At 39.6% G+C, this 72,089-nt stretch overlaps 1 non-coding gene across 1 annotated transcript; it reads left to right on the forward strand.

Moving 5' to 3' along the window:
* The first annotated feature begins 4,551 nt into the window (after positions 1-4,551).
* On the forward strand, positions 4,552-4,682 carry LOC115032876 (small nucleolar RNA SNORA17). The gene has a single exon (XR_003838532.1). It is a non-coding gene; the product is annotated as a small nucleolar RNA SNORA17 (small nucleolar RNA).
* Positions 4,683-72,089: the final 67,407 nt, after the last annotated feature.

A 72,089-nucleotide genomic window follows, 5' to 3' on the forward strand; every position in this document is an offset into this window, starting at 1 on the left:
AAACAAGGTCATAAAGGCACCAAAGATACCATGGAGGAAAGAAATGTTAATAAAGGAATACTGTATGAGCCAAATTGAGACATTTTCAATTGCTGATGGATGGGATTACAAAACAGTTCCAAAACTCAAGTTGGGACACAAGGTAAGCAGTCTGGGGATTCCTTTGCCTTCTTGAATCTCTATAAATCTTTTTAAAAAGTAAAGTAGAAGCCACCCTTAATTGAATGGCTTTATTTTAGGATAGTGAAATCAGAAATGATATTTTAATATTGGTGGGAGTCTGCTATAGCTATCTACTGAGAGGCTCTGTCAGAGCCTGACCAATACAGATGCAGATGTTTTCAGCCACCCACTGGACTCAGCACAGAGATCCCAGTGGAGGAGTCAGGGGAAAGACTGCAGGAGCTGAAGGGGTTTGTAACCCCATAGGAAGAACAACAATATCAACCAACCAGACCCCCAGAGATCCCAGGGACTAAACCATCAACCAGAGAGTACACATGGAGGGACCCATGGCTCCAGCTGCATATGTAGCAGAGGGTGGCCTTATCTAGCATCAATGGGAAGAAAAGTCCTTGGTCCTATGAAGGCTTGATGCCCCAGTGTAGGGGAATGCTAGAGCAGTGAGGCAGGAGTGGGCAAGTGGGTGGAGGAGCACCCTCAGAGAAGCAGAGGAGGGGAGTGGGATGGGGGTTTTCCGGAGGGGAAATCAGAAAGGGGATAATATTTGAAATGTAAGTAAATAAAATATCCACTAAAAATTACTTATAAAAATACTATGAAAATGGGAAAGGTACAGAACATCTAATATTGCTTCAAGAATAATTACTATGATATCATTTCATCATCTAGTCACCATACATAGTTGGAAGAAAAGTAGAATTTGAAATATTTTCTGGGGCTGGGGAGATAGATGGCTTAGTGGGTCAAGTGTTTGCTGTATAGGTACAGCAACCTGAGCGAGGATCCCCAGAGCACAGATATAAAGAAGTCAGATATCACAGTGCATGCGTGCAGCTTCAGCCCTAATAGGTACAGGCAGGTGCATCCAAGGGACTTGCTGGCTAGCTAGTCTAGTCAAATGGTGAGTTTTAGGATTAATGAGAGATCCTGTTTCAAAACAAAGTGAAGAAGGGACCCGGAGGAAGACTTTCAATATTAGCCTCTGCCTGCACGCATGCACACAGGCACAGAGTTAAAAACAAAACAAAACAAAACAAAACAAAACAAAAATTTATTCCAAATTACAGTTGGGAGCTCATTCCTGATTTGCTTTTATGACTATTGTGCCAGATTTATTTTTTTCAACTTTGACAGAAACTAAGGTCATCTGAAATTAAAGAAACTTCTTTTGTTTGTCTTGTATCCATTTCCTCCAACCTTGAAACATTCTATCCTTCAGGGAAGCTTCTTTAGACAGAAAGTAAATAATTCAAAATAGCTTTAGGAAGTCCCTGAAATTGAGTAGACTCTGTAGGGCCCCTTCCTCCCAAGAGTAAACAAGAGAAGCTGCAAAAAGACCAGAGCAGCTGTTGGGAAAAGTAAAACCAACTGAGCTGCCAGAAAGCGTTTAGCGCAACTGAGTCTCTTGGAAAGGACATCTTCTAGCCTGTCATGGTTAACTTGTTCTCTGTGAACCTTTGTAACTCTAGTTCAGTATACCAAACAGCATTAAATGTGTTCCTCTAGGTGTAGACTAACTAGCTTTCAATCATTTTGCTTCAGATATATCCAGAAGTTTTATTCAAGGTTCCAATAATTATAGTTGACAAATGTTAAGCTTAAGGTCAACTTGCCTTCTGCTTTTTTGTTGCTGTAAGAATTAATGTTAAATCTCTTCATCCAAATTCAGTCTGACTCCAGTGCTGAATGTCTAAGTCTATCACTAAAACATGTGCGCCACATCTTTAACACTAGCACATTGGAAAGCAGAAGCAGAGGGCTTATGAGTTCGAGGCCTTAATCAGGTGAATAAATAGTGCGACACTTTTTCAAAAATGAAACCAAAACCAAAATCCAAATTTTCATTGTGCTAGATTTGACTTATTGACATCATTATGAGAATTGTAATTCTGTCATCTATTATACACGCTGCTTTACTAATTCATTGCAATTCATTAATTTGGTAACTATGTATCAGTTATCAGTGTCCGAAGCAAAAATAGATTGTTTCTGAGAAAGTTATAGGTAATAAAAGTTTTAGGCAAACTACTATATGTTTCCTTGCAGGCACACTGAATTTTTCATTTGCCATTCATTCCTCTTTGGGAATGGTCATTAAACTGATTGTGACTTCACTCTGTCACACTTTGTTTTCATTATTCAGCATTTTATTATCTTGTTTATGCATTTTATTGTGAAACATTTTTTTTATATTTTTTATTACATATTTTCCTCAATTACATTTCCAATGCTATCCCAAAAGTCCCCCATACCCTCCCCCACCCCCACTTCCCTACCCACCCATTCCCATTTTTTTGGCCCTGGCGTTCCCCTGTACTGGGGCATATAAAGTTTGCAAAGTGTCCAATGTGCCTCTAGTGAAACATATTTTTGAATACATTACTAAAACTAGAGTAGTAACTATAACCTCAGGTTTTGTGTTAATATTTCAAGATTGGCATACAGTAAAGCCAGGTCAGCCATGAACTTATGCACATTTCATCTGTACTTTGGTTTCCTCATTTTTTCTCTTTTCTTTTCTTTTCTTTTCTTTTCTTTTCTTTTCTTTTCTTTTCTTTTCTTTTCTTTTCTTTTCTTTTCTCTTCTTTTCTCTTTCTTTCTTTCTTTCTTTCTTTCTTTCTTTCTTTCTTTCTTTTTTTTTTTTTTTTGGTTTTTGTTTTTCGAGACAGGGTTTCTCTGTGTAGCCCTGGCTGTCCTGGAACTCACGCTGTAGACTAGGCTGGCCTCGAACTCAGAAATCCGCCTGCCTCTGCCTCCTGCGTGCTGGGATTAAAGGCGTGTGCCACCACGCCCGGCTGTGTTAATCTTTCACTCCAGTCCCACCAAGTACTACTCAATTAGCAGTCTAAAACAGCACCCATTTATTAGCTTATAATTCTGTAGATCAGAAGTCAAGTGTGTCATGGCCAGTTCTCAGGGTATCACATGGCTGAAACTATGGTGTAGGGTCGAGTGATTCCTAACCAGAAAGTGCAAGGGACATAAGCTCTGAGTCTCATTCTTAACAGGATTGTCAGGCTTCAGGATCTCCTCTGGGAGGTGGAATCTCTATAACTCTAAATCTGAGGTCCCAATTTCCTTGTTTCCTGTTGGTTAGAAACTGCTCTCACCTCTACAGACTATCTTATGGTCCTGGCATTCCTGGCCATATTGCCTTTTCTATCTTCAAAGCAATTGTTAGCAGGCTGCATATTTTTAAAGTTTTGAATCTCTGACTTTCCTTTTAACTACCAGACAACACTATTAGTTGTATGTGTGTGTTTTATTTTATGTATGTGAGTATGTGCATATAGTGTGTGTGTACGTGTGTGTGTGCACACTCATTATGTGTGGAGAGCTGAGATAAACATCACAGGTGTCTTTATCCCTCTCTACTTTCATTTTTGAGATATGGTCTCTCACTGAGCACAGAGTTCACTTCCAGCCAGTGCTAGGGATATGTTCATACTCCACCATGCCTGACTCCACCTTCCTACTAGTGGGAGAAGATATATGTGCACCATGAGCTAGGCATCATGGTAGAATAGTATGTACTAGTCATGTGTGTGTGTATCATAGGTACTAACCAGTAAATTAGGTTTCAAACACTAAGGAAACACTAAACTGCTCGTTTTATTTTTAGGCTATTGACATAGGGTGGAGAAAATGGTATAGCAAAAAGAATGCTAACTTGTTTCTCTTAGTACTTAGCACATAGATAGGTCAAACCGTTTTAAAATAGGATGTAGTATTCTCAGAAAATGCTTGCAGATAGTCAGGGAATCTAGCTCAGTAGTAGAGTGCATGCATAACATATATAAGGTCCTAGGTTTGATTACCACAATAAAAGCAACACACACACACACACACACACACACACACACACACACACACACACACACACACTTTACAAGAAGGTAGTTGAGTGAAAAGATTCCTTGAAGTCCAATCTCAGAAAATCCAGAAAAAGATACATTATATTTGTGTGTAGCCCAGGATTGAAATAATCATTAGCTCCAAATAGCTGAGATCACAGTATAAATGGATAAAGAGACGGTGTAGGAAGATATGACCTGCTGGACTTAGGAAGCTGGCTTATTACCTGGCTTAGATGAAAGGTCTTTGCATTTTAGAGGTTACAAGTTATAAATAGGAGACACAGATAGATGTCCATTAGGAAGTTATGCATTAGTGGTGACCATTCAAATTGTATTGGGTGATATCCCAAGAAACATTATTAGGAAGAAATAGAGCTGAAGGAAGAATGTTAAAAGTTGTTTAAATTTAGAGGCAGAAGGAGATAATCTATGCCCTAAATCAAGGTTAGCTAGGACCAGGAAATTAAATACATTTAAATGTGTTTTGTTTTCTAAAAAAAGATGTGAATCTCCTGCCCTTAGAGGCTTTGGGGATTTGCCTGCTGTGTCACCTGTGCATTAGTAGGTGGCAGAGACAAGAGATGCCATGTTTATGCTCAGTGTTCTGATCTGTGAACACAGAATGGTTAGTAGCCCAATACTCTCTGTAAAAAGCGAGCCTGGGACAACTACCAGTCCAGCAGATGGGCCAAGTGAAGAGTGAGACTGAGATGACCATCAGACTGGCACTATATGGCCCCAGACAGGAAGCTAACCTGATATGGCCACCAGTCCTGTGCTGTGCAGACCTGGGGACAGGGCAGACCATGCCTGAGATGACCCCTGCCTGGTGCCATAATGCAGAGATGGAACATTGCACTATGAGATAAAACCAGATATGCAGAGACCTCAGGCACCACTAAGAGGAGCAAGAAAGTGGTGGAGAAATAGAAGAGAAAGAGAAGCAGAACAATGTGGGCACAATGAAGAAAGGAAGAACTGGAGACTCGAGGATAGTGAGGAACAGTCTGATGTGAGTAGCCAGAGATGTCACAAAGGAACATGGTGGGGTCCTGGGCTGTGGTGCCATTGGGTGTTCATGTTTGGGTTTGTGACCCGACAGCAGGGGTCTGTTACCACCAAAGTCCATATGGATGCCTGTGGTTTGGGCTGCCACCTTGTTGGGGTAGTGGGGTTGGGGAAGTGGGCCCACACATTGTAAGAGTTGCAGGTAAACCTGCCTGAGGGAATGAGGGTATGAGCATGGGAGATCAGGCCCTGCCACTCATCTCCTGTGACGTGGCATAGATGAGAGAGAGATACCCTCCTTTCCCCTCCCCCTACCACCTGCAGAAGGTGGGAGACCTGGCTCTGAGGTCATGAAAGCAGAACAGCTGGCCCTGCCCCTCTTCTGGGATCACAGTAGAACTGATCCTGGTGGCAGGGGTGCCAGTGAGCTGGCCCTGAGGGCTTAAGGATGGTAGAGCTGGCCCCACCACATGTCGGCCATTTATTGACATGGGAAAGGGAGAGATATCCCACTCAGTGTCCCTTGCCACCTGTGGCAGGCAGGAAGCTGCCCCTATACCCCCACATGCTGCAGCATTCAGGAGAGCAGTCCCTGCGCCTCATGTGGGTAGCCATAGTTCAGCTGGCCCTGGATGCGGGTGTTGCAGGTGAGCTTGGTCTGAGCGTATAAGCACGGGAGAGCCAGCCATCCCTCTTGTCTGCAGTGTCATGTCAAGGATGAGGGAGATGTGTGTTCCCCAACTCTATTCCTTGCTACCTATGGTGGGAAGGTAAGCTGGCCCTGGGGTCATGAGAGTGGGAGAACTGGCCCTGTCACTCACAGCTGAAACCCTTGGGAAAACAGATGCCTGTGCCTTGCCTAGGCAGCCAAGTAGAGCTGGCCCTAGTTATAGGGGTTGCCTGTGAGTCAGTCCCAAAAGCAGGAGAGTGGGAGATCCAATGGGCTGATGAGCTCAGATCCCTCTCAGACCTAGATCCAGGGCTTTGAATTGGCCAACCCCAGCATCTACCCCAACAATGAACTGTTGGAGTGCATATAGGAGCCAGTTCTACATATCCAAAACTATAGGATCTTCATGACACAGGGTAGCAATGGGACATTTGAGAGGAGTCCCAGTGAGCTTCCAGTATTGATAGAATAGTGGAAGCCTGAGGCTTTGTACCAGACTAGCAACTCATTGCAATGAACATTTGCAAGCAAAGAAATGTGGACAAAAAGAATATACTGTGGGGCACACTGTGACACACTACAGCTTCCACAATAAGATTTCTTTTTCTATGTTGGAGGAGAGGTTGCAAGGGTTAAGGACAGTTATGAGGAGAGGGAAAGATTAGTGGGATTGGGGTGCATAACATGAAAGTCACAAAGAACGAGTAGAAAGTTGAAAAAAAAAAAGAAACAGGTGTGGCTAATAGAATTTAAAACCCAGCAATCTGGGAATGAGACATAGAAAATAAAATCAAGTATGTTTCTCTTAAAGATGAAGGGAGTGACCTGCTTCTGGGAGATGTTGCCAAATGTTCTTCTTTGGGGCGAGGGAAGACTGGGTGATTTTAAAGAATGGTTTATCAAATTGTTCTCTCAATGGACACTGCACATGGAATTTACTTCTGAAATAACAATGCTGCATGTTAGGTGTTTCCTGAATTTAAAACCCCTCATAATTTGATGTTGGTCACACCTGCTCTTAAAGCCACCTTAATGCTATTCTAGCATCAGAGAACCTGACATTGTGACTCAGTACCTACTCCCCACTTGTCTCTGTAGCCATCAACTTAACTGTCCTAGAACCGCACATCTGTTGATACCGGGATATGCACGGGGACACTACATTACACAAACACATGAAATAAGATGACAATATATAGAGGCAATAGCCAATAGCAGAACTACAGTACCTGTCATGTCTCTTCTACTCACCACATCACACAGTTTTACTGAAAACAATGCTTTGGTTTTACAAGCATAAAATATTATTGTTTATTATTAAGTTATCCTCTCTTCTCTTTTTTCTAAATCCAATTCTCAGTCACTTTTTCTATGACTTCTTTTGTATTTTCCATTGGCTTAAGAACCAGCCTTAGGGCTGGTGATATGGCTCAGTGGGTAAGAGCACCCAACTGCTCTTCCAAAGGTTCGGAGTTCAAATCCCAGCAACCACATGGTGGCTCACAACCATCTGTAACAAGATCTGACTCCTTCTTCTGGAGTGTCTGAAGACAGCTACAGTGTACTTACATATAATAAATAAATAAATCTTAAAAAAAAAAAGAACCAGCCTTAACCTATTGTTATTAAAAATAACATCAATAATATCCTTCTACCAAGAAAATTTATATACTTTGAAAGTAAATTAAACATCTTTAATAAATATGTTTTTCTTTATAAATTCTTTCTTTTTAAAATCTTTGGATTCCTTGTTAATATTGCATCATGCTCCTAATCCCACTCACTGCCCCATCCCTTTGTACCTAACCTCTGTTCTTGAAATCTTTCTCCCCAAAGGAAAAAAAAATATGATTGTGGAAGCAGTAGTGTGTCACAGTGTGTCCCATAGTATGCCATCTGTCCACATTTCTTTACTTACAAATATTCCTTGGAGTGAGTCATTGGCTTCTACTACACTATTAATACTCGATCCTCTTGGAGGTACTGTTGTTGCCTCGTGGCATGGAGAGCCTGCAGCTTGTATCCATAGGATCAGCCCTTACATGTGCTCTCGAAGTTCACAGATGGGCTAGATGTTGGGGTGGGCCAACACAAAGCCCTGGAAGGGGCCTGGATGGTATCTGAGTTAATCATCTGCCAGCTCTCTGAATGGTTCTTCCTTCCACCTCAGCTCTGAACTTTATCTCTGTAACTCCTTCCAAACCCAGACACTATTGCATAAGCCAGAAAGATTTTGCTGACAGGACCCTGATATAGCTATCACTTGTGAGGCTATGCCAGTGCCTGGCAAACACAGAAGTGGATGCTCACAGTCATCTATTGGATGGAGCACAGGGCCCCCAGTGGAGGAGCTAGAGAAAGTACCCAAGGAGCTAAATGGGTCTGCAACCCTATAGGTGGAACAACAATATGAACTAACCAGTACCCCATAGCTCTTGTCTCTAGCTGCATATGTAGAAGAGGATGGCCTAGTCAGCCATCAATGGGAGGAGAGGCCCTTGGTCTTGTGAAGATCATATGCCCTAGTACAGGGGAATGCCAGGGCCAGGAATTGGGAGTGGGTGGTTTGGGGAGCAGGGCGGGAGGGTTTAGGCGACTTTTGGGATAGCATTTGAAATGTAAATGAAGAAAATATCTAATAAAAAACAAAACAAAACAAAACAAAACAAAACAAAACAAAACAAAAACCTGCCAGTTCTCTACTCACCTCCCGACCCCCAACACACAGTATCTGGGTGAGCTCTCCAGCACTGTCTCAGCTAGCTCACCCAATTCCTCCTCCAGCAAGGGGCAAAGCCAGCTGTCCTACTTTCATGCCTTTGGGACCAGCTCACCTGGGCCCACACTAGCAGGGCCAGTTCTATTTTGCTGCCCAGGCAAGGTGCTGGGCCCACTCTCTAGAATGCTGCAGCAGGCAAGGTAGTCAAGCCAGCTCTCCCAATCTTATGTCCTTGGGCCCAGCTTATCTGCCACCCCTTGCAAACCGAGCCAGCTCTAGTCTCCTGTCCAGGCAAAGTGCAGGGCCCACTCTTTTCAATGCCGCAGTCTGTGAGGAGCAGGTCCAGCTCTCCTGCTCTCATGGCTCCAAGGCCAGCTCTCCTTACTGCTATAGGTGATAAGGGCGGTAAGGGCAGGCGAAAGCATCTCTCCTTAGCCCATGCCACCTCACAGCAGACAACTGGCAGGGGCATCTCTCCTGTGTGCTCATGCCTTCATGGTCAGCTTACCCACAACCCTCTCAAGCTAGCTCTAATCTGCTGTCCAATTGAGGTGCAGTACATGTTCTCCTGAGTGCAATAAATACATTGTTGTTGTTTGTTTTTGTTTCCCCGTTTTCAAGTCAGGGTTTCTCTACATAGTTCTGGCTGTCTTGGAACTCACTCTGTAGTAGAACAGGGTGGCCTCAGACACAGAGATCTGCCTGCCTTTGTCTCCCTTTGGCTGGAGCTACAGGTGTGTGCCACCACTGTCTAGCTCAAAATAAGCATTTTAAAGAACTCATGCCATCAACTCTAAAAGTCCACGAAAATTAGAAGATATTACAAGAAAAATATAAAATCACTTTGTGTTTATAAAATCCTTGAGAAACTACTCTATATAAGTAAAAATATTTGTATCCCATGTATTTCATTTGACATAGGAATGGTAACCCAGCATGGGTAGAATGGTGCCTTTGGAGACCAGCAGGACTGTGCTCTCATTTGGTCATTAATATCTATGGTGGTCCTGCTGAAATATTTTAACTAGCTCAACTTAGGTTTGCTAATCAGTGACCTATGCATAATATGAATTTCTGTCTCTTAAAGGTAACATGACAATTAAAAAGATCATTTATGATAAGCAAAGGACAAACTCACTAACGACTATTTCCTATTTCTGTACATGAAAATAGGGTCATTAAAAATGTAAGAAAAAATCATTAAAAACACAAAGAATACTTTTTTATCATAGAGCCTTTATTTATTTCTTTTTGGTAATGTTAAAATAAGTTATAGACATACCCCTTTTAGACTAACAGCATGTACATAAAAATGTTAACATTTTCGATGAAGGCAAAAATATAAAGTACAGTTTCTTTTTATATAATTTTATTTTGTAGAATTCATATGTGAAGACTATTCATATCATTTCAAGAGGAGTTCAAAATACTTTGCCATTAGACAACCATTGAACATCTGCTCAGTACAAATTATTTTTAGGAATGATATTTAGTCATTAGGGTAATATATATTTACCATAGGTGCATACTATTTGTCAAGTACTGTGTGAAGCATCTTGTAAATATCAACTAATTTAATTTCATAAGTTTATTGAAGTTGTTTAATTTTCATTATACAAGTGAGATAACTAAAGAGAAGTTAAGTAAGACCTTGTGCTACAAGTTGTGGTAGTTAGCTTTAATTATCAACTTGACACAACCTAGAATCACAGTCAAAGAGAGACTCCATGAAGGACCGTCTACATTGGGTTGGCCTTTGGGCATGTCTGTGAAGGATTGTCTTAATAAAGTTTATTGATGTTAGAAGTCCAATATCACTGCAGGGAGGCATCATTCCCTAGGCAGGGCTACTGAAATATGTATGAAGGTGCTGAGCAAGTAAGCAAGCAAACATACATGCATTTCTTTCTTTCTGCTCCTAACTGTGGAAAGAATGTGACTAGCTGTTTGAACTTCCTGTCTGTCTTAACTCCCTACAACATAGTAAGGGGCAGTTAAAATGGCATTGCAGCGTGAAATAAACCGTTTCTCCAATAAGTGTCTTGTTGTTAGGCTATTTTATCACAGCAACAGAAATGAAACTGTAACAGAAATCTTGTAGTATTTGGCCAAACCCACTTGACTTCCTGACTGCCATTTAAGAACAAGACTTGTCTTTAATTTACTGATGAAAGTAAAATAATAATCTAGTATAGCTATCCAGGTGTATTTCAGCAAGCGTTTACTGCAACACGCTAGAAGAAAAGATCAAGTCAGGAGTACCAGTGCTTTGATGCCATGGAGCTGCTCCGTTTCTCTTTGGAGACCTCCTGTGTTTACACATGTATGACCATCTAACATGTTGACAATATAAGAATCTGCATTTGGAAAATATGATAGCATTAATCTATTATTTTTAATACAACTGAATGTGGTTGTTCTATTTTACTATCGGATTCCAATGCAGTAATGGCTCTAAAAACATGTGCCCATTGTACTGGGTACCTGCCAAGGTGTGAGCATGTGTATGAAAGAGGAGCTTAAAAGATTGATCTGTCAGCTTCCAAAGCTAGAGGTTAGAATGTATACGAATATGAAAAGTATCCTTCTGGCTGATCAGAATTTTATACTGTGGCCTCTATCATCAATGGGTTACAAAAAAAAAAAAAAGTTCTAAAGATTTTCGCAAGGATAAAGTGATATATTAACATAATTTGTGTATTTGTTATCTTTTGCCTCCAGGTGTTGGAAGGAAGCACTTGATAAAAATTCTTGCAAACCATCCACATTATTGAACTGTGAGGAGGAAGCAAGATTCAGGAGGATTGAGAAAATCTTTTATTAATGTTTCACATAGGACATTGCCCTTTTCACTATAAAAAATTTAAAATTAGATCAGTATTCTGGTTTCCTAGAGTTTATACATCTCTGGCTGTGAACAAAGTCTTGATTCATTGAATTTTTACATCAAACTTTAAAAACAAATCAATCTTAAAGAATTTCTACATGACTTTAGAACTTTGTAGATGTTTAGAGTTTACCTTTACTTGTGTTTATAATGGGAACATTTTTATCTACTTTATTCTCATAACTTCTGTTACTATGGATAAATGCCTCTTTGGTTATTTCATGACTTTTAGTATAGTAATAATAGAAAAGTGTTAAGTGAATCTGAACTGGACCACTCTGATGTTATGGTCACCCTAAAAACCAAGGGTGTCACCTAATGCTGAAATGAACTTGATGCTGATACTTCAGGCTCAGAACTGTGTCATTGACTGGTTTGTAATCAACAGGAGATAAAAAGAGTGCTCTTGTCTAAATCCATATGCTTTGCATGAGGCTGCCAAGCAAGAGGCCGGTGCTTATTGTTGAATGAGTGAATACCTCTGTGGCTTTCTATCTGGAAGATCTGACTTCCACACATGGTGTCCCAGATCAGAGTAAGACTTAAGTGTGTTCTCTGTGGCTTTCTGATATGTTTGATGATACTTTGACATATACACTTTCATCAATTCCCTCCCCCCTTTTTGTAGCAATAAAATGCATTTCAGGATATACAAAATTATATGTGGAAAGGCAGGATATACAAAATTATATGTGGAAAGGATGAGAAGGCCTAGTTAACTGCAGTCACAACTGCTCTTTCATGTTAAACCCCATTAAATCCCTTCTGTCTGTCTTATATTTATCTGTTTGATTCTATGAAGAACTCAAAATCAGAGTCAAAATTAATTAAGTTCTTCATTAAGGCAGGCATTCTCAAAGCCTGCCAGTGCTCTATTTGCTATGTGGATCAATCTAAGGCAAAGAATGTTCTTCCTATGTTTTTCCAATGAGTGATGCTCAACTTCTGTGGATAGTAAATCTGTATAGTTTAACTGTCCTCTCAGATGAGGTCTTGCATTTTATGCTTACAGCCTAAAATTGAATCTATTGTCTGCATGTTACAGACTGGCAAAGTATTAGTTTCCTATGGAGTACAGATGTGAAGAATAGTTGCTTTGTATATCACTGTAAGGTTTGACTTGATTTGATTTGTCACTATTATCTTCAAAATATGTAAACTGGGTCCAGTGAGTTGGTTTGGCTATAAAGTCACCTGCCACCAAGCCCAATACTGGAGTTTAATTCCCAGGACCTATATGATAGAAGGATAGAACCAGCCCTCCCAAGTTGGCTTCTGGCTTCTGACCTAAACACACACCCCCCACACACACATACACAAACACACCAAATATATAATATAAAATAATGGATATGGACTGTGATTACCAACATCATTCATTCATTTCATTTAAACTAATCTGCGTAACCTCAAATTTGTAAAGACAATACTGTGGCCATTTTATTTCCCTGTAACTGAGCTTTAAATACAATTGTCATCAGAATTGTCTGTCTCTGTGTGTTTGAATGGTTGTATATACCCCTTTCTCCTCAAAATAAAAAAAGAAAACTTTTATTCTTCTCTCATACATTACATCCTACCACAGTTTCTCCTCCTTTTACTCTTCCCAGTATGTTCCCCACCTCTTTCTGGCTGCACCAGATTGTTTCCCAGGTCCACTTGCTTGGAAAATCTTTTTTGTACTGTCTGTTCTGAGGTAATGTTTATCTTTGATGTTGAGCTGTGCCTCTCATCTGCAATAGAAAGGTGGATCATGGTTTTTGCATCCATTCTGTTAATCTGTGTCTTTTTTGGGGGTGGGGGATTGAGCCCACGTCACTGTGTTGTTGTTGTTGGTGGTGCTGGTGCTGGTGTTGGTGGTGTGTGTGTGTGTGTGTGTGTGTCTATGTGTGTTTTCCTTCTTTTGGTTTTCCTCGGCTATTGTTGATTGTGTCCTTGTTATGGTCTCTGCGCATCTGGGTTTGTGGGGATCATAGATTTAGGTGCAGAGTTTCTGACTTTGTCTTTGTTAGATAGTTATTTTTTCCCTTGGTTTCTGTTTTCTCTCTGGTCTTCTGGCCTGAGTGATGTGTGGTTCCTTGAATTTTCTGTTGCACTAGGGTCCCTCCATTTGGGTTCTGGTGATCTTTGTGGTGTCTGGGTTTCTGGGTGCTTGTGTTGCCTCTGGGGTTCTGAGAAATGGTGTGGCCTGTGGTAGAGCAGGGTTTTTTTTTGGCTGGAGTTGTTGACCCTGATATGATGATAAAGGGGAGGCAAGGCTGTTGGGAACATCTGGGCAGGTTCTGAGGAAGCGTTTAGTGGTCTGTGGGTAGCATCCTACCTGGGGTTCTGAGTATCAGTGTGGCCTCTGGTGGAGCAGGGAGCAGATGGAGTTGTGGGCCAGAATATATAATGTTTTTATATGATTACACTTAATCTTTAACCACTAAATTCGTTAGCTGGAAGAGACTGGGATGGTTAAAGAGCCTGATAGTCATCTAATATAGGTTCCTGATTTTATGTTGCTGGACGTATGCCAGCCTCATGGATTTCAAGAGGAGAAGCAGTCATCCAAATCTTTCTCAGGGACCATGAACGAATGATAAAGAAAAGGAACATGACCACTTCCCAGATGTTATAATAATAATATTTTAAATGGTGAGAGATGTATAAAAGAATGTTTGGGATTGAAAGGTCTAGAGTCATTTCTTCAATACTAAGGTATTAGACTTACACTGTCTAATTGACTAGCCATAATATGTATGTTGCCATATACATTTATATTACTGCAATTAAAATAAACAAAATAACTTATTCTCTTGGTGGCCATCAGCTGCATTTCAAGGGCTCTGCAGCCCATGTCATCAGGGGCTTCTTGCCAGGCACAATAGAACACATTTCTATCTTCTCAGAAACACTAGATTAGACTAGAACACATTTGAGTTAATTTTATACAGGAACCCACAGTGAGAGCTGACAAAATGATGCACAGCACTCCTAAGCTATTTTGTATGAAGGGATGAAGGGGGAGGGCAGATGATTATCCAATTCAAAATAAATACATAATGCCCACTAACTGGAGAAGTCATTATCCAAGTTGGTCAGTTTGGAGAAAAAAAATACTTTGTATAATATGGACCTAACTATTGTTTGAAGACAATGACGTGTGTTAGTTAAAGGGGCATGGAGAGAGAAAGAGAGGGAGAGGGAGAGGGAGAGGGAGAGGGAGAGGGAGAGGGAGAGGGAGAGGGAGAGGGAGAGGGAGAGGGAGAGGGGGAGAGAGAGAGAGAGAGAACTGAGAATGGCAATAGCTCCTTGGGTACTTTCTCTAGCTTCTCCATTGGGAGCCCTGTGATACATCCAATAGCTGACTGTGAACATCCACTCCTGTGTTTGCTAGGCCCCGGCATCATCTCACAAGAGACAGCTATATTTGGGTCCTTTCAGCAAAATCTTGCTAGTGTATGCAATGGTGTCAGCGTTTAGAAGCTGATTATGGGATGGATCCCTGGATACGGCAGTCTCTAAATGGTCCATCCTTTCATCACAGCTACGAACTTTGTCTCTGTAACTCCTTCCCTGGGTGTTTTGTTCCCAATTCTAAGAAGGTGCACAGTGTCCACACTTTGGTCTTCATTCTTCTTGAGTTTCATGCGTTTAGCAAATTGTATCTTATATCTTGGGTATCCTAAGTTTTGGGCTAATATCCACTTATCAGTGAATACATATTGTGTGAGTTCTTTTGTGATTGTGTTACTTCACTCAAGATGATGCCCTCCAGGTCCATCCATTTGGCTAGGAATTTCATAAATTCATTCTTTTTAATAGCTGAGTAGTACTCCATTGTGTAAATGTACCATAATTTCTGTATCCATTCCTCTGTTGAGGGACATCTGGGTTCTTTCCAGCTTCTGGCTATTATAAATAGGGCTGCTATGAACATAGTGGAGCATGTGTCCTTTTTACCGGTTGGGACATCTTCTGGATATATGCCCAGGAGAGGTATTACTGGATCCTCCGGTAGTACTATGTCCAATTTTCTGAGGAACCGCCAGACTGATTTCCAGAGTGGTTGTACAAGCTTGCAATCCCACCAACAATGGAGGAGTGTTCCTCTTTCTCCACATCCTCGCCAGCATCTGCTGTCACCTGAATTTTTGATCTTAGCCATTCTGACTGGTGTGAGGTGGAATCTCAGGGTTGTTTTGATTTGCATTTCCCTGATGATTAAGGATGTTGAACATTTTTTCAGGTGTTTCTCTGCCATTCGGTATTCCTCAGGTGAGAATTCTTTGTTCAGTTCTGAGCCCCATTTTTTAATGGGGTTATTTGACTTTCTGGAGTCCACCTTCTTGAGTTCTTTATATATATTGGATATTAGTCCCTTATCTGATTTAGGATAGGTGAAGATCCTTTCCCAATCTGTTGGTGGTTTTTTTGTCTTATTGATGGTGTCTTTAGCCTTGCAGAAGCTTTGTAGTTTCATGAGGTCCCACTTGTCAATTCTCGATCTTACAGCACAAGCCATTACTGTTCTATTCAGGAATTTTTCCCCTGTGCCCATATCTTCAAGGCTTTTCCCCACTTTCTCCTCTATAAGTTTCAGTGTCTCTGGTTTTATGTGAAGTTCCTTGATCCACTTAGACTTGACCTTAGTACAAGGAGATAGGAATGGATCAATTCGCATTCTTCTACATGTTAACAACCAGTTGTGCCAGCACCATTTGTTGAAAATGCTGTCTTTCTTCCACTGGATGTTTTTAGCTCCCTTGTCCAAGATCAAGTGACCATAGGTGTGTGGGTTCATTTCTGGGTCTTCAATTCTATTCCATTGGTCTGTTTGTCTGTCACTATACCAGTACCATGCAGTTTTTATCACAATTGCTCTGTAGTAGAGCTTTAGGTCCGGCATGGTGATTCCACCAGAGGTTCTTTTATCCTTGAGAAGAGTTTTTGCTATCCTAGGTTTTTTGTTATTCCAGATGAATTTGCAGATTGCACTTTCTAATTCGTTGAAGAATTGAGTTGGAATTTTGATGGGGATTGCATTGAATCTGTAGATTGCTTTTGGCAAGATAGCCATTTTTACAATGTTGATCCTGCCAATCCATGAGCATGGGAGATCTTTCCATCTTCTGAGATCTTCTATAATTTCTTTCTTCAGAGACTTGAAGTTTTTATTATACAGATCTTTCACTTCCTTAGTTAGAGTCACGCCAAGATATTTTATATTATTTGTGACTATTGAGAAGGGTGTTGTTTCCCTAATTTCTTTCTCAGCCTGTTTATTCTTTGTGTAGAGAAAGGCCATTGATTTGTTTGAGTTAATTTTATATCCAGCTACTTCACCAAAGCTGTTTATCAGGCTTAGGAGTTCTCTGGTGGAATTTTTAGGGTCACTTATATATACTATCATATCATCTGCAAAGAGTGATATTTTGACTTCATCTTTTCCAATTTGTATCCCTTTGATCTCCTTTTGTTGTCGAATTGCTCTGGCTAGGACTTCAAGTACAATGTTGAATAGGTATGGAGAAAGTGGACAGCCTTGTCTAGTCCCTGATTTTAGAGGGATTGCTTCAAGCTTCTCACCATTTACTTTGATGTTGGCTACTGGTTTGCTGTAGATTGCTTTTATCATGTTTAGGTATGGGCCTTGAATTCCTGATCTTTCCAAGACTTTTATCATGAATGGGTGTTGGATCTTGTCAAATGCTTTTTCTGCATCTAACGAGATGACCATGTGGTTTTTGTCTTTGAGTTTGTTTATATATTGGATTACGTTGATGGATTTCCGTATATTGAACCATCCCTGCATCCCTGGGATGAAACCTACTTGGTCAGGATGGATGATTGCTTTGATGTGTTCTTGGATTCGGTTAGCAAGAACTTTATTGAGGATTTTTGCATCAATATTCATAAGGGATATTGGTCTGAAGTTTTCTATCTTTGTTGGGTCTTTTTGTGGTTTAGGTATCAGAGTAATTGTGGCTTCATAGAATGAGTTGGGTAGAGTACCTTCTGTTTCTATTTTGTGGAATAGTTTGTGAAGAACTGGGATTAGATCTTCTTTGAAGGTCTGATAGAACTCTGCACTAAACCCATCTGGTCCTGGGCTTTTTTAGTTGGGAAACTATTAATGACTGCTTCTATTTCTTTGGGGGATATAGGGCTGTTTAGATCATTAACCTGATCTTGATTCAACTTTGGTACCTGGTATCTGTCTAGGAACTTCTCCATTTCATCCAGGTTCTCCAGTTTTTTTGAGTATAGCCTTTGGTAGAAGGATCTGATGGTGTTTTGGATGTCTTCAGGATCTGTTGTTATGTCTCCTTTTTCATTTCTGATTTTGTTAATTAGGATGCTTTCCCTGTGCCCTCTAGTGAGTCTGGCTAAGGGTTTATCTATCTTGTTGATTTTCTCAAAGAACCAGCTCCTTTCATTTAAAAGGATAGCACAGTTTTTAAAGGGACCTTTGCTTCTGTGTGCTTAAAGATAAAGACTTCCATTTTGCATTTCTGACTCCCTCTTTGTATGCATTAAAAAAATAGTCATTCAAATTAATTCTTCGCTGGATCACAAAATGAGTGAAGCTATGAAGATTATGAGTAGAAATGACTGTCATAGCTTAAATACTTGATATATTTGGGAAATTTTCCAATTAAAATCCTCACTTTCCTAATATAAACATCCTGAAGACAGAAATCCAATTCCTCCGTAACCCTTGCAGCTGATATTCCTGCAAGTGACCCACGTTCTTCCAAATCAAACATACCCATAAAAGACTTGAGCCAGATGTAAGTGACCTGAGCAAACTGGCTCTGTATGGGATGCTGGTGTTGCTAGGTAGGTAGCAGTACGGAAGTTACAGTTGGATAGTTGCACCACACAGAACTGTCAGAGTCAAATATCTGCTGCTGAAGTGGCAGTGGAGCTGGCTGTGAAGCCATTTCCCTTTTTGAGTCTTGTAAGTTTTAGTTACTTCCTAAGTTTTATGTGACCCCTCTTTTCTCCAGGAGTGAATGTTTCAATTCAGAAGAAGCTACTGCATAAGAAAGAGTGATAGAAAGGAGGGAAGAAAGAAGGAAAGAAAGAAAGAAAGAAAGAAAGAAAAAGAAAGAAAGAAAGAAAGAGAGAAAGAAAGAAAGAAAGAAAGAAAGAAAGAAAGAAAGAAAGAAGACAAGGTTATACTATTTCAATCTATTGTACACACCCCCACCCCTACCAATGGCCTCAAGACTTCACATGAAAGTTTCTATCACCTCCCAGAAGATCCAAAGACTGAGAAGTAGGCCTTTAACACAAGGACATATGATGGACAATTATCCAAACCACAGTGCCACAAAGGCCTGTCTGAAATACTTATGAGCCTTTCTTTTTCATCACATGTTCTATCTTATAGTAAACAGTGTTCCTTTTCTTATCTGGTGACACTCCAAGAAAGCAAGAATGGAAATGTGCCTCTAGAAGCTGACTTCCAAAACTCATGCTTCACTGTTAGCAATATGCTTGATAAACTATGTTAAAGTTTAGCCTGGATTAAAAAACTAAAGTAACAGAATCCACCACTCGGTGAGAGGAACCAGAGTTTCATACACAAACTCCCAGTTCTCTCAGCTTGCCCTATGGCTGCATTACATTGTAGCCTTTCTATGTGACAAAATGTGTTCATTCTCCCATATTAAAATCTAGTTCTAGTTCAAAATAAATTATATCACCTCAGCCAGACATGTTAAGTATCTTGCACTTATCTTTGGAATCCTGTTCCAAAGACTTGTGAATTAAGCATACTAGGTTGTCTATACTCACTCCTATGAGAGTATTGCTTCTTTGAGAGTATTGCAATAGTACACCCATTTAGAAGGTAGAAGAATGCTCAAACACAAAGAGCAAGACCTAAGCTGCAGTAATTTTGGAAGTCCAGCTGGGTGCACATAAATAGTTCTCTCTATCTCAAGGCAGACTTGCTCATTAATTAAAGCACACTGCTTTCTTAATTATTCCCTAATCCACTGCTTTATACAAACTCATGGGCACTTTTGTTAACATCTCTGCACATTTGCCTGTCCTTTCCACTGGCTTTGCTTCTTTTTCTTTTTTCCCTTCCTTCCTTCCTTCCTTCCTTCCTTCCTTCCTTCCTTCCTTCCTTCCTTCCTTCCTTCCTTCCTTCCTTCCTTCCTTCCCCCCCTTTTTTGTTTTTTGTTTTGTTTTGTTTTGTTTTGTTTTGTTTTATTTTCAAGACAGGGTTTCTCTATGTAGCCCAGACTGTCCTGGAACTCACTCTGTAGACCAGGCTGACCTCGAACTCAGAATCTGCCTGCCTCTGCCTCCCAAGTGCTGGGATTACAGGCGTGCATCACCACGGCTCAGCCCTGGTTTTGCTTCTTGTCTCCTTTTATTCCTGTAATTGAAAAGAATTCATCATGTCTTTTTTTTTTCTCCCCCTGACTCTTTCTTACAGATGCTTTTCAATACTTTATATTTTTTCTCTCCTTGAAAAGCAGACAAAAGAGAAGCATATGCTAAAAACAAAACCCAACAAAACAAAACAAAACAAAAAAACATCATAAACCCCCAAATCAGAAGCCAAAATATATATATGAAAGGCTAATCATATGAATAATGCTCCAACCAAGCAAAACGGGTATAAAAATACTGCTGAATTTCTCTCGTGTTGCCCAACTACTCTTGGGCATAGGGTCTACCCTGAAGTGTCGTTAAAATAAACAGTGAGACTCAGTTGGACAAAACTAGTTTTTCTTTTGCTGGTAAGTATCAGTGACAGATAGATTGTTGGTTAGAAACAGGAGCCTGTACCCATGTTCCCCTTTCAGTGCTGGGACCCCATATAGCTTGAATTTGTGCAGGCCCTGTGTGTGTAGCCATCACATCTGTGAGTTCATAACTATGTAAGTCTTGTTGTATCTGGAAGACATTATTTCCTTGAAGTCGAAAGCCTCCTCTGGCTCTCACGCTCTTTCTGCCTCCTCTGCTACATAGATCCCTGAGCTCTGCAGGGTAGGGTTTGATGGAAACATCTCATGTAGGACTGAGTGCTCCAGAGTTTCTCATTCTCTGCACATTTTCTAGTTGTGGATTTCTGCAGGAGAAAGTTTCTCCAAGCGTTGGTTACATGGGTGTATTTGCTTTATGAAAACTCATTCAAGTTTGTGTTTCTTGTCTTTTCCTTTTCCAGTTACTATCTAATCGACCCAGGCATAGCTATTTGTCTTCTGCAAACTACCTGTATTTTCTGGACTATTCACATTTTCTCTGTCTGAAATGCCCCCTGCCATTGTTTGACTTTCAACTTTGACTATCTCTTTAAGAAACATTTGAAGTGACATCTTTTTGTAGAACTTTTGACCCAAAGCATGCCATAAATCCATCTAACATAGCACTTGTTTCCATTGTTACACCATTTCTGATTATATCCAGGGACATATCATTTGCTTTGTTCCCTATTATCTTTTGTTATTGGGCATGTAAGTATTGTCATGCCCTACATATTGTCATGCCTGACATTCTAGATGATGATGGGCCATGTGTCATGGTATGGTGTCCTCATAAAATTACCTAGCCTAGTGATATAGTGGCTACCTTGCTTTGTGTTAAGAATATTTTGTGACATTTTCCCATGGCACATGCACAAAGATGTCTCAGAACATGTGTCCACTGCTAAGCCATGCATGACTATATCATTATGGGTTTGTAGCACCTCTCTGCCAGATTCATATGTTGAAATTCTAATTGAAAGAGGTGATAGTTTAGGAGGTGAGGCTTTTGTGAAGTGGTTAGAAGATTCCTTAAACCCTACTGAATAAGATTTAGTACCCTTATATAAAAGACTCCCGAGCTTCAGTATATTTTCTCCCAGGTAAAGATACATTCAAAAATACTCATCTCTGAACTGTACAGTGGCTCTCATCAGATAACACACCAACTGGAAACATCTATTTATTATTCATGTATTTATTTACTGTCTGTGTATGGAGGGTGTGGGTACATGCACAGGATGTTTCTCTCCTATTATGTAAGCCCAGAGAATAAAGTCAGGTCATCAGGCTTGGGATTCACTTTTATCTACTGAGCCATTTTGCTGGATATCTACCAGTATTTTGACCTCGGACTTTGAAGCATATAAATAGATGAGAAATAAAAGTTTTGTTATAAGTTACAAAGTATATAATATTTTGTCATAGCACCTTTAAAAGAATAAATCTAACACAGTATAGATATGTTCTCAGTATATGAATGAATTAGATAGACTGAAGAAATGTAGCCTCTGAGATTTCATAAGCTGGTAATTGAGTAAAGTAATTACAAACATATAAGAAGATAAATGAAAATCTAATTCAACTACAAATGAAACAGAAGTAAAATTGTTAATACTAATCTACTAATCACTAGAATAATTTTGAGATATAGCTCAGTGGTAGCGCTCTTTTACCTAGCAACCTAGCATGCGTATAGCTTTCTATCACTGAGTGAACCTGAGGTGCTCAGGTCAGTGATGTAGGCGGCAGAAAAGGGAAGGAAAGAATTCTTTCTGTCCTGGGCGGATGTGGACTTTGCCCTCAAGCCTGAAAAAATTATGTATTATTCGCATGGCTGGAAGCAAAGAAAGAGCTTGCACACTCATGAAGATTGTATTAAATATGTGTGAAATGACAGTTGTAATGTTTGGCGACAGCTGTGAATAACTACTAGATTATGAAATTGATAAAATAGGAAACACAGGCAAGGAAAGGAGTTTAGGTAGAAGGTGATACATTGTGTTCTAAATATGAGTCTGAGGTTCTGGCAAAACACCAAATAGAGCTATTTGTAATTGGTTAGTATTTGACCTGAATATCCAAGAGAAAGATAAGATACATGTGCTTCTAGCCAAGCACATGTAAAGAAATGAAAGCAACCAGAAAGAGAGTATGCGGAGAGAAGGGAATGGCTAATAATTAGATTTAATGGGGATTCACATTTAAAGGATAAAGGCAAAAACATCCCTAAACCTGAGACTCTTAGTTATCTAGAAAACAGGATAAGGTCTTGGAGATTAGAGTCTCAAGAGCAAAGTAGGAAGGAAATCTTACAATTCTGGAGGCTCTTGGAAGCAGCAAATAACAGAGATGCTGAAAGAACTAAGAATTGAAAGCCAGCCTCTGGGTTTGCAAATCAGTTGCCTGATGACCCTCAAGACTGATGAATAGATAGTTATGGATGAGTGCTGGGAGTTGGTGTGGCTGGAATGACCAAATGGGTAGGCTGAGGGAAAAGGGGTAAAAGAGGAAGTGTGGAGAGGATGGTCAAAACTAAGGGCCCTCTGAGGGATTGTATGGAAACCTAATATAGTTGAAGCTTCTTAAAATACATACATATATGAAAGAAATTTAAACTGGTAACAGCAAATAAGGAGAGAGACAAAGCCTCAGCTAGATAGATATCTCTTGCCACTAAATGAAACCTCTAGTGCCAGAAATGGGTGGCATCTAAACTAGTTCTTAGCGAAAGGAGTCTCACAAAAAAACCCCAAACAACCCAGGCTATTATTAGGGCTATTGGTGTTCTCTACAAACTGATGGTAAACCTCACTGCTAAAGACAACACCCATACAACTCACTGAACTCAGAAAGGTGACTTGCTTTCTACCTATAGCATTCTCCTAAGCCAACTAGTGTTCATATGGGAAAGCACTCTGTTATGTGATAAAAATGTGTGTGTGTGTGTTTATGTGTGTATACATACGTATGTATATACATACGTACATATATATATATATATCACATTACACACACACACACACATGTATATGTGATAAAAGTGTTCAAGACTGAAAATGGTACAGATTGCTATGATGTCCTTGGGAAGATGGGAAGGCGTATGGGATGGGGCCCTTGGCCTGGCACAACATGAGGACTGAAAGAGCTTTTATTCTCAGATGGAGTTCACCCACTGCCCTCTTCTAGAGTTAGAAAACACACACACACACACACAGAGTAGCGGTGTGTGTGTGTGTGTGTGTGTGTGTGTGAGAGAGAGAGAGAGAGAGAGAGGGAGAGAGAGAGAGAGAGAGAGAGAGAGAGAGAGAGAGAGAGAGAGAATATAATTGATTTATGATGAAAATCCAAGACAGAAAGATGAATTCTCAATCAAGGCAGAAAAAAAAATTAAGGGAAGAATGTCTGGGGAATCTGAGAAATTTTGAACTTTTTAATAATGGAAGTGGAAATTGGAAATATTCACACTCCTCACAAAGTAGGTAAGTAAGGTAAAGACAAAGATTATCACTGAGATAAGAAAGGTACAGACACAATATACAATATAGGAACATATAGAAAAATGTGTAGTGTGTGTTATTATCTGTGTATTAGAGATGCAGTCTGTGTCCATCCAAGTAATTGATATATGCTTATTAGAAAATCCATAACAAAAACGGAGATTTCAAGAAATTACAATGGAAGCGTCTAGAGGGACTGCTGTCTAAATAGACATGAGGCAGAAGGCTGAGCTAAGAAGCTGATGGGTTTGAAATCTAGTGATTAAATCAACCTAGTGATTAAATTATTTTGTCCAATAGAAGCCAGGAAAGATATTGGAATTTTGAAAAAACAAAACCCACTTACAAATATGATTTTATTTTTCTTTTATTTTTCTGAGATGGGAATCTCACTGTATAGTTCCAGGCTTTCTTGATTTTGTATGTAGATCTAGCTGACCTTGAACTCAAGGAACTCCACCTGCTTCTACTCTGTCTCCGAAGCATTAGATTTACAGATGTGTGGCGCCATCCCATGCTGATGTATATGGTTTTATATGGGAAGTTTTAAGAGATTCTTGGAGCTAACAATCAAAGCAGCAAAGGAGGTCGTGTATAGAACAAAGCAAGTGCTTAAACAAGAGGAGAATGGGGCAAAGATCCCCCTTAATGAGTTGCACAAAGGGGTTAAAAAGAAGAAAGAACAAGAAGTATCTAAATTCCATGGATAGCCAGATCGCTGTCAGATGAGGTTTCCTTTTAAATTACGGCCCTGTTTTCACAATTAGCTTAAAAATGGAGCATCCCATATTTTTTTACTGCTCCAATTTTCCTGTGAAGGACAAGACTACTCTTACTCCTTAAAGAATTGATTCTCTACAGGAGCCAAATGTTTTCAAAACAAAACGTCAGATTTGCTCCCTGACCTCTGTAAACCACACTTTCCCCGTCAACACCTTTGTTTGCCATGTTGGGTTTACCTCATCATTTTTCACTGGACAGTTTCTGTAGGCTTCCTGGATAAGAGGATATTTTTCCCAAACAATGCATCATGCCTATATATGTATGTATATATATAAGCAATTTTTTTAGTGTAATGTTCTCTGAGACTATCTTGGCATATTTTGCTGAGAGGCAGATTCAGCTGGAGAAAGGCTGACCAGAAGCTCAAGGGAACAGCATCTTCAACCCTTCCCTGTTTTTTTTTTTTTTTTTTTTTTTTTTTTTTATGTTTTTAGTGGAGGCCCTGTTTTTTCTGGTCATGAATGAATACAGAAATTATCCAAAAAATAATTATGGCCATTTTGTACATAGTACTTATCAGAATGCATTCAGAAAGAATTCTTCCTTGATTTTGTTGGTATCTGAAAGGGGACAAAATAGCATCACTATCAAATGCTCTAGACTTATATTTTATAACTACGCATGAATATAGGGGAGAATTCTTTAGGTGCAACCAAAATATGCAGAGATCACAGATGCTGTGTATGTTTACCAATAACATGATGAGGTCCAGAAGCAGCATTTTGGAATTTTGTTCTATAGATTAATAACACTAAAATTAATTCTCTATCAGTCTTATTCCAAATCCTCCCTATAGTCTTCCTTCTCTGAAATATTTTTCTGCCTCCCAGGCATGCATAACGGAAAATTATTCCACATCTCATCCAAGCTTTAAAAAAAAAATTCCAGTTTTAATGCATGCTAAGATAGTGCCAAGAAACTCAAAATAGAAGCCTCGGGACACAAAGAGGGATCTTTTTGTTCAGTAAGTTTAACTGTAGCATCAGGGGTTATTATAAACCAAATTGACCATCCAGGTTATTTTTTCAAAATTCTGGGTTGGAACTTTTGAGACACACGCTTAAAAAAAAAGAGAGAGAGAATACATATAGGAAGTTTCCTCTGAAATTCATGCCTGCTGGGGACTTCCACATATATATTCCAATCATGTAGGTGATAGTGTTGCTAGTTATTGTTGGCTCAGGCTCATTTATTGTGATATCTTCTGGGCTTCATTTATTAAACAAAATATAGCTAAGCTGCTAGTACCTGCATCATACCATGTTTAATGATAGCTGGAAGCTAAAGTGTTGAGGTTCAAGTTTATGCTCCAGGAGTGGGTGTTGCTGAGAACTTGGAGTGGGTAGAAGAGATCATGCCAAGAAGTGTCCCGTGCTAGTGCAGCCTGTCATAAGGTAAGAGGCTGCTTTCACTGCAAAATGACCCAGACCCCAAACAAAGCTTCCAGCCTTTGCTAACATGGAAAGAGTGGCCAAGTGCTTATCAAGTGTTACAGAGTCATTTTCTATGCACGCTCTCTCAAGGGATGTCAAAATAATCCGGTTAAATAATGTTTGTTTTTTCCTAGTATTCATAAACTAGGATAAATATTCTTATATATGTGTAATCTGTTGGCTGCTGGTTAATTGCACATGAGGAAGACTGGTGCTGAAGTATTTTGTTCTTACAGTGTTAAAACTTGGCTTCAGAGTATCTTTTTCCTGTTTTACTTTGTATTTCATTTATGATTGTTGATAAAATTGAGTTTTGCACCAGAATTCAAAGATGAAAGATCTCTTGGACAAGAATTCGTAGTAAGCTCATTCTGAGCTTTAAAGAAAAGATTTACTTTATTTTTAATTAAATGTACTTGTGCATGTCCGTGAGTGTGAGTGTACACATGTGGGCACATGCCCATGGAGGGTAGAGGTTGTAGATCTCCATAGCTGGAGTTACATGCAGTTGTGAGGGACCTGCCCCAGGAGCTGAGAACCTCTGCCTGGGACAGTATGTGCTTCTCCGTATGGAGTCGGGATCCTGACCCCATATTGAACTTTTATGTAAAGAAGTTTATCACCTGGTAAAGAGTGAACAGGTTTTCTTCCAGCTCCACTCTCTGAAGTGCTGAAGGACTGTATCAGTCTGTTTCTGTTAACTTCTTCTTCTTTTTTTTTAAATCATATTATGCAGGGTATAACTGCTTTTGAGCTGTCGTCTCAGGGAGTCTCAAACTTTCCTGAAGTTCACTGCTTTGGAATTTAGATCATTTTGTTTGTCCTCTGAACATTGTTTTCCTTCGCAGCCAACAAATGTCGCAGGTGATGGTTAACCGTCCTTGGGCAAGTGTTGCTTATTCTTCCTCTTCAAGATGAAAGGTGGCTTCCTCTCTCAGGCTTTTCTCATTTCCTCAGGTGGATAGGGCTGTTTCTGTGGTTTCACGGGACATTTTCATCCGACCACTTTGTTTTGTACAATTTAATTATCCTGTGTTCTTCAGATGCAGGGACTATGTCTGGTAGCTCTTTGTAGTCACAGTGATGTGTGGTATAATTTAGACACTGAAAATGTTTCAGGGGTCCATTTCTAGGTCTATCTGAATCTTCTCTCTGTCCATTGTCTTACACATGATTCTCAAGAGCAAGTTATTTTACTTTGTTGAGTACTGAATGCCATTAGTGAACTGATGTTGAGTAAGCCTTTAGCTACCCAGATTAATTTATTTATAAAACCTAGAGGGAATTTTCTTTCTTTCCTTAAATAGTAACAGTCTGTTATATATGTGATTTTCTTCTGAGTTATTTTTTTCCTTCTCCAAGATTCTATTTTCTTCCTCCCAGGCTCTATTTTAGGGCTTGGCTCAAAGGGACAGTTGGAGACAATAAAAGATTTCTGACGCTGAGGAAAAAAGATCTTAGAGGGAATAAAGGTACACTATCTAGAAAAGACTTCAGTGTGACAAACCTGAGTCCATAATAGGTCAGAGGTGTTATAAGCTGTCAACCATCACTGTGAGACACGTATCTACATGGAATGCCTCTGATATATAAATTTTAAGGTTGAATAAAATATCAACATCACTCCCTAGTTTGGAGGTAAACTAGGATTTCAACGTTTTGTTTTGCCAAATGAAAGCAAGCTACTTCAGGCGTAATGGCACATGCCACTCACCCTAGCTATTTTCAATGCCGAAGCAGAAAGATGAAGACTTCAGAGTCAGCCTGAAATATACAGCAAGAACATTTTTAAAAAGGAAGAACAAAGAGAACAATAAAAATAAAACTGCTTTCTACTCAACTATCGTTTGTAATATAAGAGGGAAGATAACATTACAAAACAATAGAAGGAATAAAAAGTCTTTGACAGTAAGGCTATGACAACTTCACAATAATGTGGGCTCTCTCTCTCTCTTTCTCTCTCTCTCTCCTTCCTTATCTTATAATCTCCACTTACTTCCCTTGTTTCTTAGATTTTATAAACATTCATAATTTCTTGAGAACTAGCATATCAGTGTTTGGACATCAGTGCCTCAAGACTTCAGTAAACCTGATTTGTAATAATAATAATAACTCAATATAATATATGTGTATATTGACTTGTATATACTTAATTGGAGGTTTTTATGGGTCTGTGATGACATTTCTACCACAATCAACTGAATCCTAATATATCGTCATAGTGCTTTGACTTTTTTTTGTAACAGCAAGTACAACTTTGAACACAGTTCTCGATTTTATTGCGTTTTTCTCTAAGCTGTGTTTCTATTTCAATCTCATAAAACAAATTATTATTTGCTGTTCTGGAATTATAAATATAAATATAAGTCAGAGTTTTTAGTATAGGTCAAATTATATCAAACTTTACAAGAACTTTACAAAAGAAAAATATGCCAAGAAGCTACTGTCCTATTTTTTTGAAAAAAATTTTAATTAATTCATTTTTATTGTTTATTTTATTTATTTACATTTCAAATGTTGCTCCCATTCCTGTTTTTTCCTCTGCAAACCGCCTATCCCATCCCCCCTTCCCTTTGCCTCTATGAGGGTGCTCCCCCACCCATCCACCAACCTACTCCTGCCTCACCCCTCTACCATTCCCCTACGCTAGGGCACCAAGCCTCCACAGGACCAAGGGCCTCCCCTTCCATTGATGCCAGGTAAGTCTGTTACATATGTAGCTGGAGCCATGGGTCCCTCCATGTATACTCTTTGGTTGATGGTTTAGTTCCTGGGCAATATGGGTGGTCAGGTTACTTGATACTGTTTTTCCTCCTATGGGGTTGCCACTCCCTTCAGCTCCTTCAGTCCTTCCCCTAACTCTTCCATTGGGGTTGCCAGGCTCAGTCCAATGGTTGGCTGTAAGTATCTGTATCAGTATATGTCAGGCTCTGGCAGAGCCTCTCGAGAGACAACTATACTAGGCTCCTGCCAGCAAGCGCTTCATGGCATCAACAATAGAGTGGGGGTTTCTGTGGATGAGATGGATCTCTAGGTGGGGTGATTCGTGGATGGCCTTTCCTTCAGTGTCTGTTCCAATTTTTAAAAAAAAAGATTTTATTTATTTATTTATATGTAAGTACACTGTAGCTGTCCTTAGACACATCAAAAGAGGGCATCAGATCTTATCACAGATGGCTGTAAGTCACCATGTGGTTTCTAGGATTTGAACTCAGGACTTCCAGAAGAGCAGTCAGTGCTCCTAACTGCTGAGACATCTCTCCAGCCCTCTGTTCCGTTTTTTTCTGTCCCTGTTCTTTCCTTTAGACAGGAACAATTCTGGGTTAAAATTTTTGAGATGGGTTGGTAGCCTCATCCCTCAACTGGGGCCTGAGCCTATCTTCTGAAGGGAGTCTCTTACAGGTTTTATCTCCAGTTTGTTGGGAATTTTGGCTAAGGTCATCCCCACTGGGTCTTGGGAACCTTTTAATTCCCTGACATCTGGGACTTTCTAGTGGTTAGCCCCAGTTCCCCATCCCCCACTGCTACATATTTCTGTTTAATTTCCTGACCCTCTGTACTTCCTGTGTTTCTTATGTAACTGGTTTGCTATTGTTATTGCTGTTGTTCTGTTTGCTTTTGTTTCGTTTTTGTTTTTTTTTTCCCTGCTCAAAATCAAAGATTACCAAGAATCAAACAGGAGACAGGTTGTGATGGACACAGAGTTCAGGGTGGGGTCTGAGATAAGCTGCTAAAGGGGCAGGGCAGCTCTTAGGTAAATCTGCTTGGATAAAGAGACTTTTTAAGTCCAAAGAGGGAGATTGGGACTAGTGGGGAGGTTTTTGCTAAGTTTTATCCTGTAAATTATAAGACATCAGAATTCCATAGTTTATGAAACTTAATGTTGACTCTGACAGCTTCCTGCAGCTGTGAATGGCTCCTGGAATAGTAGCAGAAGTTGATTAAAGTTAGTGCTGTCATATTTTTTCAATGTTTTCTGGACAGGAGATACTTCAACAGAAGGTGATTCCAGAAGCAACACTTTTTTTTTTTTTTTTTTTGGTGGCAATTAGGTTGTACTTGGGAAGTTGTACCTGATGTTTTATAGTCATGAATTAGAACTATGGTTGTCTTCCACTCAAGCAACTATAGAAGTAAAACATAAGTGAAAGATTTCAAATTAAAATCCTCTGTAACTATTGAGCATTATTAAAATGACCCACATAATGAAGATAAATGAGTTGTCATGGTAAGTGACTTTTGAGTTGCATGAAAAGTTGAGGCTGAACGAGTCTTGTAAGTTGAGAAGGACAGTTCCAGAGAAATGCATCCAAGTTGGGGGATAGGGTCATTTCAAAGAGAAGATATAGCCTGTTGGTAACTTCCCTTTTCATCCCTCACTGGTAGTTGAACTCCATGCAAAGCTAGTCGCTGTGATTGGTTTGAGAACGTTCACAAACTCATTTCAGAAATTAGAATGACAATAACATTCTTCAAAACTTCTCTAAGCCCGAGGTACTGTACCTTATTGAGACCCTGGTATGTGTCTTGGGCAGGGCAGCCACATCTTTGCAGGTATCCCGTGGTAACTCCTTAGATTGTTTGGCACTACAGAGACACTCGACATGCAGAGATACACTTCCTGGAAGACCCTGAATCTTAACCCCTTAGCTATAGTACAGATAGGTCTTGTGACCTTCCAAGACTCCAGCTGGGTGAGTATAGTTATTTGTCTTAACTTGGCCATTAATGCTGAAGGAGAGGTTGTGGTTTTACATAAATTGTCTCAGTTTGTAATACAGAGACATGTCGTTACTGAAGTTGTTGCTATGTATGTGAAGTAGGGATAATTAGGGAAAATACTGGAATTTTTTTTTAGTTCCTTTAATTTAAAATTACCCAAATGTCATAGTGGCAGGTTTGGGGATCCCACCAGTAGGATCAAATAAAGATTAGTACAGGTACAAACTGTACATGTTCCTAAGTACAAGGAGTAGATATATGTCCCTGTGCCTTTGAGACAATGGCTGGATTTGAAGATGGAATCATTTTCAGGAATCAAATTCAGGAAGCTAAGTCTTTCCTTTAATGTATGACAGACACCTAGATGAGTAAAATAAGTGTTGGAAATTGTGTGCACTTTTCTCCTTGGGAGGGCCAAGTGGTTGCTACTGTAATTGTTGACTCCTTTCTCTGCTTCTGTGTACAAATAGCCGATAGGTTCTGGCTAACTTATATATGTGTGTTTGCTTCTCATCTAAAGGAGTATAATTATTTGCAATATCTTATAATACTTGCCGTCTACTACTCTTGCACATGGTGAGATCTGCTTAGACAGCTTGTTCTGCAAATGGAGCAATGGGCTTGGCCGCTGGCTAGTGGTTATCAAGGGAAGCAACCAGGCAAGGCTCTGTTGGTCACAATCAGGAACTTTCCCTCTCATGTTGTGGAATGAATTCCTTCTCGCCTAAAAGTAAATCTTAAACCACCAGAAGCCAGTAGGACACATTCCAAGGGGAAAAAAAGTCAGTCCCAATGATGAAAGAATCTAAAAAATGATGCCATCTTCAAATCCAGCCATTGCCTCAAAGGCACAGGCACACATATCTACTCCTTGTACTTAGGAACATGTACAGTTTGTACCTGTACTGATCTTTATTTGATCCCACTGGTGGGCAGCAGAAATGCTATCCCCAAACCTGCCACTGTGACATTCAGGTAATTTTAAATCAAAGGAACTTAAAAAAAAAATCAATCAGTTATATAGTCTTTTCTCTCTTTCTCCCTCCCTCCCTCCTTCCCTCTCTCTCTCTCTCTCTCTCTCTCTCTCTCTCTCTCTCTCTGTTTTTTGTTTTTTGTTTTTTGTTTTTTGTTTTTTTTTTTTCAAGACAGGGTTTCTCTTTATAGCCCTAGCTATCCTGGAACTCACTTTGTAAACCAGGCTGGCCTCGAACTCAAAAATCTGCCTGCCTCTGCCTCCTGAGTGCTGGGATTAAAGGCGTGTGCCACCACACCCATCTACATAGTCTTTTCTCAAGACCAGGAGAAGATACTACCACATAGAAGATGGCCTCCTTGTATTAGAAGAAAATGGCATCTTTATTATCAAAGGTGGATAGCTGTCATGGAGAGAATTTCGTTGAACTAGCTTTTATTAAAATAACCTATGAAACCTTAACAATATGGGGAAAGTTTCACAAGGTACCCTACCCCTAGACTAAGACCTATAGATAATCGATGGTTTCTAAGAGAGAACAGAGTCAGTTTTTTCCCGTAGAAGCAAAACACAATAAAACCTTTCCAGGGGCTGCAGTAAAGTCCTTGCTGCTTAAGCATGTGAACTTAAGTTTGGGCTCCAGCACTCATGTGAAAAAACCAGGTGTGGTGGTAGGCACTCATTATTTCAGCACTGGGAAGATGGAGGCAGGAGGATCCTCTAATCTGCTAACAAGGCCACCAGGTTGAATTAGTGAGCACCAGGCCAATGAGAGAAACGAAGGTAAACTTCTCTGGAAGAAATGTACATACATGCCCACATATGCACACGTGTACATATAAATGACTAAAAATAAAACAACATTTATACCTTCCTTAATTTCACATAATTTAGATGATGCTTTTTAATGCTTTGCTCTCTATACAAACTACTATAAAAGCATTTCAATTTTTGTCACTACTTTGGGTCTTCATATAAGATCCATATATCTGTTTGTATTTCATTAATCTGTTTTTATGTCAGATTAATTCTCAGACCCAGGTGTAAATTTTAAAGAGAGTAGAGATATAGTTTGTTTCTCCTAGCCTATAGTTTTCTAAAGCGACCGACCTTTTCCTCATGTCCCTGAGTGAGGGCCATTTGTAAAGTACTGCAATGCTTTTCTCTGCCTTGCCAAGCAACGCCTGAAGGTGGCTGAGCTAAATTATTCAGGCTGCCTTGGCCACCTGTAAAGTAATAGATTAAGCTACTATCCTGGTGTTAGAAAAATGGCTGTTGGCTTCTCTCTGCAGCGTACCTGAAAGAAAGCCATGGCATGTCAGGTAATCAATACCTATTAGGGTAGAGATCAATATGTACAACCAGGTAATCCTCTAATTAGATTTTCTCCATTCCAGAGTGAAGTTTACCAAAGAAATTCCTGTACAGCAGTTTTTCCTTCCAAGGTGAGAGCATTCCTGCAGGGACAGTCATTGTCACTTTGATCTCCCAGGGATTCACTGATGTGAGGAGTCCAATGCTCGCTGCTCACATTTGTGCATGTATATTTTTAACCTCATCATCAGATGCCCTAAGTTTTTACTTTTGTTATGTTTCTGTGTTGATCTAAGGTCAGATGGATTGCCAAATGTGGAGCTGAGCAATCAACTTAGTAAACAAGGAAGAAGAGGTTAAATGATCTATCCAATTATTGGAGCCATTCATAAATTAACTCAACTAGTTAGGTGAAGTTGTATAGACTTTACTTAAGATCATACATATAACTGTGTGGGGCTTCACATTTGTTGGAGGCAGATGATCAGGGAAATAATAATGGTATATATATATACCATTTATTTATAAAACCTAGAGGGAATTTTGGTATATATATATACCATTTATTTATAAAACCTAGAGGGAATTTTCTTTCTTTCCTTAAATAGTAACAGTCTGTTATATATATATATATATATATATATATATATATATATATATATATATATTTAACCTGTGGTTTTTGTGTGAAGCCTCTTATTTTAATAAGTGAGAGAGCTAAGGTAGAAGTTTCCTGACTTAGAACAAATAGTATAGATATGATTTAGAAAGACATTCCAGAGCTCTCCTGTAAGACAGCTGTGGTGATGCCAGACTTAGGGCCATTTTCACCTTTGTAGTCTCCTGAGGATTTATGAACCAAGTCTGACCCTATGAGTTCTGAGCTGAAAAACTCTTGAAAGGTCAGACAAGGATCAAACAAAGGCAAAGTAATGCTGTAACTGTGGCTGTTAGGGTGAGCTGAGAGAAGAATTATGGCCAGTTGCTTTTCCGCACTCTGAAATGATAAATGTTCTTTCCTGAGCAGAACCTTAGTGTTCAAAGCATTTTCTGTGTGCGCATTGAACATGACCTTAGTTAGTGGAAAATTTCCCTAATAATACTGGTAATACTGGCTCTTTTCTTCTCCAAGGAAAGGAAAAAGTTCCATATTAAAAAATCAAACCAACTAATGACAACAAAAAAGAGACTCTAGACCGAATAAACAAATTGCAGCTTCTCACTTGTAGAGGACCCCACCCCCCAGCTTCATTGTAATTAGAATCCAACTACTTACATGTAGGTCATATCACTTCCAAAGGCCATGGCAACTCTGTCGTAGTGATGGGGGCTGCCAAGTCTTCCTGGGGGCTCTTGTCTGAGTGATGGCCCAAGGCCCGGAGCCTTTATCTATGAACAGCTATCTTTAATTCAACCTTGTATGAATGAAGGGCAGTGTGTGGAGGGACATATACCTCTCGCTATGATGCAGCAGTCTAAATATTTCCTTACAACATAAGGAAGTGTGGCAGGATGATATCAGAATACAAAATTGATGAGAAAATAAAATATAGTGATACCAGCCTTACTCTAAGGAACACTTAAACTATTACCATTATTATAAAGGAAAAACAACCAATTACAAACTAAAAGAGCAGAAAAAATTTACCAAGAACAACTTCACTAAAATTCATTAACTAGTAAAAAAACACATACAATGAGTTTTTGCATTGTATTGGTGATCTTTCTTTCTCTTTGTATGTGTGCATACATACTTGTGTGCATGTGTGTGTACATGGGTAAGTGTGTGGTTTTGTGTGTGTGTGTGTGTGTGTGTGTGTATGTGTGTGTATGTGTGTGTACCTGTATACATGTGCCTGTGCACATGGAGGCCAGAGAACCACTTCAGGTATTGTTCCTCACTGTCTACCTTGTCCATTTGAAGTCTCTTCACTGCTCTAGGGTGCCTGGCCAATCACAATCACCAATCGCCTGTTTCTACATCTTCAGTTCTGAGATGTTGTAATAGCTCCCATGCCCACCTTTTGTCCCTGGGTGCAGGGAACTGAACTCATGTCCTCATGCTCATTATGTACAAGTGATTTCTAGACTGAGATAGGCCTCTAGTCCTGTGATTTGCTTTTACAAGCAAAACAAACTGTCCCTTTCTTAGTAAATCATAACCCTCACATCTGAAGGCTTTTATTCCCAACATTCCTTGACTTATGAAAGTAGGATCGTATTTAAGACAGCTGTGATGGTTATCCAGGATTGAATAAAGCAAGGTTATGCTTTATCTCTGGCATTGGCTTTTGTCCTAGAGATGTGTCAGTGTCAGGGGACACATTCTTTCTTTCACTCTTTATTTTCTTCCTTCCTTCCTTCCTTCCTTCCTTCCTTCCTTCCTTCCTTCCTTCCTTCCTTCTTCTTCCTTCCTTTCTTTTCTTCCTTCTTTCCTTTCTTTCTTGATCTGACTTTAAATTTCAGCGTATAGGAGAGAAAATTTGTGTTTGTGTACATGTGTGTGCATGTGTATGCATGTAAAAGAGATGGATTGAGACCCATGCTTCAAAACGGTCACTTCTCTTTTCTCAGGTATGTTCCTATGACATTTATATCTGCTATTATTTTTTAAGAGACTGCTCTGCTAAAAGGCAGCATGGCTCTGTATGAGTTGATTGACCATCTTGGAATGTAGCAAGGGCTAGAAACACACATCAGAGTAGACCAGAACCAGTGCAGATGTGTACACTCCTAGGCAGAATTGTTATCCAGTGGGGCCAGGATGAAGGTTGATTAAGGTCAGAAACCAGGTATTGAAAAAAATTGTAGATAATCCATCATGGCTAATTGTTTCTGTTTTGGGGCAAAGACATCTGTCACTGTTCTCCTCATAGAGTTCTTGAGTAAGTTGTTTTCTGTGTGTGCCTTGGTCTCTGGTCAATTTCGTTCAAAGCAATTGTGTTACAGTGTTATTTTTATAGCCAAAAGAGGTAAGATCTATGTGCATAAAAATTACTGAATAGTTGGTATTGTAGGTCTGATCTTGTACTGATTTTATTGCTAGTGCCTGATTATAGGACTTGCCAATATATTTAATTGTTGAACTGTGCTGAATCACCTATCATGTGATAACCATATAGGTGCCTCTATATAGATAGATAGCTAGACTGATTGGTGTATAGATAAGTATATCTATGTATGTGTGTATCATTACATTAACTTATTTATGTGCTTTTAAAACTCAGTGTAGGATCAGGCCAGAGAAGCATAAGTAGCAAACACTTGCAGTTCTCAGTCAGGAAGTGTGAGGCAAGAGCAATGAACTGCCTCCTGTGAAAGCCCTGAGAGGCAAAGACTGGGTCAGCTGCAGTCATGAAGAAGGCTCAACATATACACAAGAAAGAACAGAGATGAGGATTAAAATTTGAACCCTAATTAGAATTAGAATCACAACCTAAATACCCTTCCCACTTAAAGTGGAGAGAAAGCAAGTATAGAGTGATTTTCCCCCGAAATATTTATCACTCTGTTTTTATGCTCCTAACTATTAACAAAGTGAGACTTGGCTAATGCCTTCCTGGGAATAGACTCAAGTATTCAGCGGGCTTTGCTGTTGCGCTGTTTGTCCTGAGGGCGCCTTTTGTAAGGGATAATGAAGTGTTCTCACTGGTTCTCTGTTTGCTTCCTGACTTTGATGTCCTTAAATACATTTTTTGGTGTCGCCTTTGATCCACTGAAGCCTGAAGCTTCCCTTTATTTCATGAAGACAGTGGAGGTTAGTACAGCTCTGAATGATAGACAGCATTGGCTATATAGCAGACAGCAGAGCCCAGGGACCAGAAAGGCTTTGGTCAAAGATACAGAGGAGACTGAGCCATGGCTCAGGCATTTACTTAACACACTGCCTTATGTATACTACATCTCTCACTTAAAGTCTCAGTTTTCTCAGGGGTAGAAAAGGCTAACATGACTGTAGCTCCTCACAGAGTGACACTGAGGATTAAAAGAAAAAATGCCAAAGAAATGATTCAGTGCAGTGCCATTCAGAGACTATGGCAACACAGAGATTAGCAGTTTGTCAGGAAGCAGGAAGTCAACCGAATGCAACCTCCTTACAACTTGAGGATGAGAGAGGAACCAGTGTACATCTGAGATGGTTTGGCAGGAGTGCCGGCGATGGAGAGTTGGTGAGCAATATATTTGGTGTAGATAGTGTGACAGGGTACACCCAGGTCTGAAAAAGTTAAAGAGCCAGGCATCATTAGTGCTGCATGCCTCGAATCCCAGGACACAGGAGGCTCAGGCAAGAGGAATATGATTTTGATATCAGTCTGAGCTACATAAGAAGAGTATGCCTCAAAAGACAAGAAAATGGACTGGCAGCGAAGTTAGACATCTATAGACAGCTGTGGTATGTTTCTGAACGTAAAATATAAAACAACAAAACCTGTTTAGAATTTCTCTTTAAGAGCTAGGAAATTCCTTTTAGAGATTGCTGTTTTTATGTATCACATCTTCAAACTATGTTGGGTAAGAATTATTCTACCCTTTAAAACATGATATAACCTAGAAGTTTAAAAATAAGTGATTTAAAAAAATAAAAATGAGTGATTGACTACCTTTGAACTCACATCTGCTGCCTTGCTTGTCTGTTTGAACTATGTAGGCTGTCTCGGACCAGGCACTTGCTGGGCTATGTAGTTTGATCAGGACTTCTGAGTAGAGGGTTGAACACTGCCCATCAAGAACAAGCATGTAGGCAGTGGATAGGCTAGTCAGTCTACTGGGTCTTGATTTCTACTGCTTTTATCTACCCTTTTCTTTGCAAGATGCTTTGAACATCATGAAGCTGTCAAAGTAGAGATGAAACTAAGTCTTGAGCCAGTAAGATGGAAGCTCCCATGGCAAGGTCTGGAAGTCCAGATTTTAAACTTTTCTGTGTAGATTCTGCTGCAGCTGTATGGAAGGTTGGCTTTTGAAGACACTGATGTAGACCCTTAGATTATTAGCCTGTAAGGTGTATTACATAACATTGGTTGTGGTTTGTTAGGTCAGGTCTCAAGTTCTACTCCTAAATTTCTTTACTAAAGATAGAAATCTGAGATTTCTGTATAGAAATTCTCTATAGAAACACAGAAATAGAAATTCGATGTCCAGATGAACTCACTGAAGCAATGTGCCGTTGTCTTAGAAGCTCTTATGGGATAAATTGGTAGCTCATGTGCTTGTGCAGCTTGCCTCAAACTTTCATCTTGTTCTCATCTGATGCTACCTGTAAGGCAGGGATGACTATGACGCAAGTAGCATCATTTGGCTGTTGCAGGAGCAGACTGTAGTTCTGCCCACTACATTTTGATATTGAACTAACCCAGGGAAACAAAACAACAACAAAAAATGGCACAATAGGAGCAATTGTATAAGATGAGCTTCAGTGGTAGGTCTCAGTCCTGTATGCCTGCGGCTCATGTCTCACAGGCAACACAGGATAATTGATCTGTGTGTACCAGCATACTGCAGGACTCTGTTCTCTCTCTGCAGGGGACAGATGTACTAGTGGTGTTGGCTAGGTACTATCACACACACACACACACACACACACACACACAGAAAGAGAGAGACAGAGACAGACACACACACACAAGAGATAGAGATACACAGAGAGACACAGTCAAACAGACAGACAGATAGACACAGAGAGAACAAAAATGACACACAGTGAGTTTGAATTGGGAAAATACTTCCACATAAGGAAACAAGTCCAGAACAGGCTGTGAACACTTTCTGGCAGTATTCCAGGACCCAGAACTGTCCCTATGTCCAGGAGCAGGGCTGAAACCTTGTTGAGATTGCCTGTCCCATCAATGACCTTGCTAATAGTCTCAGAGACCACGTGTGCTCATTGCTGTCACTACTTCAACCTAGCTTTAGATTTCCCTTCAGAGGGAAATCTGCCCACATTCAAAGCAATCACTATCAAAGCTTTTTCTTTGAACTCTTCTGAAGAAGAATCTGAGAACATCTGAGATTTAATTTCTCTTAAAATGCCACGGAAAGGTAGTTCTGACTAAAGTGGATCCTTTACAGTCATTAGGCAGTGGGTCGGGCTCACTTATTCAGACAAATGTTGGACTAAAACTTTGAACATTGTTCTTTTAGACTAAGAACTTCATAAACTTTCATATCTCTTTCTGAGCAGCTATTTCAGAATTTTATCTATTTTATAACATTTGTTTTCTGCAGTTTTTCATGCTAAGAATGTCTTCAGTAAGGTCAATGTTTTAACCTTCTGAACCTATGTAGTTTATTGCAGATAGTACTTGAAGATCATTTTATCCCCTCACCTGCTTTTATGAAACCTAGAACAAAATAAGTTTTATAAGGTCTGTTTTTACAGACATACAATTCCTCAGATTTTTCAGTATTATATAAATCAGTATCCCTGAATAACAGTGGTTAAATTTTGAATTCTCAGTATAAGCAAGTATTAGGTCACCATTTTTAAAAGAACATTTTGAAATGCTGAAGTGGAACTAGCTTTAAGGTCTTAAATGGTAACACGGACCCAGGCCTTGGGGATGGAGGAAGCCTATCATGCCGTTCGTGACAGGGACTGTCTTGGTTAACTTGTCATGTCAATGCCTTCTTCCTCATTGTAAAGATCTTGCCTCAGCCATGGAATTATTCTTAGCCTATGTCCTTGTCTTCCCGATGTCAATGCCACTATGATGCAGAGGAGTCTGAAGAAGCATCTTAGTCTATATGAGCATCCCTCACGGCCTCAGGATGGGACAAATGAAAACGTTGGATTGTTTGTTAGCTAACTGCTTCTTCCCTTTCCAGGAAAGCTCTATGTCAGTGAAAACGTGACTGGTATAACTCTACAGTAGCATGTATCCTTCCCACATGATCAGAGAGCCTTTTGAATAGAATAAGAGGAGAGAGTCCTGTCTTCTTTTCAAGACAGAAAGAACTAAGGTAGAGACCTGACATTTTAAGTTTCATGAGGATTATAGAAAGTTTTTACCAGTATTCAGCCTAAGCTCCAAAAACATGAGGTTTGTGCATGTGTGTGTGTGTGTGTGTGTGTGTGAGAGAGAGAGAGAGAGAGAGAGAGAGAGAGAGAGAGAGAGACAGACAGACAGACAGACAGACAGACAGACAGACAGACAGACTTTCTACAGAGATCTTGCTTTTCTCACAGTGCAGACCAGACTGGCCTCAGTCTCAAAGAAATCTGCCTCTGCCTCCTGAACTCTGGAACTAAAAGTGTACCCTTCTACCATGCTACAGCTTCTTGAATTTTAATTTGTCAAAGAAATGCTGAACCCTAATTAATAATTAGTATGTGTCAAAATGGTTACAACAAAGACCACAGTAGTTGTTAACTAAAGAGTTATAAATTTAAAAACATTAAAATACATTTTAAAACTCTCAGAATGATTCTGCAATAACAAAAGTAAAAACAGCACACACATCTAAGAAAAATGTACAGTACTTCTTACTGCATGGTAAAACCAAATAAATTTAAAGTTAAAAAAGTACCAGGCTGGGGATGTGGCTCCATGGTGGGTGGTTTGCTAGCATCTACAAAGCCCCAGATAAACCCACCCCAGAGTCAATGAACATGCAGGGACATAGACACAATGACATTACCAGTACCGCATTTGTCCTTTCTTGGTAAATGAAAATTTGTATGTGAAAATTCTTCTCAAAATGTACAAGTCTGTTTGTAGATCAGCACCTTCTCTAGGTCGAATACAGGGAGATTATATGATGGAGATGGGGAACAATTCCTACATTCTGTGACACCAGTGCTGTTCATCTGAGAAACACAGTAGAGGGCTCTGTTTATCTCACCGATGGCTGGTACAGACCTGCCAGAAAATATAGATGTGTTCTTTGTTCTCAGTAGCCTGTTGCTAGCTTAGGGATTCAAGCAGAAATTCTGAAAATAACATTCTCTTTATCTGAGAGAAATTTGCAGAGACAACTTGGTCAGGCCTTTCCTCCTTTCCTCTGTCTCCTCTCTCCCCATTCTCTATTTTTAATTCTATGCATTTTAAATAAATTATGATTACAACAAATACCACCTCCCCCTTGTATGTCTTCCCCATAGACCATCCCAAATCTTTTCCATTTCTCTTCTTTATTTTTATTAATAATACTCCTTTCCTTTCTTTAGTTATTATTGCTGTGTGCATATATATACATTGATACCTACACATGCTGAATCTGTTGTATGTAATAGTTCTAGGACTGATCATTTTGTTTTGGATACCCAGTTAGGGGGCTGATCCCAGGGAGAGGCTAATTCCTTCAGTGGTCATTTAGTTGCCTGTAGTGTTCTTTAGGGGTGGGCTCCCATGATATATTTCCCTTTTGCACATTGGTGTATCTTTTGATATTGCTATTGTTCATACCTCATTTATGTACACACCTATATAGAAGAATGTGTCACAATAGGCATCCTGGTATTCTGAGTCTTACACTATTTCAACTCCCTCCTCCATAATGTGCCCTAAGCCCCTGATACAGGAGTGTGATATATATGTATCAATTGAAGCTGGGTATCCCATGATCCATTGATCTCTGCACTGTGTCCGGTTGTGGTTCGCTGTGGTTCATTGTGTTGGTTTTCATCTACTATGAAGAGAAGATTCTTTGATGAGAGATGATAGTTACTTTATTCTGTGGGTAAAGGGTAACACTGAGACTGTTGTTAGGAATTATGCTGGTCTAGCAAAATGACAGTAGTATATTCTCTCCTGAGATCCATGATCTCGTTAGTGCCAGGAAATTGGCTAGGTTTCTAGTACCAGGCATTATTTTTGTCCAGATGATATTGCTTTAAGTCCAATTAGACAGCTGTTGGTTATCGCCAACATGTGAGTTTCTTTTATTGCACCTAGAAACCGTTTTCCCATTTCCCATATCAGATCACTCTGTTCTACATCCTACTATTCTTCTTTACACTTCTCTCCCTTCTTCTGTATTTATTCCCTCCGTTCTCTAAAGAGCCTCTGTTCTATTTCCATGATCAGATTTCTTCCCAATTTCTTTATCTTGGCAACAATCCCATTTTATTTTCCTGGCTTCCGTAGTCACTACAGATTATGCACTTGCATCTGAAGATTTGGAGCTAGGAGTCTCCAGTGAGAGAGAACATGCAATGCTTGTTTTCCTGGGTGTAGGCTACCTCACTCAATGTGATCGTTTCTAGTTCCATTCATTTACCTACAAAGTTTATGATTTGATTTATATTTTTCTTTACAGTTTAATAATACTCCAGAGTATACATGCGTCTCATTTTAATTACCTGTTCATCAGCTATAGGACATATAGATTGTTTCTACTTTTCATCTATTGTGAATAGAGTAGCCAAGAACATGGCTGAGTATGCAAAGTAGAATATTGAGTAGTTTGTGCATGTACCAGTGGCTGAGTCATATGGTAGATTTATTTTTAATTTCTTTGAGAATTCTGCACACTACTTTTCAGAAGGGAGGCACCAGATTGCAATCCACCAATAATGAATGAGGGCTCTCTGTTGCCTACAAGCTTTTCCCTAGCATTGCTTATCAATTATTTTGTTTCTCTTTGCCATTCAGACTGGGGCGAGCTGAAACCTCCCTTTTGTTTTTATTTGCATACTTTATAACTGCTAAGGATAATGAATACCTTTTGAGGTATTTGTATTCCTTTTTATTTCTTCTATTGAGAAATCCCTGCATAGACCCCCTATCCCATTTTGCTTTAGATAGGTTGTTTTGTCATTGTTTGTTTGTTTTCTGGAGAGGTTTTCCTTGTATTTTCTGGCTACTAATCCTTGTTGGTTGTCTATCTAGCAAAGATTTCTCTCTCCTTTGGTGGGTTTCTTCTTCTTCTCTCAATTGAGTGTTTCCTTAGCTGCTTAGCAGCTTTTGGTTTTATGGAGGTCCCAATTGTGGATTTGGCCTTCATTCCTGGCCAACAGGAGTCCTAGTCAGATAGTTCCTTCCTATATCAACATCATGTAGGTAGGATATGTTGTTCTAGAAGTTTCTAAAATTTCAAATTGATGTCTTTGATCCACTTAGATCTCATTATTGTACAGGATGATAGATATGAGTCTAATTTCACTCTTTCAGCACCACTGTTTGAAGATGCCCCCAGGCTGATGCATGACTGTCACAGCAGGGGATGTTGATTGTGATTTTTAGAGGTCATATCTCTACCAAACCTTGTAGAGTCTTGCTTCTGCAGAATCCACTCAGTGGAATTTAAAGAGAAATGACCTTTATCTTTATCCACAGCCGCTGTGATTTAGTCCTGGTTAAACAGCTGAACTAATGTCCTAATACAGATAGTCACTGTGTGAAATACATAAAACTTATACTCCTTATCATTAGGATTATTTGATATCTGAAGACACTAATGATCTTAAAAATGAAATGAGATAGGAAGTTATGATGGGAGATTTGCTAATATAAACAGAATGGTTAACATTACACCTTGGAGACTCTGGCAATCATATGTGCTTGCGCTTCAGAAACTGCTGAGATACAGAGATGTAAAAAGGGGAAAGTCTGACTTATTTTATGTGAGGTTGATACCTGATCTCCTGCCTCTGGAGTTAGTGGAAAATTTTAGTTTCTTTTGTTGTTCTTATTAGAAAGGGATACTGTCCTCTCATTTATCCAGTAGTCTCCCTTGGACAGTTACCTCTATACACTGACAAATTGTTACAGCTCTGGGAGAAGGGAATGTACCAGAGGCTACTAACAGACAAGAAAGATCAACAAAGGAGTAAGAGATGTATTTTCTTTGTTCGGGAAACTTTGTCTCCTTCTCACTCTATAGCTTACAGAACTTAGATAAAATAACACTGGTTTCTTGTGAGCCCGTTAATATTTTCTGTGCTATCTTCTTATTGTTCCAGCAAAGGAAAATTATGACAGGCAGAATGTGGTAGGGTACAGGAACATGGGTGGATATTGACTGATTTATGATGGAGGTGAATGTCACATAAGGGGAAATTAATTGAAAAAGAGGGTTGGGAAGGATTTATATGGCAAAGTGATAGGCAGGGTTAAAAATTTAGAAGTGGAATTTTAAAATTAGTATTACAGAAAGGTAATGGGAAGTCAGGAAGAAAAGCATCCTTCAGAAATATCTTTTTAAACCTAAGCTGGAAAAAATAATCTGATGACAAATTCAGCATGCAGTATAGCCAGCTGATTGGTCAGACACTAAGAAGTATGTTCTTGTCTACTCTTTAAGAAGAGAGCTATACTTCCAGCTGCTCAGTGGGTACAAGGAGAAACTTGGACATCTTAGGCTCTGTTTTAGAAGGAGAAAGGAAACTCAGAATTCCTGAATGACTAGCACTATTTTTCCTCCCAATGAATTCTTATAGCAATCCCAGCAGTACTCGTATCTGAAAGTCAGTGATTTGATCAAGGACATGCATAACTTGGGGCTTTGGACTCAGGGCTGACTAAAAATTTAGAACTCAGGGATTCTAAGAATCCATATTATCTGTTTTATGATATTTTGGGTATGTTCTCAAGAATTGTTGTTCAATAGTTCATACACAAGGCAAAGCGTTAGAGAAACCCTAAGTTTTTCACAAACATGTTTATTTGCCAAATAAGAACGTGCATACTTCCCAGGAACTTCTTGATGACTTCCTCAGAAGGATGGGAAGGAAGTTCTCAAGAAATGAGTCTGATGAATGGTTCTGTTCCACTCTCCCATTATAGAACATTCAGTTTGCTGCATCCCAGAAGAACACCAATGGCCTCCACTGCCCATCAATGACCACATGCTTCTAAAGATGCTGCAGAAGCTTAGCATGCATGAAAGGAAATAATAAGTGAGATGCCTAGTCTTGTAGGTGATCAGGTAAAAGCAAGTCAGATGAATTTTTAGATGCTATTTCTGTGGCACCAGGAGGAGGACTATTATACAGATTTTACATAGTCTGTATGGAGAAAGTTTTTCAAGAGTATGGAGAAATTGGAACTCTGGTTTCTTCATTAGTAATGTAAGTTGTCACTCATTATTTAAATATACTTGGTTTTCTCAGAATCTTTACCTTCTTTTATAGAAACAATAATCCACATTTGTAGAGATGTTGTACAATGATATGTATTCAAATACTTTAAAATTAGTTTGAAATTGTATAAGTATTTATGCATAAGTTAAATAATAGGACACTTCTGCCTATGGAGTCTTATGAAGACAAATAAAAACTGTAGTTGGACTTTATTTAGTCTAGGAATATATCAACTATTTAAAAAAACAAGTTAATGAGAACAAAATAATAATAGGCCTATGCGTTCAAGTGCATACAGAGAAAGACCTGGAAGGGTATACTCCATTGAGTGGTCATTTCACAGAGACAAGGTGAGATGTGAAAGGAGTAAGATGTGGTGATCCATAGCTTTTACGCACTTCTACATGGTTTAGATTGAGGATTCTGTGTGTAATATTGTTGTAATTTATCCTGACCACAGCCACATCTCCTTTCACTCCTATTACTCATTTTAGTCCCTCTACAACCACTTCCCTTCTACTCCAGATCTTCTGTTCCTTCATTTCTCTTTAGAAAAAAGCATACTTTCCATGGACAGCAACTGAAGATGACATAACAAAATGCAATAAGACTAGGCGTAAACCCTCATATCAAGGCTGAACAAGGCAACCTGGGAGGAAGAAAAGGGTCCCAATAGCAGGTAAAAGAATCAGGGACATTTCCACTCCCACTGATATGAGTCCCACAAAATCCCTAAGGTAAACAGTAATAGCATGTGTGCAGAGGTCCAAGTACAGACCCATAATGGGTCCATGATTGTCACTGAGTCTCTGTGAGCCCCCATGAATCTTGCTTTGTTGATTCTGTTAGCTGTGTTCTCCTGGTATTCTGACCCTTTTAGCTTCTACAGTTTGTTTTCTCCTGTTCTTTCTTGGGGTTTCCCAATCTCTGCCTAATGCCTGGCTGTGAATTTCTGCACCTGCTCTTATCAGCTGCTATAGAAATCCCCTCTGAGATGGCATTTAGTCTAGGCATCAATCTATGAGTATAGTAGAATATCATTAGGAGTCACTTCATTGCCTTTTTTGACTGTTGTGTTTTTTTTTTTTTAATTAGGTATTTTCCTCATTTACATTTCCAATGCTATCCCAAAAGTCCCCCATACTCTCCCCCAACTCCCCTACCCACCCACTCCCACTTTTTGGCCCTGGCATTCCCCTGTACTGGGGCATATAAAGTTTGCAAGTCCAATGGGCCTCTCTTTCCAGTAATGGCCTACTAGGCCATCTTTTGATACATATGCAGCTAGAGTCAAGAGCTCCGGGGTACTGATTAGTTCATAATGTTGTTCCACCTATTGGGTTGCAGATACCTTTAGCTCCTTGGGTACTTTCTCTAGCTCCTCCATTGGGGGCCCTGTGATCCATCCAATAGCTGACTGTGAGCATCCACTTATGTATTTGCTAGGCCCCAGGATAGTCTCACAAGAGACAGCTACATCAGGGTCCTTTCAGTAAAATCTTGCTAGTGTATGCAATGGTGTCAGCGTTTGGAGGCTGATTATGGGATGGATCCCTGTGTTTCATTTTACTTTAGGTCTCTGGGCTATCTAGCTGCTGGTTCCTGGCCAACCAGCCATTGTCAGATATGGGCTTCTTCTCATGGTTTGGGCTTTAATTTAGACCAGTCATTAATTGGTCACTCCCACAAGGTCTGACCCACTATTATGCCAACAAAACTTGCAGGCAGATTAAGATATGGGTCAAAGGTTTTTTTTTTTAGCTCCTTTGGTGTCTCAGTCCCATCTTTGGTAGCCTCTTCTGGTTACAGAAGACGTTTCATTTAGGCTCCATAACCTCCATTACTAGAAGTCCTCAGTAGGATCACCCTCATAGGTTCTAGGAAATTTCCACTGTGCCATTTCCACAAGTACCCCATATATGCCCCCCTATTCCAGCTACCTCTTCTCATACTCTCTGTCTTCATCCCTACTTCTCTAACCTTATCCCTTCTGTTCCTATCCCCACATACATCTAGTCCGTCAACAAAACCTATTCTCAGGAAGATCCATTCATTCCCTCTAGAACCATCTTTGTTACTTACCCTCTCTCAATTTGTGAGTTGTACCTTGATTATCATTTACTTAACATCTATTCACTTATAAGTGAGGATATATTATGTTTGCCTTTCTGAGTCTGGGTTGGGACACGTGGAATGATTTTTTTTCTAGTTCCACATGGTGTCATTTTTAAACAGCTGAGTGTTACTCCATTGTGTAAGTGTACCATATTTTTTTTTTTTTTTACCAATTCTTCAGGTAAGGGATATATGGATTGTTTCCACTTTCTAGCTATTATGAATAAAACTGCTATAAACATTGCAAGTGTTCTTGTGGTAGGATGGACTGCCCTTCGGGTATATGACAAATTATATTACTTTAATCAGCTATGTCTTGAGGTAGATAGATTTCTAATTTTCTGAGGAACAGCGTTACTGATTTCCATAGTGACTGTACAAGTTTGCATGTCCAACCACGATGGAGGATTGTTCCCTCTGCTCCACATCCTTGACATCATGAGCTATTACTTGTGTTTGATCTTAGCCATTCTGACAGGTATAAGATGGAATCTCAGGGTTGTTTTAATTTGCATTTGCCTGATGACTAAGGATGTTGAACATTTCTTTTTTTTTTTTTTTTTTTTTTTTTTTTTTTTTTAACATAGATTTTTTTTTTAAGATTTATTTATTTATTCTATGTGAGTACACTGTAGCTGTCTTCAGACACTCCAGAAGAGGGTGTCAGATCTCGCCACGGATGGTTGTGAGCCACCATGTGGTTGCTGGGATTTGAACTCCGGACCTTCGGAAGAGCAGTCGGGTGCTCTTACCCACTGAGCCATCTCACCAGCCCGAACATTTCTTTTTTTTTCTCCAAGTTTTAATTAGGTATTTTCTTCATTTACATTTCAAATGCTATCCCGAAAGTTCCCTATACCCTCCACCTACCCTGTTCCCCTACCCACCCACTCCCACTTCTTGGCCCTGGCATTCCCCTGTACTGGGGCATATAAAGTTTGCAAGACTTAGGGGCCTCTCTTCCAATGATGGCTGACTATACCATCTTCTGATACATATGCAGCTGAGACATGAGCTCTGGGGGGTACTGGTTAGTTCATATTGTTGTTCCACCTATAGGGTTGCAGACCCCATCATCTCCTTGGGAACTTTCTCTATCCTCCATTGGGGACCTTGTGTTACATCCAATAGCTGACTGTGAGCATCCACTTCTGTGTTTGCCAGGCACTGGCATAGCCTCACAAGGGACAGCTATATCAGGGTCCTTTCAGCAAAATCTTGCTGACATATGCAATAGTGTGTGGGTTTGGTGGCTGATTATGGGATAGATCCCGGGTTGGGCAGTCTCTAGATGGCCCATCCTTTCATCTCAGCTCCAAACTTTGTCTCTGTAACTTCTTCCATGGATGTTTTGTTCCCAATTCTTTCTTTTAACTGTTTCTCAGCCATTAGAGAACCTATTGAGAATTTTCTGTTAGAACCTAAGTCCACTTTTTTTTTTTTTTTGTTTTTTGAGACAGGGTCTCTCTGTGTAGTTCTGGCTATCCTGGAACTCACTCTGCAGACGGGGCTGGCCTCGAACTCAGAAATCCGTCTGCCTCTGCCTCCCGAGTGCTGGGATTAAAGGTGTGTGCCACCATGCCCGGCGCTAACTCCACTTTTTAAATTGGATCATTTGGTTTGTTAATGTTTAGCTTCTGGAGTTCTTTATATATTTTGGATATTAGTCCTATATTGGGTGTGGAATTGGTGAAAATGTTTCCCCATTCTGTAGGTTGCCATTTTGGCCTATTGATTGTGTCCTTTGCCTTACAAACATTTCAGTGTCATAAGGTCCCATTTATTAATGGTTAATCTTAGTGCTGGTGCTATTGGTGTTCTGTTCAGAAAGTTGTCTACTGTACTGCCATTCCTCACTTTTTCTTCTACAAGGTTTGCTGTATTTGGTTTTATGTTGAGATCTTTGATCTACTTGGACTTAAAATATATGCAAGTTGATAAACATGGATCTATTTGCATTACTCTACATGTAGACATCCAGTTGGACCACCACCATTTATTGCAGATGATTTCTCTTATTCATTGTGTATTTCTGACTTCTTTATAAAAAAATGAGGTGTTTATACGTATGCGATTTATGTCTGGGTCTTCGTCTGGATACAGTTGATCCATGTATCTGGTTTTATGCCAATGCCATGCTCTTTTCACTACTATAGCTCTGTAGTACAGCTTAAAATCAGAAATATCTCAAAGGATTTTTATTGTTCAGGACTGTATTAGCTGTCATGGGGTGTTTGTTTTTCCAAATGAAATTGAATATTCTACTTTCAAGTTCTGTAAAGAATTGTGTTGGAATTTTGATGGGGGTTGCATTGAATCAGTAGATTGCTTTTGGTAGGACTGCCATTTTTGCTATGTTAATCCAACTGATCTTTGAGCATGGGAGATATTTCCATCTTCTGATATCTTTTTTTTCCATTCAAGTCTTTCACTTACTTAGGGTTAATCCAAGGTATTTTATATTGTTTGTTGCTATTGTGAAGGGTATTGCTCCCACTGATTTCGTACTTAGATCATTTGTCATTTGTAAATAGGAGAGTTGCTGATTTTTATTTTAACTTAATCTTACATCCAGGCACTTTGCTGGAAGATTTTATCAGCTGTAGAAGTTCCGTGGTTAAAAAAAAAAAATTGAGGTCTCTTATATCATCTGCAAATAAGAATACTTTGACTTCTTCCTTTCCACTTTGTATCCCTTTTATCTCCTTTAGTTTTCTATTGCTCCATATCTATTGAATAGATATGGAGAGAATAGACACCCTTGTCTTGTTCATGATTTTAATGAAATTGCTTTGAGTATTTCTTCATTTAATTTGATGTTGGTTTTATAGGCTTGCTCTAAATTGCCTTATTTTCTTTAGGTATATCCCTTGTATACACACCAAGACCTTTATCATGAAGATTTTGTTGTTGTTGTTTGTTTTGTGTTTTGTGTTTTGTGTTTTTGTTTTGTGTTTTTGTTTTGTGTTTTTGTTTTGTTTTGTTTTGTTTGGAAGAAAGGATTTATTTAGCTTATGGTTCCACATCACAGGAAAGGAAGGCAGGAATTCAAAGCAGGAGTTTGAAGCAGTAACCAATGGAGAAATACTACTTCCTGGCTTCATCTCCAAGGCTTGCTCAACTACTTTTCATATACAGCCTAGAACCACTGGCCCAGGGATGGCACTGCACATAGTAGATTTGGCTCTCTAGCACCAATCATTATTCAAGAAAATGCACACACAGTTTCCTATAGGCTAATCTGATGGAAATAATTCCTTGGTTGAGAATTCCTCTAAGTGGGCCCAGTTTTTGTTAAGCTTACAATAAACTGAAGAGCAGAAATAGTTGGCATAGAATCATGAAGTTTTTATCATGAGTTTGTCAAAGGCTTTTTCAACATCTAATGTTATTAACATCATGTTATTTTCTTTCTTTCATCTTCTTTATGTAGTAGACTCCATTAATTGATTTTCATTTGTTGAACCATCCCTCCATCTCTGGGATGAAGCCTACTTGATCATGGTAGATGATTTTTTGATGGGTATTTTGGTTTGGTTTGTATTTTGTTGAGTATTTTCACATCCGTGTTTATAAAGTATATCAGTTTCTAATTCTCTCTCTCTCTCTATTTTGGAATCTTTGTATGTTTTGTTTACTAGTGTAACTATGCTCTCATAAAGGAATTTGGCAATGTTACTTGTTTTTCTGTTTTGTAGGGATAAAATGAGATATACTTGCATTAATTCTTTAACAGTCTGGTGGAATTTTGAGCTAGCACTATTTGTTTCTGGGAATTTTTTTTTTTTGATTGGGACATATAAATGATTGTTTCTGTTTCCTTACGGGTTATAGGTCTATTTATGTTATTTATTTGATCGAAATTTAACCTTGCCTCTCTACCTCCAGAACTGACGATCAAACCCAGAGCTTTTCATTTGTTAGGTAAATGCTCTTCCACTGAACTAAATCCACAATTGCTTGACTTACTTCAGTAAGTGGTATCTATAATGAATATTTTCCATTTCTTTTAGATTTCCAGTTTTGCAGAACACAGGCCTTTAAACTATAACCTAATATGATTCTTTGGATTTCTTCTGAGTCTATTCTTTTGATCCCATTTTCATTTCTGATTTTGTTAATATGGATATTTTGCCCTTCCTTTTATGTAATTTGGTTAAGTGTTTATCTTGTTAATTTTCTCAAAGAAGCAATTCTTTGTTTCATTGATTTTTTGTATTGTTCATTTTGTTTCTAATTTATTGATTTCAACCCTCATTTTAATTATTTTTCTGCAGTCTATTCTTGGGTATACTTGCTTCTTTTTGTTCTAGGGCTTTCAGGTATGCTGTTAAGTTGCTAATATAATAGAAGGCAATCATGGCTCCTCCAAATTATGTTCTGACCCCCCCCCCCCACCATGTGATGCATGTGTACATGGCCAAAAAAAATGTGGTGAAAAGTTTTGTTTTTTGGTTTTTTATTTGCTATTTTCTTTTTTTCTTAATCAGATATTTTCTTTATTTACATTTCAAATGTTTCCCCTTTCCTAGTTTCCACTCCTAAAGTCCCCTCCCCCTCCCCTGCTCTCTAACCCACCCACTCCCACTTCCTGGCCCAGGCATTCCCCTATATTGGGGCATAGAACTTTCACAGGACCAAAGGCCTCTCCTCCCACTGATGACTGACTAGGCCATCCTCTGCTACATATACAGCTAGAGCAATGAGTCCCATCACATGCTTTCTTTGGTTGGTGGTTTAGTCCCAAGGAGCTCTGGGGGTACTGGTTAGTTCATATTGTTGTTCTTCCTATGGGACTGCAAACCCCTTCAGATCCTTGGGTCCTTTCTTTAGCTCCTTCATTGGGGATCCCGTGCTCAATCCAATGGATGGCCGTGAGCATCCAATTTTGTATTGGTCAGGCACTGGCAAAGTCTCTCAGGAGACAGCTGTATCAGGCTCCTGTCAGCAAGCTCTTGTTAGCATCCACAATGATGTCTGGGTTTGATGGTTGTATATGGGATTGATCCCCAAGTGGGGCAGTCTCTGGATGGTCATTCTTTCAGACTCTGCTTCACACTTGGTCACTGTAAGTCCTTCCATGGGTATTTTGTAACCCTTTCTAAGAAGGATCAAAGTATCCACACTTTCGTCTTCCTTCTTCTTGAGTTTCATGTGTTTTGCAAATTCTATCTTGGGTATTCTGAGCTTCTGGGCTAATATTCACTTATCAGTGAATGCATATTATGTGTGTTCTTTTGTGATTGGGTTACCTCACTCAGAATGATATCCTCCAGATGCATCAGTTTGCCTAAGAATTTCATAAATTCATTGTTTTAATAGCTTGAGTAGTACTCCATTGTGTAAATGTACCACATATTTTGTATCCATTCCTCTGTTGAGGGACATCTGGGTTCTTTCCAGTTTCTGACAATTATAAATAAGGCTGCTATGAGCATAGTGAAGCATATGTTCTTATTACATGCTGGACTATATTCTGGGTATATGCCCAGGAGAGGTATTGCTAGATCTTCCAGTAGTACTATGTCCAATTTTCTGAGGAACCACCCAGCTGATTTCCAGAGTGGTTGTACCAGCTTGCAATCCCACCAACAATGAAGGAGTGTTCTTTTTTTTTCACATCCTCGCCAGTATCTGCTGTCACCTGAGTTTTTAATCTTAGCCATTCTGACTGGTGTGAGGTGGAATCTCAGGGTTGTTTTGATTTGTATTTCCCTGATGACTAAGGATGTTGAACATTTTTTTAGGTGCTTCTCAGCCATTTGGTATTCCTCAGTTGGGAATTCTTTGTTTAGCTCTGTACCCCATTTTTAAAAATAGGGTTATTTGGTTCTCTGGAGTCTAACTTCTTGATTCTTTGTATATATTGGATATTAGCCCTCTATCAGATTTAGGGTTGGTAAAGATCCTTTTTCAGTCTGTTGGTTGCCTTTGTGTCTTATTAATAGTGTCCTTTGCCTTACAGAAGCTTCACAATTTTATGAAGTCCCATTTGTTGATTCTTGATCTTACAGCACGAGCCATTGCTTTTTCTGTTCAGGAATTTTCCCCCTGTGCCCATATCTTCAAGGCTCTTCCTCACTTTCTCCTCTATAAGTTTCAGTGTCTCTGGTTTTATGTGGAGTTCCTTGATTCACTTAGACTTCAGTTTTGTACAAGGAGATAAGAATGGATCAATTCAGCCGGGCGTGGTGGTGCATGCCTTTAATCCCAGCACTCGGGAGGCAAAGGCAGGTTGATTTCTGAGTTCCAGGCCAGCCTGGTCTACAAAGTGAGTTCCAGGACAGCCAAGGCTACATAGAGAAACCCTGTCTCGAAAAAAACAAACCAAAATAACCCCACAAAAACAAAAAAACAAAAAAGAATTGATCAATTCTCATTCTTCTACAAGCTAACCACCAGTTGAGACAGCGCCATTTGTTGAAAATGCTGTCTTTTATCTACTGAATGGTTTTAGCTCCTTTACCAAATATCAAGTGACCATAGGTATGTGGGTTCATTTCTGGGTCTTCAATTCTATTCCTTTGATCTACCTGTCTGTCATTGTACCAGTATCATGCAGTTTTTTTTTTTTTTTCACAATTTCTCCATAGTACAGCTTGAGGACAGGGTCAAACTGTTCCATAAAATAGAAACAGAAGGTACTCTACCCAATTCATTTTATGAAGCCACAATTACTCTGATACCTAAACCATATAAAGTCCCAACAAAGAAAGAGAACTTCAGACCAATTTTCCTTATGAATATCGATGCAAAAATACTGAACAAAATACTCGGAAACTGAATCTGTCTTAGTCAGGGTTTCTATTCCTGCACAAACGTTATGACCAAGAAGCAAGTTGGGGAGGAAAGGGTTTATTCAGCTTACACTTCCATACTGCTTTTCATTACCAAGGAAAGGAAATCCGGACTGGAACTCAAGCAGGTCAGGAAGCAGGAGCTGATCCAGAGGCCATGGAGAGATGTTACTAGCTTGCTTCACTTGGCTTGCTCAGCCTGCTCTCTTATAGAACAAAGACTACCAGCCCAGAGATGGCACCACCACAAGGAGACCTCCCCCCTTGATTACTAATTGAGAAAATGCCTTACAGCTGGATCTCGAGGAGGCACTCCCCCAACTGAAGCTCCTTTCTCTGTGATAACTCCAGCCTGTGTCAAGTTGACACAAAACTAGCCAGCACAGAATCCAAGGACACATCAAAACAATCATCCAGCATGATCAAACAGGCTTCATCTCAGTGATGCAGGGATGGTTCAATATATGGAAATCCATCAATATAATCCACTATATAAACAAAGTCAAAGACAAAAACCACATGATCATTTTATTAGATGCTTAAAAACATTTGACAAAATCCAACACCACTTCATGATAAAAGTCTTGGAAAGATCAGGAATTCAAGGCCTATACATAACATAATAAAAGCAATATACAGCAAACTAGTAGCAACATCAAACCAAATGGAGAGAAACTTGAAGCAATTGCACTAAAATCAGGGAGTAGACAAGGCTGCCCACTTTCTCACTACCAATTCAGTATAGTACTTGAAGTCCTAGCCAGAGCAACTAGACAACAAATGGAGCTCAAAGGGATACAAATTGGAAAGGAAGAAGTCAAAATATCACTATTTGCAGATGATATGATAGTATACATAAGTGACCCCAAAAATTCTATCAGAGAATCCCTCAACAACCTCAGTGAAATAGCTGGATATAAAATTAACTCAAATAAATCAGTGGCCTTTCTCTACACAAAGGATAAACAGGCTGAGAAAGAAATTAGGGAAACAACAACCTTCACAATAGTCACTAATAAGATAAAATACCTTGGTGTGACTCTAAGCAAGTGAAATATCTGTATGATAAGATCTTCAAGTCTCTGAAGAAAGAAATAGAAGAAGATCTCAGAAGATGGAAAGATCTCCTATGCTTATAGATTGGCAGGATTAATATAGTAAAAATGTCTATCTTGCCGAAAGCAATCTACACATTCAATGCAATCTCCATCAAAATTCTAACTCAATTCTTTACAGATTTAGGAAGGGCAATTTGGAAATTCATCTGGAATAACAAAAAACAGAATAGCAAAAACTATTCTCAACAATAAAAGAATCTCTTTTTTTGTTTGTTTGTTTGTTTTTTAACACACTTCAAAATAAAAGTGAAGAACAGTAAATGTTGGGAAGCAATTTTTGACCTACAGTCATAGAATGGCAGCTTGAGGTCATGACTGACTCTGCACAGAAATTCACACATGCTGAAACCCATCCCTATTAGGAGGAACAGAACTGCTCAAGGCAGGACTGCAGCCAGTAGAACAATCCAGCCTTTTGTATATATCAGCAGGTGCCAACCAGTGTTCCTACTAACATGAGTGTTTATTTTTCATTTATTGGTTTGTTTCTGCTTTTCAGACTGGCCTCCTATTATTCCCCAGAGGCAAATTTCTTATACTTTTCTCAACCCATCTCTATATATATTTTAATGTTTATGAGTTCATGACACCTTTCTAAGAGGTGATAATATACACATAAAACTGTCACAAAACTTTTCATAGATGAGTAAGTGCAATATGCTTGAGGTTACAATCATACCAGATGTTGTCAACATGCAGTATGTGTATGAAACAAAGACCAGGAGACAATACCAATGCCAATGATTTTTAGTTATACATACATTATTTTCTTTTACTTATCTTTTAGGAAAAATTGGGACTAAAAAAGATGACTGTCTTAGGGTTTTGGTGCTGTGAACAGACACTGTGACCAAGACAAATCTTATAAGGACAATATCTAGTTGGGGCTGCCTTACAGGTTTAGAGGTTTAATCTATTATCATCAAGGTGGGAGCATGGCAGCATTCAGGCAGGTATGGTGTAGGAGGACCTGAAAGCCCTACATCTTCATCTGAAGGCTTCTAGCAGACTACTGGCTTCCAGGCAGCTAGGACCAGGGTATTACTGCCCATGTCCATAGTGACACACCTACTCCAACAAGGCCACACTTCCTAACAAGTGCCATTTCCTGGGCCAAACATATACAAACCATCACCATGACAGAGGATAGAAGAAAGAATAATGGTGAGATGGCTCAGTGGGTAAGAGCACCCGACTGCTCTTCCGAAGGTCCAGAGTTCAAATCCCAGCAACCACATGGTGGCTCACAACCATCTGTAACGAGATCTGGCGCCCTCTCCTGGAGTGTCTGGAGACAGCTACAGTGTACTTACATATAATAAATAAATAAGTCTTTAAAAAAAAAAAAGAAAATTAGTAAGGTGTTGAAAGACAGTATAGCATCAAAGGGTGTCAATTTGTCTGGACTTCTATATTCTTTTCAGCTCCTGAGCTGGTGCCACAGTGCCAGTCGTACTCTGTAAAAATAAGCCTTTCCCTCTACTGCATCACTTTCTGCTTAGGAGAAGCCATTTCATCTGATCTTCCTGTGGTCTGTGATTATTTTCGCTCCAACTTGTCATGCTTTCCTGATCACTGCATTTACCTTCCTGTCTGCTACTGACATTTATGACATATGTTTGATTACCTAACTAGAGGTCCCAGCTCTCCTGTGTAGTAGGCAGAATAATTCCCCTACCCACTCCACACACCTGTGAGTATACTACCTTATACAGTGAAGCAAAATTAAAATTGCAGATGGAATTGACCTTGACATAGCTATTTTACAGTGGAGGAAATTATGCTTAGTTATCAACATTGCCCAAGTATAGCCATGAGGGTTTCTATCAGTGTAAGAATGAGTCATAAGAGGATGTCACAGTGACGCCTTGCATTGAATTTGTGGCTTTAAAGACAGATGGTAGAAGTTATAAATCAAGAAGTGTTGGATGCCTCTGAAAAGTGGGAAATCCTAGGAATGTCCAGCCTAGGATTGATAAATGGGTTATAGTTTAGCCAATGTCTCAGTTTTAACTTGGTGAGATCGGGGTCAGAGTTTTAATGGGTAGAATTGTAAAATAATAAGATTCTGGTTTTGTACTTCTGAACCTAAGGTTTAAGGAACATAGCAGAAGATGGAATGGAAATATTCTAAGATCATGGGGTTTGCTATGATATCCTGCATCCTAGTAACATCAGACATTAGAACTATGAAGTCTTACTATGACAGCCTAAACATAAGCTGAACAAAGGTTAACATCAATGTTAAACTTAACAGAGAAAAGCATATGTAACTTCAACCCCACACAGTGTACAATAGGCAACTGAGGAAAGCCGGGAAAGGGACAGGTGTCCTTCCCCAGGAAGAAGACATCAATTGACTATCCAGTGCCAAATGGTTGGCCCTGAAACTATATCTATATCTATATCTATATCTATATCTATATCTATATCTATATCTATATATATATATATATATATATAGCATTGAATGTACAGAATAGGTAATATTTAGGAGTATCAAGTAGTATAAAGTAGAAAAGACCAATTATTAGCAACTGATATATTGATTTATTTAAAGTACTAGTTGTATTGCCTATTTACCAAGCATGACTTCACTTGCTACCTATAATAGAATGCTCTGGGGAAATAAAGGATAGGTTATTGCCCTTTCCCTGCTGTCTGTCATGAATGGTTCTGCAGAATTGGGCTTGCTTGTTTGCTTCACCAGGGGATACATCTCATTGTTGTTAGAGTACTTACACAGAAAGATCCCAACAGTAACAACCATTATATACTTATATACGTTCCCCAGGACTCACACATCACAGTCTTATGGTGGACATGAGCTAGACCTCTCAGAATTTTGGAGAAAATAAGAGTCTCTTGATACAGACTATCTAGATCTGAAAAGATACTTGACAACATTTAAAACATCATTGTATTGTGGGCAGATGAACAGACAGAATCTTGTACTTAGCAATCCTTCTCCATTTTAAAGGTAAGGTGAAATGATCTGGTACATTCTCTGTAAAGACAGACCTCCCTTCCTTCTTCCCTCCCCCCCTCCCCTGTCTGCTATAGTAAGTTTAATTCCTGGGCCTCTCCATGTCGATAAGGTTTTATTATTATTAATTAATACATTAATTAATTTTACCAATAATCTACCTACACTCTCAGTACAAAGGACTCATTCTCCATAGTCAAATCTCCTTTTGATCTGAGAAGGAGGAATAGGATGGGTATCCCCTGGTGATGCAAACAAGCAAGCCCAATTCTGCAGAAGGATCCATGACAGGCAGCAGGGAAAGGACAACCTGCCATGCAGGCTGACTGTTCTTTCCCAAAGAGGAGATACATCTGGATTCCAGTCCAGGTTCTCTTCAAATAGGGTGCAGGCTGGCACAAGGGCAATGATTGTGTTTGTTCAAAGGAAATGGTAAATCTACACAAATTGTTTGCTAATGTGGATATTGCAGATGGCACACCCCAGCGGTATGTCAGCATTAACCTGATCCTTGATATTACTGCGTAGTTTAAATTCCAGAATAACCCAAAAAGAGAAAACAATGGAATTTGTTGTTCTGCTACACTTTGAAATCCCATATTCCTGACTGTAATTGGGCCACAAGAAGGAGCCATCCATAATATTCTCTGACAAGCTCATGTGTTAATTGGAAAAACAAATTCCTAAGTGAGTGACACACTGTCCCCTAGTGTCCTGTATATCCTATTATTTGCCAATTCCCATCTTATCAGCTAGACTTACTTAATGCTTCAGGCCAAGGTACTGCAGTATCTCTTAATTAACTAGTTGCAGAGAGCTAATTATTTTCCCCAAAGTATCTCATCAGTTTATAACGAATATTGACTTCAAGCTGTAAAACGCCTCTGAGGATTTTTGAAACATCACAAAGCTTCTGTTAGACGAGCTATCTTTTCAAACATGGAGGACAAGAGGAATACATCACAAAAGAAAATAAGTGATGCACCCCTTTCCCTTTCTTTCTCTCTGTTCCTAGGTCCAACGAGCACTCAGGGAATTTGGTGGAAGAATTTGCCTTTTCCAACCCACCCACTTTGCTGGTGAATAAATAGCCTTTGAAAAGCCACTGCACCCTTTCTGCCTGGGTTCCCATTCTGAACTTTCTGACAAAGCAAGAGGTGCAGGGCTGCATGCTGGTGAATCTATAGCCTGCTAAAGCTACTGGAAACCTTCCTGAGGAACAATTTCCATGCTTACCTCTCATGTACCAGCCTCTTTGGTCTGGGTGAAGCCTTAAGTCAACTTTGCTGGCTGAAGTATATTTGTGGCTTCCTGTAGAAGGCTAGGCTTACTCTCCTCACTAAAAAGAGATTGGAAGGTGAGGAGGAAGGCATTATAGATGGCTGGCTACTTAATCATGGAGATGCCTGATTGTGGAGCTCTGCCAAGAAAACTGTTCTATGTGTTCTCACCAGACAGTCTAGCTGGACCTGGGTACTTCATGAGGGATCCAGGTCAATCCTCATACACAGAAAACTAGACATTCTTCTTAATCCCTCAGTTGAGAAACTTGAAGTGCAGAGAACTGGACGAACTGTCTAAAGCAATGCAGCTACTAAAATTCAAAACAAGGCAAGGGGCAAAGTACTGAGGGAAAAGAGGCAAAGCGAAGCACTTCCGACTCAGAACAAGCAATCATTTGGAAGAGTGTTTTCCTGCCACCTCTGCTGGGTCAGCAGATCAGCAATGCAGAAGTGCTTCCTGGGATTAAAAATGATTCTTTTTATTCTTCAGTGTTTTACAGCTGCAACATATCTTGGTTAAAATGAACATCTCTCACACAATGCTATTCCCTCCTTTCTGCCTCTTTGTCAATTTAATAAATATCACGGTCATTCTTTTTCCTTCTAGAAGAACATCTTATATAATAAATTGTGTTACAAGAGAATGCCAATGGATCACCCAAAAGTCAGTGCGCCTACACATTAGAATTGCCTACAAAAATCTGAAATCATGCCTGGACACACTGACACAAATTACTTATTAGTGTCTCTGAGGAAGGGGGGCAAGCACCAAGGTCAGCATCAATGCTTTTAAAAGTATCCTAGAACATCTAGCAGTATATCTATAACTGTAACAAGCCTGAGAGTTATTTGGGAATCTTGTTCAAGTGCTGATTCTGATGGAAGGCCTAAATGGTGGTTATAGGCTGAATTCTTGTGCAGTTACTTCATCTGTAGTGTGATGGAGTGGTGAGGCTTCAGACTAGCTCTTCTCAAGCTTTGGTCCCTAGATCTGTGTCATCCACGTCATGCTTGTGATTTGATTACAGAGCCCAGACATTCTTTTTTTAAAAGCAGAACTTCAAGGTGATTCCAGTGTATATGGAAGTAAGAACTGCTGCTGAACGATCTTCCAGAGTCTAGCGCTGTGGTAGGTTGTGAGAGGAAAGACACAGCCCACAGTGATCCTCAGAGAGGATCCCAGGATTGGCAGGATGCTTGTGGAAGTAAGAGATCAGACTACTCACAGTCAGCTATTGGATGGATCACAGGGCCCCCAATGGAGGAGCTAGAGAAAGTAACCAAGGAGCTAAAGGGATATGCAATCCTATAGGTAGAACAACATTATGAACTAACCAGTACCCCCCCGGAGCTTGTCTCTCTAGCTGCATATGTATCAGAAGATGGCCTAGTCGACCATCAGTGGAAAGAGAGGCCCATTGGTCATGCAAACTTTGTATGCCTCAGTACAGGGGAACACCAGGGCTAAGAAGTGGGAGTGTGTGGTTGGGGGAGTGGGTGGGGGAGAGTGTGGGTGACTTTTGGGATATGTAAATAAATACCTAATTAAAATAAAAGAGATCAGACTACAAGAATTCCTCCCCCTCCCAAGAAGTACAACCAGATGTATGTGGGAAACAGCGAGGTACCCCAAAGTGGTGATGTGTCTGGGAGTGTGAAATGCTAGTCAGATCTGGGATGATGCAACAGGCTGATGCCTCACTGGACCAAATCCTGATGGTCATGGTTTCTTCTTCTAATATCTTCTCTTATCAAAATATATATACTTTCCCTGTCTTTGCACACAGCAGGGCAGTTTTGGGGATGTTTTAGGATAAGGTTACTTGTGTTAGAATTCTGGCTTATTTGACTGTATAATAAGGCATTTTAGACTGTATTGGTTTCTAATTTCCTTGTCATGTAAAATGATACAAATCTATTAATTGTAATTACCCATAGATTGTTTTGATAGGAAAGAGATAATGGGTGGGTGTACCATGTTGAGGACATTGCTGGGGCCCAGGAAATATTCCTCAAATAAAGCTGCCACTGTCCTTGTTTCGTGTCTTCATTTCTTCGGTTGCATCCACTAATCACTGCCACGAGTCTGAAATCCAGTCTGAATGTCTGACACTCATTGCTATGGTGAGTTACTGTCATGGTTAATGGACCAATCTAGCCTGAGTGGAACCTGTGTATTTGTTATTTAGAAATGGATGCCCCAGAGTGGTTGTACCAGCTTGCAATCCCACCAACAATGAAGGAGTGTTCCTCTTTCTCCATATCCTCGCCAGCATCTGCTGTCACCAGAATTTTTGATCTTAGCCATTCTGACTGGTGTGAGGTGGAATCTCAGGGTTGTTTTGATTTGCATTTCCCTGATGATTAAGGATGTTGAACATTTTTTCAGGTGCTTCTCTGCCATTCGGTATTCCTCAGGTGAGAATTCTTTGTTCAGTTCTGAGCCCCATTTTTTAACGAAGTTATTTGATTTTCTGGAGTCCACCTTCTTGAGTTCCTTATATATATTGGATATTAGTCCCCTATCTGATTTAGGATAGGTAAAGATCCCTTCCCAATCTGTTGGTGGTCTTTTTGTCTTATTGACGGTGTCTTTTGCCTTGCAGAAGCTTTGCAACTTTATGAGGTCCCATTTATCGATTCTCGATCTTACAGCGCAAGCCTTTGCTGTTCTATTCAGGAATTTTTCTCCTGTACCCATATCTTCGAGGCTTTTCCCTACTTTCTCCTCTATAAGTTTCAGTGTCTCTGGTTTTATGTGGAGTTCCTTAATCCACTTAGATTTGACCTTGGTACAAGGAGATAGGAATGGATCAATTCGCATTCTTCTACATGATAACAGCCAGTTGTGCCAGCACCATTTGTTGAAAATGCTGTCTTTTTTCCACTGGATGGTTTTTGCTCCCTTTTCAAAGATCAAGTGACCATAGGTATGTGGGTTGATCTCAGAGTCTTCAATTCTGTTCCATTGGTCTACTTGTCTGTCGTTATACCAGTACCATGCAGTTTTTATCACAATTGCTCTGTAGTACAGCTTTAGGTCAGGCATGGTGATTCCACCAGAGGTTCTTTTATCCTTGAGAAGAGTTTTTGCTATCCTAGGTTTTTTGTTGTTCCAGATGAATTTGCAGATTGCCCTTTCCAATTCGTTGAAGAATTGAGTTGGAATTTTGATGGGGATTGCATTGAATCTGTAGAGTGCTTTTGGCAAGATAGCCATTTTTACAATGTTGATCCTGCCAATCCATGAGCATGGGAGATCTTTCCATCTTCTGAGATCTTCTTTAATTTCTTTCTTCAGGGACTTGAAGTTCTTGTCATACAGATCTTTCACTTTCTTAGTTAGAGTCACGCCAAGGTATTTTATATTGTTTGTGACTATTGAGAAGGGTGTTGTTTCCCTTCCTCAGAAAATTGGACATAATACTACCAGAGGATCCAGCAATACCTCTCCTGGGCATATATCCTGAAGATGTTCCAACCGGTAAGAAGGACACATGCTCCACTATGTTCATAGCAGCCTTATTTATAATAGCCAGAAGCTGGAAAGAACCCAGATGCCCCTCAACAGAGGAATGGATACAGAAAATGTGGTACATTTACACAATGGAGTACTACTCAGCTATTAAAAGGAATGAATTTATGAAATTCCTAGGCAAATGGATGGATCTGGAGGGCATCATTCTGAGTGAGGTAACATAGTCACAAAGGAACTCACACAATATGTACTCACTGATAAGTGGATATTAGACCAAAAACTTAGGATACCCAAGATATAAGATACAATTTGTTAAATGCATGAAACTCAAGAAGAACGAAGACCAAAGTGTGGACACTGTGCCCCTTCTTGGAATTGGGAACAAAACACCCATGGAAAGAGTTACAGAGATAAAGTTTGGAGCTGTGAAGAAAGGATGGACCATCTAAAGACTGCCATATTCAGGGATCCATCCCAAAACCAGCTTCGAAACGCTGACACCATTGCATACACTAGCAAGATTTTGCTGAAAGGACCCAGATATAGCTGTCTCTTGTGAGACAATGCCGGGGCCTAGCAAACACAGAAGTGGATACTCACAGTCAGCTATTGGATGGATCACAGGGACCCCAATGGAGGAGCTAGAGAAAGTACCCAAGAAGCTAAAGGGAACTGCAACCCCATAGGTGGATCATTATTATGAACTAACCAGTACCCCAGAGCTCTTGTCTCTAGCTGCATTTGTATCAAAAGATGGCCTAGTAGGCCATCACTGGAAAGAGAGGCCCATTGGACTTGCCAACTTTATATGCCCCAGTACAGGGGAATGCCAGGGCCAAGGGGTGGGGGTGGGTGGGTGGGGGACTGGGGGGGGGAGTGTATTGGGGACTTTTTGGATAGCATTGGAAATGTAATTGAGGAAATTACCTAATTAAAAAAAAAAAAAGAAAGAAATGGATGCCCCTTCATGGTCCCTAGCACTCTACTAATGTGTATGTGATATTGCACCACCTACAGGACACTCTGAGGCTAGTCACAGCAATGTGCCCTTCAGGTACTACATTCTTTTTTTTTTTTTGTTTTTTTTTTTTTTTTTACTTTTCCTTAATATCTCTCTCTCTTTTTTAATTTTTAATATTTTTTATTACATATTTTCCTCAATTACATTTCCAATGCTATCCCAAAAGTCCCCCATAGCGCCCCCCACTTCCCTACCCACCCATTCCCATTCTTTTGGCCCTGGCATTCCCCTATATTGGGGCATATAAAGTTTGCAAGTCAATGGGCCTCTCTTTCCAGTGATGGCCGAATAGGCCATCTTTTGATACATATGCAGCTAGAGACAAGAGCTCCGGGGTACTGGTTAGTTCATAATGTTGTTCCAACTATAGGGTTGCAGTTCCCTTTAGCTCCTTGGGTACTTTCTCTAGCTTCTCCATTGGGAGCCCTGTGATACATCCAATAGCTGACTGTGAGCATCCACTCCTGTGTTTGCTAGGCCCCTGCATAGTCTCACAAGAGACAGCTATCTTTGGGTCCTTTCAGCAAAATCTTGCTAGTGTATGCAATGGTGTCAGCGTTTAGAAGCTGATTATGGGATGGATCCCTGGATAGGGCAGTCTCTAGATGGTCCATCCTTTCATCACAGCTCCAAGCTTTGTCTCTGTAACTCCTTCCATGGGTGTTTTGTTCCCAATTCTAAGAAGGGGCACAGTGTCCACATTTTGGTCTTAATTCTTCTTGAGTTTCATGCGTTTAGCAAATTGTATCTTATATCTTGGATATCCTAAGTTTTGGGCTAATATCCACTTATCAGTGAATACATATTGTGTGAGTTCCTTTGTGATTGTGTTACCTCACTCAAGATGATGCCCTCCAGGTCCATCCATTTGGCTAGGAATTTCATAAATTCATTCTTTTTAATAGCTGAGTAGTACTCCATTGTGTAGATGTACCATAATTTCTGTATCCATTCCTCTGTTGAGGGACATCTGGGTTCTTTCCAGCTTCTGGCTATTATAAATAGGGCTGCTATGAACATAGTGGAGCATGTGTCCTTCTTACCGGTTGGAACATCTTCTGGATATATGCCCAGGAGAGGTATTGCTGGATCCTCCGGTAGTACTATGTCCAATTTTCTGAGGAACCGCCAGACTGATTTCCAGAGTGGTTGTACAAGCTTGCAATCCCACCAACAATGAAGGAGTGTTCCTCTTTCTCCACATCCTCGCCAGCATCTGCTGTCACCTGAATTTTTGATCTTAGCCATTCTCTCTGGTGTGAGGTGGAATCTCAGGGTTGTTTTGATTTGCATTTCCCTGATGATTAAGGATGTTGAACATTTTTTCAGGTGCTTCTCTGCCATTTGGTATTCTTCAGGTGAGAATTCTTTGTTCAGTTCTGAGCCCCATTTTTTAATGGGGTTATTTGACTTTCTGGAGTCCACCTTCTTGAGTTCCTTATATATATTGGATATTAGACCCTTATCTGATTTAGGATAGGTAAAGATCCTTTCCCAATCTGTTGGTGGTTTTTTTGTCTTATTGATGGTGTCTTTTGCCTTGCAGAAGCTTTGCAGTTTCATGAGGTCCCACTTGTCAATTCTCGATCTTACAGCACAAGCCATTACTGTTCTATTCAGGAATTTTTCCCCTGTGCCCATATCTTCAAGGCTTTTCCCCACTTTCTCCTCTATAAGTTTCAGTGTCTCTGGTTTTATGTGAAGTTCCTTGATCCACTTAGACTTGACCTTAGTACAAGGAGATAGGAATGGATTGATTTGCATTCTTCTACATGTTAACAACCAGTTGTGCCAGCACCATTTGTTGAAAATGCTGTCTTTCTTCCACTGGATGGTTTTAGCTCCCTTGTCGAAGATCAAGTGACCGTAGGTGTGTGCGTTCATATCTGGGTCTTCAATTCTATTCCATTGGTCTATTTGTCTGTCACTATACCAGTACCACGCCGTTTTTATCACAATTGCTCTGTAGTAAAGCTTTAGGTCCGGCATGGTGATTCCACCAGAGGTTCTTTTATCCTTGAGAAGAGTTTTTGCTATCCTATGTTTTTTGTTATTCCAGATGAATTTGCAGATTGCACTTTCTAATTCGTTGAAGAATTGAGTTGGAATTTTGATGGGGATTGCATTGAATCTGTAGATTGCTTTTGGCAAGATAGCCATTTTTACAATGTTGATCCTGCCAATCCATGAGCATGGGAGATCTTTCCATCTTCTGAGATCTTCTAGAATTTCTTTCTTCAGAGACTTGAAGTTTTTATTATACAGATCTTTCACTTCTTTAGTTAGAGTCACGCCAAGATATTTTATATTATTTGTGACTATTGAGAAGGGTGTTGTTTCCCTAATTTCTTTCTCAGCCTGTTTATTCTTTGTGTAGAGAAAGGCCATTGATTTGTTTGAGTTAATTTTATATCCAGCTACTTCACCGAAGCTGTTTTTCAGGCTTAGGAGTTCTCTGGTGGAATTTTTAGGGTCACTTATATATACTATCATATCATCTGCAAAAAGTGATATTTTGACTTCATCTTTTCCAATTTGTATCCCTTTGATCTCCTTTTGTTGTCGAATTGCTCTGGCTAGGACTTCAAGTACTATGTTGAATAGGTATGGAGAAAGTGGACAGCCTTGTCTAGTCCCTGATTTTAGAGGGATTGCTTCAAGCTTCTCACCATTTACTTTGCTGTTGGCTACTGGTTTGCTGTAGATTGCTTTTATCATGTTTAGGTATGGGCCTTGAATTCCTGATCTTTCCAAGACTTTTATCATGAATGGGTGTTGGATCTTGTCAAATGCTTTTTCCGCATCTAACGAGATGACCATGTGGTTTTTGTCTTTGAGTTTGTTTATATACTAGATTACGTTGATGGATTTCCATATAGCTTCCCTTTACCTTGCTGATGTTTTGCACCTAAGTGTGCAGTTTTTTACACCTATTTTTATGTGAATCTACAAAGTTTTAACTTAGCATACACATTATAGAAGTGGGAAACTTTTGGCCTAACATTGTCCAAACACACACACACACACACACACTATATATATATATATATATATATATATATATATATACATATATATATACACACACAAATATACATACATATATATACACACACAACATACACACACACACATATATATAAATGTGTGTGTATATATAAATATATACATATATATAAATGTATATATATATATTGCTGACATTAATGGTGTTCACCATATTTTTTTAATTAAAATAATTAAAATTTGCTTTTATTTTATGTACTATGGCTGTTTTATCTGTATGCCTTCCTAATGCCCAGAAGAAGGCACTAGATTCCTTGAAACTGAAGTTACAGATAATTAAAGGCAGCCATGTTGATGCTGGGAATTGGATCTAGGTCCTCTGCAAGAGCAATTAGTGCTCTTAATCACTGAGCGATGTCTCAAGCCCCTAACACAGTCATTTCTGCCTTCTCTGGAATCATTCAATAAAGAAAAGAGCAATCACTTTGTTAGTATTTTTTTTATTTATTTGTTGGTGTGTGTTTGTGTGTGTGTGTGTATACACATTTATGTTCTCCATATTGAATTATCTTTTGGTATCACTAAATACAGGAGTGTTTATTGCATATTTTCAGGGATGTACTTGTGACTCTTAGCAAAGAAGTTCTCTTAGACTCGTAGAAAGACGTTCAGAACTGTTGTAGGCTGCACCTTCATCTTCCCAGGGTTTCTCGTAACTTGAACTGCTAGAAACTTCTTGGCTTGATGTGAGGTAGCACCAGAATTCACCTAATTGTGAACATAAATACAGACGCTGCTAGAGTGTCATATTCATATAGATGACTTACAGTATCATAAAAATAGAAGCACAAATGTAAAGTTCTTGTAGATTTTGGGAAATCTGGGGACTTTCAGAGATACTATGACTCCAAATGAAGGCATACTGATCAAGAGACCAAACCTCCACCTCACTAGCATCAATTGGATTTCAGTGCTGTGGCCTCTGAGGCACAGAGAAGTTAATGGACTTGTTCAGTGCCACACAGGCAGTGAGAAAGATAAACCAGCATTGCATCCCAGGTCCATGCATTGACTTAGCCTCCCTGATCAAAATATGAGAACACTCCAGAGTCCTGGCAGAACTGCTTGTGAGAGAGCACGGTGGGTGATCACTGGGCATTGAGGGTTCCTTCCTGATTGTCCTTTAAGTGGCTCAAGGAGACTCTAAGCAAAGGCTGAAATCATAAGTTGAATTATAAAGTGTGTGGGTTTTTTTGAGGGGGACAAAGTCTCCATTTTAATGAGACTTACTAGTATCATATACAATTGTTTTGAGAATCATTCTAAAAGACTTTGGGAACTTATAGAGACATGAGGCACCACTCCTGAAGTCAACACCAGTTCGTATCTTGGGTGAGAGTTGCTGTATCTGGCTTAAAGTCTAGCAGTATTCATTCATTTATTAATGAACTCATCATGTAGTGTTGTTGACCATCATCCTAATCCATCTCTTCAGATCCAGATTCACTGCACAGACCTCTGTCCTCTTCCCTTAGGGTCCAAGTGCATCTTTCCTTCTGTAGCTAGAGGTTGCAGCTTTATGGCAGGAAGGAGAAAAGCACTTGAATGATCCTGTCATCAAGAGTTCCTAGTGCATTTCCATATTTTGCAGCAAAAAGCATCAAGACCTTGATAAATAATCCTCATACCACCTCTAACCCACTTTCTTCATCACAATGAGAGTACCAATCAACTCACAGGCCTATTGTGAGGTATTCCATGACATCGGAAGAAGGAAAGAGAACAATCGGATTCTTTGACAGAGTATCAGAAATCAGACAACTAGCCCAGTTCAAGACCCAGTATTTCTTCCCTATGAAACCTTAAGATCCAGCCCTTCTTCACCTAAGCTTCTCTTAGCATTGTCTCCTAAATTCTCAGCAGGGTGGCCCATTAAGCTCTGCTCACAGTGTTCTAAGGCTCCCATAGTCCCCAAATTTGACCTCTTTCATAACATCCTGCAATACAATTCCAAAGGCTAAAGAACCACATGGTCAAGATTTAATCATAGGAACAACCTTCCTTTTTATATCATTTTAAATATTAGTTCCTTGTCATCGTTTATACCCAATAAAGGTAACAAGAAAGGAAGATTTTGTTTTGTCTGAAATCTCCAGAGAATAGTAGGAGGCAGCTGATCACACTGTTGAGAGAGACAGTTGTGCTCAGCTTACTGTCTTCTTTTAATTCAGTCCAAGACTGGAGTTCCTGGAATGTTAGTACTCACATTTAGTATGGGTCTGCAAAAGTCCATTAATCTAATCTAGATAATCCCTCACAGACATGTCCAGAGACTTGTATATTTGGTAATTATAGATCCTGTCAAATTGACAGTATTAACTCCACAGTGTCCAAATACTGTATTCACAAGAGATCAAGTGTTTGACAACGAGAAAGGAGCTCTACCAAAGAAAGCAAGAAAAAGAGCCTGTTGAGATCCCCAGCATCTCAGAGCTGGTACTATGGTCCTAATACAAAATGGCAACAAAATCCCACCTAATGGAGAATGTAGTTAACATTTTTCACCTCAAAATATATTCTTTCCTAGAAGAAGGACAGCAAAGCATGGGAAGATTTAGCAAAGTTTTGCATTTTCTGTGATCCAGTGTTGTGTAGCTCATGGCTTACCCCATCTCACAAACTCCCAAACACATGGTGCTACTATTGTGTGTTTCTTCACTAGTAATGGTAGTTGTAATTTGAGTGAGATCTTTGTAGTCTCATGCATATGAATACTCAGTTAGTGGTACTGTTTATATAGGTTTGGGAAATATGGCCTTGCTGGAGGAAGTGTGCCACTGGTTTTCAAAGAAAAAAGAAAGAAAGAAAGAAAGAAAGAAAGAAAGAAAGAAAGAAAGAAAGAAAGAAAGGAAGGAAGGAAGGAAGGAAGGAAGGAAGGAAGGAAGGAAGGAAGAAAGGAAGAGAGAAATTTGCATAATAGTTGAAGGTTAAGATCACATTTCTGCTTTCTGAGATCTAACCTGCTTCATTCAAGTCATACTGAGCCACTGCGCCTATCTCTATTACACTATACTTATTTCTACAACTATGCAATCTTATCAAAGTGTGATTTTGAAATATCATCCTATTCTATTAGACTGTGTGTTCACTAATAACAAGAAACACAAACAATGGAGAAATGCAAGAAATTATATCATTTTCAGGTAAATTGTAGCTTGAGTGTGAGATGTCCCCAGTACTCTCATTTGTTTGAGTCCTTGTCCACAGCAATTCAGTGCTTGGCATGTTATAGAACCTTTAGGATGCAGAAAGCTGTTGGGGAAAGTTGGGCACTGGAGGAGGGCTTTGAGGGTAATAGCCAGGTCCCAGTTCCAGCTCAACCTCTGCTTTCTGACAACACACACAATGGTTTGGTGTCCGAAATTCTGTCAAAGAATCTGGCTTACTCCTTCCTTGTTCTGAGGTCATGGAATATCTCAGAACAAGGAGTGTAATATAAGGGTAATGAGTAAAGAGAACACAGTGCTAATGTGGTTGGTGGAGGCAGACAGGACAGTACTGATAATGTGGCATGATTACTGCTTGCTTTTCTCACCCAGGTTCACAGTGAACAAAAAGCAGAGCAGAAATTACTTCCTTCTGTGTTCCAAGACAATAGGAAAAGAATCTGGAGGGACCATATTGTGAAAGGCAAATTCATTTGAAAGAATTTGCTTAGACTTGAATTCTGCTGAAAGGTCCCTTGCTTGAAAGCAACTGCCCAGAGAAGTGTTTCTTTAAGATCAGCCTCAAAGAAACACAGAGGCTGAAGAAGCAGCTGTGTGGCAAGTGTGTGAGGCTCTATTCTAAAATGACAGCAGAGCTTAGCAGCATTGCCCATGTATTTTGGGTTTTGCAGGCATGCGTGGTGTAGAACTGTGAGGATATCAGAGTTTTCTATTTGATGCCACAATGTGTGGCATATTGGGGGAAAGTCCCTACAAGAAGACTCTGAGAGACTTTGGTTTCAAGGTGTGGGGGTGAAACCAACATTGCCCCAGAGGCCCCAGGATGTTGGAGCTAGTAGGACCTTGGATTTCTACTGTGAAAAGGCTGCAGGCCTAGAGTGCAGGGACCCAAGAGAGAAAGAGCCCAGAAGATTCCATCATAAGCCCCAGTTCTGGACACAGAGCTGCAGGGTTTGATGTTTTCCTTAGTGGGTTTTAGTGCTGTTTTGGGCTGGTTATTCTTTTCTGTGCAACTGTTTTTTCTCATTGAAGTGTAAATGTTTGTTTTGTGGCATTGTATAGTATAAACATGTAGCCGAGGTCACATTAAGGAATTGCTTTGAGTCTCAGAAGATACTTTGGAACTTTAAATAGTGTTGACACTGTTGAAGACTATGGGACTTTGAAATTGAATGCATTTACACCATAACATGGCCTTGAGCCCATGCTGACAAAATGGGGTAGGAAGTCTATGGTTTCAAAGCGATAATTTGGGATGTCCAGCTGACAAGGGATAAGCTTGTGATGGCTAACATGGTTGTCAGTTTGACAGGGTATGGGAAAACTGGGCAGACAAGCCTGTGGATGAGTTTTCTAGATCAGGTTAATTGGATGGGAAGAGCCACTCTAAATCTGAGCAGTGCTACTCTGGTTTGCAGAACTGGCTGAAGCAAAGGGAAAGTAGAAAGCAAACTGAACAGAAGCACTCAACTACCAATCTCCTGACTAGAGATGCCCTGTGATCACCTTGCTCCTGCTCTTTCCATCACATAACTTTTCTGCCATGGTGGACTGTACTCTTGAACTGTGGACCACAATAAACACTCCCCTCATTCTTTTTTCATTTCTCTCTCTCTCTCTCTCTCTGGAAATAAGACAAGTAACAAATACAACCATTGCGTTGCTGTTCTTTTGAGGGTCTCTTTAAAGAATGGCTATAATAAACTTGGCTTAATTAATTCACTCCATACAAAGAAGATTCTATCTCTGAAGCCCCATAGGAAACTGGTGATATTCCCCTACCACCCTGTAGTCAACGCCTGTAGCATAGAGTGCATTAGCGGCTCTGCCGGCCTTGTTGAGTTGAACACATTATTGGCATCTTTTATTTCTAACCTGAATCATTATTGTCTTGTGGCTTCGTGATGTTTTTATTACTCTATTTGACAAATTCAATAAAACTATGACTCAGGCAGTGTTGATGTCTTCTGAATGACATTTTCAGCAAATGTTCCAAAGAGTGTGGATCGAACAGCAGCATCCTCTGAGCTAATGAAATGCTAGAGCCTGTATTATTCTAAGTCCACTGCCTTAAGCCTCAAGGAATAATCAAATGTCTGTGTACTGGAGAAAACAGAAAGAGAAAGTGAGGGTTATATGCTCTTTGGGCATTTTGGATTTGATTTGACTGCAATGAGATTTCATAGCCTACTGAATAACAGAAGGCCCTTTTTATAAATGACTCTCCCAGTTGAATT

This window comes from Mus caroli, unplaced genomic scaffold (assembly GCF_978045245.1).
Source record: "Mus caroli unplaced genomic scaffold, Mus_caroli_1 scaffold_14, whole genome shotgun sequence".
NCBI classification, from domain to species: Eukaryota; Metazoa; Chordata; class Mammalia; order Rodentia; family Muridae; genus Mus; species Mus caroli.